This window comes from Epinephelus fuscoguttatus, linkage group LG14 (genome assembly GCF_011397635.1).
Source record: "Epinephelus fuscoguttatus linkage group LG14, E.fuscoguttatus.final_Chr_v1".
Classification (NCBI taxonomy): domain Eukaryota; kingdom Metazoa; phylum Chordata; class Actinopteri; order Perciformes; family Serranidae; genus Epinephelus; species Epinephelus fuscoguttatus.
Genome location: NC_064765.1, coordinates 30,932,809 through 30,996,998, shown reverse-complemented (window position 1 = coordinate 30,996,998; position 64,190 = coordinate 30,932,809). Strand labels below are relative to the sequence as shown.

Here is a 64,190-nt window from a genome sequence, read left to right as displayed (position 1 = left end):
CTATATCACCTCAATACAGCATCTCCGCATTGGTTTAATAGAAAGATGAGCGCCTGTATTTTTCATGGCATTTAAAATTATACCTTCAAGATTTCTTAATATCCTCATATACCATAATATAGTGATACCACCCAAGCCTATAAAAATGTCAGATGAGGATGCAATATGTTTACGCTTATTTCCAAAGCATCTTTACCTAGCATCAATCATCCAAGGCTAATAAATTAAACCAAGACGGAAGTGCCAAAAAATGCATCTCATTGAATGGCCACTTGAGGTTGGTTCCAAAACAAAGTCATGTTAAATTGCCCAAATTTACAACAGAAATAAACATGTTTACAGCCTGGTATAAAAAGGGTTTTGTTCTGTATGGCTACAAATTTAATATAACTCACTTGCTTAAATTTTATTAAGGTTTAAAGTTATGCATATTTAAATGACAGGCTATCTGCAAGGCATCATGTCAGATTAGGGACGTCAGATTCACCCCTCCTTCCTCCACAGCTCATCCAAATATGGTCACTTCTGGCTTTAAAAAACCAAGATGACAACAGCTTAAGTGACGAACTTGTGGCCTTAAAACAGAAGTCCATGAATCAATGGGCTACATCACAGTTGCTATGTCTATTAATTTATATACAATGTATTTCAAGACAGGGCGGCACGGTGGTGTGGCACTCTCGCCTCACAGCAAGAGGGTTGCCGGTTCGATCCTGGGTGTGGGAGCCCCTCTGTACGGAGTTTGCATGCTCTCCCCGTGTCAGCGTGGGTTCTCTCCGGGCACTCCGGCTTCCTCCCACAGTCCAAAGACATGCAGAGGACTAGGGGACTAGGTTAATTGATAACTCTAAATTGTCTGTAGCTGTGAATGTGAGTGTGAATGATTGTCTGTCTCTATGTGTCAGCCCTGTGATAGTCTGGCGACCTGTCCAGGGTGTACCCTGCCTCTCGCCCGATGTCAGCTGGGATAGGCTCCAGCCCCCCCCCGCGACCCTCAAGAGGATGAAGCGGTTAGAAGATGAATGAATGTATTTCAAGACAGTTAACATCAATATATCCCATGATCCCACTATTGTGGAAATTATTTCAATTAAGATTTTCAGACTATTGCACAATTTTTCAAATTATTATCTTGCAGCAGCGATTCAAAGACTTTCACAAGCACCCTAACTGATTCGATAGCAGTCATACAAAGAAGCATCCGGATAGGTACTGATAAGTACACAACGCTCTAAACAATCTTCTGCTGAACTTACGCTGAGTCATTCTTCCCCACTCATCTTGTCATAGGAAACCACGACATGTAAATGAGTCAAAACCAGAAGATGGCCTTTGCACACTTATATTCAGAAACCCAACAGACCACTGCATTGTGGACTTGTGGCCCAGACCATGGTTAGAGGGTATTCTGGCTAAGACCACAGCAGCTAACTTTCATTTAGATGCCCTAATGGCTTGGATTTAGATTCTTGTCATTGCGTAATGACCACAGCTTTCTGTGTCTAACCAATCTAGCCATAATTTGTTTAGTAGGTGAAAGTAGAACATTTATGAAAGGATATTAACTTGTAGTAATATATTGTATATATATATTTATATATATTGTTTTTTTAACTGGGATAATGAGATGACAAGCTTTTCAAAGTTTGATTTAGACATTGCATTTGCACTTTATCAGTGAACCACAATATGTTTCTACTAAAAGAGCAGGGCAGCTTCCCAGAAACAATACTAGTTGTTTCCCATACAGATTCATGAGAATTGACACACTCTTTTTTTCTGCCCTTTTTTCTCACAGAGGAGATCTGAATAACGATCTGTACATGCGAACACTGCTTCCTCTATAAAACAGGAAATTAACATACACACATACACACACACAGAGCACAAACACCACACACTGTAGCTCTCTGCCAGGCTCTCCCCCATCACGGTGGGGTCCTGAGTGGGGTGGGGTGGGGGAGGAGAAGGGGAAACGGGGATCCCTGTGGACCAGGTCTCTGTTCACTTCCTGCTTGAGCCGGGGAACACGCTAAATAGGCGGTTCACATACACACTTTCTATCTTCCTATCTGCCTCTCTTTTTTCATCCACGTACGCAAGTGGTGAGTAAAATGAGGATGATTGCTCAAGTCTGTTTTGAATCACGTGGGAACATGCACGGTCATTAGAAGCCTGCGTCGTCCCCTCCTTTCTTGTTCCCACTCTCTACTCTGAAAACAAGAAAGTCAGATAAATGTATGCCTTCAGTTGTTTGTTGCCAAGTTCTATTTCTCTGTCTCTGTAAATCTATGTTGTTCTGGGACTGACCACCAGCTAGATGACTAATATCCTCTCACTAGTAAGGGCTCATGTGGCTGTGAAGAAATCAGTGAAAACCGCTGAAGCGCCACAGACCTACAGCCTCCTCTGACCCATAAACTGTTAGAGCGACAACATTAAAAACATCTTTTCTCCTAATCCTCTCAAGTGTCACTGAACACAAGAACTTCACAAAAAATGTGTCTGTCATCATCTTGTATCATGACTCTTTCTGTAACAGCCACTTTTATTGCTGTTGCTATTTTGGCACTTTAATCGTAAAACATTGCCATCGAGATACTCAGAGCCAAGGCTGAATAAATCAAGCTACTGCTGACACCCAAAAAAGTGTCAGCTTTTGTTATTATTAGACAGGTGAGGTGACCAAAAGCCATTGCTTTAGTGTTTCTGTCTCCAGTCTGCACTGTATGTGTGTGGCAGTATTACACACCCCCGTGTCTGGCTGTGGCTGCCCCGCAGGCCTCTGCTAACCAGTTCCCATGGTTCCATAGTTCCACTATAGTGACTGTGGATTTCCTCGGGGGACACCTCCCACTCACTGGTTTGTTTTCATCCTTAATGGGAGCTCATCTTACACTCTTTATGGTGTGTGTGTGTGTGTGTGTGTGTGAAGTAAACAGTTTGTGTGTGTTTTTCTTTTCTGTGCATGCACCTGCATGGACAAAGGCATATCATGAGATATGAGTGTGTGTGTGTGTGTGTGAGTTTACACACACATCCATGCAGCAAAATGTTGTGGATCTACAGACACCAGACACCTTGATTTCTCCTCCTTTTGTTTTTGCCCATGAGGCAAAGAGGGAGATGAAGGAAGAAAAATCTCTTTTGAGTGTCTGGAGACGTCTGTTATGGGAGCATTCATATTTAGGAATAATTGCTTTTAAGTGCTGAAATATAACAGCCAAATGGCCCATGGAACAAAGAGGGCTTGTGGGGGGATGGAAAATGAAGCATTTACATTCAGGGCCTAGTAATGAGGGGGTTTTCCTGAGAGATGACAGCGAGGAGGAGGATCAGAGAGAGACAGAGGGAGAGAGAGGTAAAACAGAAGAGAGCACATCAGATCTGGGGGTGGCAACTACAACACTGATCCCAGACAAGATTTTTGGCTGTAAAGATGGCTCCAGACTGTGACACACTCTGGCCGAAGGATCATACACAAGCACACAAATACTTCATCCTCCCCCAGTTTGAAGCCTACAGGTGTTTGTGCTTTAGGAGAGGCCCTACACTGTACCTCAGCAGGGTCTGCAGCAGCAGGGCGAGCCAAGGAGGATTTTGGGCTCTGGGACATCTTGGCGTACTCAGCCACATTATGAGGTGCGGCCTTCTGGCAGGCCTCTCGCAGCGGGCATGGCAGACCTGAACATAAACACAGTCAGTCTTTAAAAACCATCCATCAAGCAAGTCCACCAGGGAAGCAGAATCCATCAATCTCACTCAGTGAGACAGACACAGAGACAGATTATTGAGGACACCAAAAAGATTTATATAGTTTCTTGGTAGACATTTAGTTGGTATGGTATACAGCTTCCTCTATATGTGTTGTTTAAATAAAGACAATATTTGCTGCTTATACACTAAATCAATCAGTAGATTTATTCTTGCGTTTTCAGAGAAGTGCCATTTTACGCTGCTCCACAGTCACCCTGTATTTTGCCAAAGAGCGGCCTTGCAGTTTTCTTTTTGTGGTTTTTGGAAATGCCCCCACTTTTCCGGCCCTGCTCCAATTTTCTTTAAATACAACCGTAATTGGTTTGATTTCCTACCTCCGGCCTGGTGGTGAGGGGGGGTAACGAGCAGTGGTGGGAGCTAGTGAGGGCCAGGCGAAAGGGGACCCAGCCCACAGCAGGCGATCTGCACGCTTGGGTGGCAGTACAGTTTGGACTTCGGTGCCAGCACTACTATTCCCCCGTTTAAAGGCTGTTTATGGGCAGATCCTGGAAGCCCATCAGTGGAAACTGACATAAATCAGCACAGAAAAGCACACCAGCACACCAAACCACACAATATTCAGAAATGTAGTTTCTTAATACCTGAATGTGTCTGAATCATGAGCACACACACATCCTAACTCCCCCCCGCACACACGCACACATTTCTCCTTTTGTCTTACACACATCTATCACACCACTGCCAACAAAATCTTGCGACATTATCACAAAGGCATTCCAGCCTCCAAATCAAAACCAGTCTCTTACAAAAAGTCTTTTCTTTGTGATTTCTCTCACGGGCAGGCAGACAGAGAGGAGTGTGAGTGTGCCGCTCATCAGGCAGGCGTGAGTAATCAAAAAGGAAATAAGACGTAGCGTCTGGGAGAGGCCAAGCGGGCCCCTACTGATCTGTAGCCAGCTCATTGTTCTTGCCTTCTATTGTTTCCTGCTTGGTTGGCAGACCAGAGAGCAGCCAGCCAATAAGAAGCCAGTCTGCATCCATCCTTGTCTTGGAGCAGCTCTGAGATATTCCTCAGGTGGCACTGATGGTAAAGGGCTAATCCTGCCACCAAATGCAGAGCTATAGGGATAGAAAATAGACGAAAGGTTGGCGATGAAGCTTAGTGGGTGCCAGAGCATGACATTCTGTCTATTATTGCATAATGTCAAACTGGATCAAGTCTACCAAGGAAGCAACTGAAACTGAATCCTACAGATTTGAGAGGGAAACTGGATCTACACATTGAAAAGTCACAGTCTGAGGTAGAGGAGGTGTTGATTTTTACTGTAGCCAGCAGAAACCCAGAGCGGACCTGCTATGGTGAGACCAGGGCCAAACACAGCTTGTTAATATAGGATGGGGAGACAGTAGAGAAGTTTGTCTTCTTTATGATGGCTGGAAAAAAAAAAACAGACACACTTCCAACCAAAGCAAGATTCGGGGGTATGTGGGCAGCAGAAACGGACCCAGGAGGCTTCCGTAGCGCTGGTGCAGAGAGAACACAGGGATCCTTCCAAAAATGGCGCAAGTGTGTGCACGCACATACACAAACGTGATGCCTTTCCCGGCAAGCGACAGTCATCTTGGTGGAAAAATATGGTAACCAATGCATTAAAGCCCAGGACTTTGAGGGATTGCAGGGACACAGTGGCATTAAAGACAGACAGACCAGGGGGAACCACACAATATCCAGAAAGCAGAGGAGTTTGTTGGGCAAAATGGGTCACCACAGAAGCATACAACACACAAACTGGTGAAAAAGAATCATACTAATGTGATCTGGTCTCATGTATCTAATAAAAACGGAGAAATAAGTGCATATGTGTATGTATTGCAACATATTTGGGCATATGTGTCAACAAATACACATATTAGATATATGCAGCAGCCTCTCTGCATATCAAAATGCCAGTGTATGCACCGATCAAAGCCAGACCTACCCAATAATTACAGGGATTTGAAAGAGTGTAGGCCACAGCGCCTTTCTCTGCAAAGAGAGGGACCTTGCTCCTAATAAACAACTTTTATAAAAACAAGATGGCTTTAGAGGCAGAACAGAAAAACAGCTCAACAACAAAAAAAACTCCCCAAAACCCAAAAGACTCTGCCTTTCATGCCGCTTGAGGCCTGCGGTTCTGTTGCCATATAACACCAAACGATGCACTTCTAACCCCCATTCCTACTGAGCCCTTTTCCCAAAATCGAGCCATAGGTCTCTCCTCATTAAGTGGACCGTACAAATGTTCAGAACTCCTGGCACTTCTTCACATGTCTGTCAGTGTGAGACGGGACTTTTACTGCACATGAGTCCAGGGACACTGCAAGTTTACGGGGTGAGTGAGCCGCAGCTTTCACTGCTCAATCGAAACAAATTCCCAAAAGACTAAAAGCTAATCCGGCTCAGGGCTTACCAAAAACAGTGCAGCCAAAGAAACGCTCAAGATGACGACAGTAAACCAGTCTTTTTGGCCATGCAAACTCAACTTGTGCGTTCCTGATGAGCTGACAGGCTGGAGAAGTAACACTGACTGTCTTATTAATGCTTAAAGCATTCTGACAGAGCCTTTTGTTACTTACTTAAACCACGCTGCCTGCAACAACCTAATGGAAGTCTAAAAGCCATTAGGCTAGAGGGCTTAGCCAACACAAACCATGCTCCATGCGAGCTATGAGGGAGCAGCTAAGGGCAATCAATATATTCTCCTCCACCTCTTTTTCTCCTCCAGTGTTAAAGCTAAATGTCATAGCATCCTCTCTGGCTGCTGGCGAGTAAAGGAGACACTTTGGTTTAGATCGGAGAGAAACCAGGGACGGAGGGACAGTACCTGCAGCGTGGGTGCATACGTCCATTAACATTGGCACCAAGTTAATTGCCTTTTGCTCTAGGCTTCTCAGCACAGTTGTTTCTACTGTACTTTAATGTCTAGCATCTTGGTTGTGTGCTTCAGCTGCTCCTGACAACTGTGAGTCAGTCTTAAAACAGCACAGACAGGACAACAGCCAAAATCAAAACAGAGAGGAGCTTTACTGTCAGTAGGGGCACGTGAGTGTAGTCTGTTGTCATTTTACCATGGCGACATGGCAGGGAGGAGCCAGTTGGGGCGTTTCTTTTTAACAGGCCTGGCCTCTGCAATGGCTGGCATGAAAAGAAAGCCAGTGAGCTGGAGACGGATGGCAGAACCAAAACCTCAAAGACCTCCTTTCTTTCCCCCTAGATGTGCTATATGGCTCTGAAAGGGAACCTGCTAGTTCACTTTAGCACAAAGACATTCAGGCGCACTGTCTCCTGTGCACACACCTGGGATTATCAGCACACCCAGCAGACGTTTCCTGATTCCTTTTAAAAGCAACAACAGCACTATGGTTTGGTTATGAAAATCCACACATGCAGACACGAAGTATTACACACATGCACAGGCGCACAGACACAGCAGTAATTCACCACATACCAGACAGATATTCGCCGCAGGCTTTGACACACTAACATAACATAAACTGCGAGGTAAATCTTCCTCTGTGTGGAGCTAAGGTGGGGGTGTGGCTGCTGACAGAGCAAAGTCTTTTATGTCTAATAGTTTTTCCGTCGCAGACAAAATAAAACAGGCCACTATTGTTGTCTTATAAAGAGACTAAACAACCTGGACAAAGGCCCCTGGAGGTATGAAATACCTGATGTCACAAGGTGTCTGTCAAGTACACAGATGACAAGTGACTATTAGTTGCTCTTTTCTCTTCAAAACCACTTATTTTAAGACCGACATCTGTCCTCATCCCTCACACACACACACACACACACACACACACACACACACACACACACACACACACAACCTCCCTCATGCTTCCTGTGAAAAAGTGCTGACCATGTAGAGCAGATAAGAACAAACCCACGGGAGAACAGTCACTGCCAGCTTTGAGCGCTCCCCCTCCGTCAGCTCTCTGTGGCTGAGTACCCTCTAGTGGTAGTTATGGTGAATGGCATTTCTCCTACTTCAATTTGCATCCTTGAACCCTCACTGTGCCTCTTTACCAGCCAACAGCCGCAGTTAACCGCAGCTCTGCCACAGGGTGTGACTGCAGGACCCAGATGGGGTGAGTGGCAAGTAGGGGAAGGGGGTGAGGCAGCATTTTGTGGGCCGCCCAAGGGGGTCCACCACAGTCCCCTATCTCCCCACCACAGTAGCCGCCGAGCCCCGGAGAGAGAAAGCCATCCCACCACATTTTAATGAGGGCTAAAATAAACAATGTGAGCACACAAAACCCACCCTGACTGGTTGACTGCAGGCACTGGAGCGGGGCAGATAAGCGGGGCTGTTACTCGGTGGTCTGGGAGTTGATGGGGTGGCTGATGCCACAATGAACGCCACTATGAACTCCACTTGTACGGCAATGTTGGACCTTCACAGTGCTCAGATAATGAGTGACAGTGTTTGCCATAGAGGCAGTGTGCACCCAATGGAAGACTGCTTCTTAAAAGAGGAGAGAGAAGGAACAGGCTGTGGAGCTTCCCTTTAATTGAAATTGACCACTTTTGAAACTGTTGCCAACTTCAATTAAAGGATCAGTTTACCCAAATTAACACATTCTCTCACTTACTTGTGATGGTATCTACATGCTGATACTGTAGTTTTGATTTTCTTTGCCCAGGGTTTGAGATATCATCTAAAATTTCAGAGTCTACCCCAACACAAAGGAGGAGAATGGCATTTTAAATATGCTGCTCAAAAGAAAAAAAAAAAACCTGTATTTTACGTGCTTATATTTACTTAAGTAGAATTTAGTGCATTATTGTCAATCAAATTGCTAATCAGTATATGAACCAGTCAAAATCAGAGTTAATTAAGTCTACCTGGATAAACTACAACAATAAAAGTCTCTCAAAGAGGTCATTTTCTGCATTATGAGCAGAGGAGACCAGAGATGGTTGTAACACTTTTTGTCTCCACACGTATAACTCGCTGACTTTTATTTGTGTTATAACTCAAACATTGCAAAGAGGGCTGACCTGAATGCTTCATCGGTTTTATCGTTGGCATGGTAATCGATGTCTAAATCAGTATTCCAATGCTCTGTTTTTGTATACCATTACCCCAAAAATCTCAAATAGCACATAATTTATGAAATAGTAATCCAACATAAATCATTATGCATCAACATTATCTTTATTCTCACACAAAGACTTTTAAACTGATAAGCCTCGCTTTGTGACTACTATGTTGAAAAAGTCAAGCATCTGGAATGGTTTCAAAATTTACAAAGACGACCCCAAAAAAAGTCGAGTGCCAGATATGCCGAAGGAAATTAGCATATTACAAATGTACAACCACCTTGGCAAATCACCCGAAAAGTGTATGAAACAGCCTAGCTGTCTTGCAAAGTATGTGACAGCAACCTGTACTCTACCGAAGTGGCTAGTTGTCACATTATTTTAGGTGCATCAACAAAAAACTTAAAAACTTAAGCTTCGATCAGTCGCAGATATTTCTCACTGAGGCTTCAATGCCCCAAAGCTGGTATTTGGGACAGTCACAGTTCTAACAGCTACTTCATACCCAAAAATCAGTGTTGTTGGCTGTGACTGTAAAATCTGCACACTTCATACAACAATGAAATTTCACATGCAAGGTCAGGAAGGAGGTGGTCATACATTAAATATATTACATGACTTTTAGGTTACCCCTTCTTGCTGAAAGTGGTGCTGTTACAACTGTCTCCAGTCTCCCCTACTTACTGTTAACAATTTGTGTACATTTTGCTAATAATAAACAGGTGCTTTTACTTGTGATATAGTAGTTTCACATCATGCTTTTGCTACTCAATCAAGTTAAAGATCTAAAGACTTACCACTGATGTTCACACTTTTGTGGATTATCCAGAGTAATATGGGGACACTGTTCACGGAAAGATGTTGTAGTTTTACATGTGATGTTTAAATGGTGGAAGCACCACAAGCAAAATTCTTGTCTGCATTGTGTGAGTGGCAGAGACATCACACTACTTCAAAAAACATATAGTTTTCTGTAATTTGGGTGAACTGAACCTTTAAAATAGACCTCTTATAACGTTGAAGCCTTCATTCTAGCCTTGACACAGGATAAATTGCCAAACTATTGAGATTCATTGCATTTGAAACCCATTTCAACGCACAACATATATAGGAATATTCTCGAGTTTCATGCTTTCCCTCCGGTGTGCCACTCTGCATCACTCTTAGCATATTGATGTGTTTTTCAGAGCTATCACACAGTATAGGCCTATTTATGAATAACTATATGCCTACCAGACAAAAACCCTCTGTTGCTGCCAAAAAAGAGTTAAAACTTGATGGGTCAATGACAGCTTGTACGACTTGAAGTCTGGCAAGAGAAACGCACCTTTTGTGGAGGGCCGACACAGGCCTCGCGCTCCTGCTAACTAGTCGCAGACGAGCATTTCGAAGGTCGCGAGCTGATGCCAACATATTTTCTGAATAAAGGCCAACGGTGCTGAAGATGTAAGGAGCAGATAAAGGACATGGAAAGCATTATGGGGGCGGTGAGGTCGACAGCACTGCAGTAGTCTGACAGAAATGCCTTAAGTTCACCGCTAGCCAACAACAACCACAGCGCAGCGTGTGGTCTGTGCCAGGCTGCTGTGTTTTCACTTGTGCTCGGCTCTGATTGGCTTATTAGCTGTGGTAACATTCATACCCAGTGACTCACACCTGTGGACACGTAACAGCTGATTATGAATATTAACGAGCTACTGTGGCGAGCTGCCTTACTATGCAAGCATGATGGTGTCATATCAGTTCTTTTGAAATATCTTCTAGACCTTTCTCACGACATTATGAGGTCTCATTACAGGGAAAGCACAGGTGGAACCAATAACATTAATCAGAGATTGGTTCCATTAAGCGTGCCAGTATCCTGCCACTCAGCCAGCAATACCAAAACTCTTCCACTGGCACACCTGAGTGGAATACAGCCATTATTAATGTTATTAGTTCATTTACAAGTCACACAAGTGTAGGGTTTTACACTGTGTTTACACAGCTACACACTTTTTATTTTGCTTCAAGGTGTGCCATGAACAAGCTTGGCTTCTGACTGTGTGACATATATGTTTCCTAATTTCAGTGCTGTAAATGAAAAATAGGAAATGAATGTTTTCAAGGCCACATAATTCATCATCATGGTAATCATGATTTATGTTTCCTAAAAATATTTTTTTAATCTTTGTGGGGGGTTTTTCTCGGAATTACTGAATAACTTTTCACCTCAAGGTCTGAAATGTTTCAATAAAACTGAAAGGGGTGGGGAGTGTCACTCTTTGTTTGGTCTGGTCCTCACCCAGTTAATTAAATGTGACTGGAGACATGGGTCACAAGAAGATGAGAAGAAGATGTTTTTAACAAGGGACCACAAAAGGTTGAGAACCACTGCCTTAAAGGGATAGATAGATTTTTTTAAGTGTGGTTGTATGGAGTACTTATTCATAGTCGATGTATTACCTACAGTAGATGTCAGTCGACCTGCCCCCATTTGAAGAAGCAGGTTGGAGTCCGACACTGAAGCTAAGCAGTGTACAATACTGCTGTGGATGAGGGTCAGAAATAAAATGTATTTAAGCCACCTAAAAATAGTCCCACCTGAAAAAATCACTATAAGTTTAAATGTAGGCTATATTGAGAATATTTTCATCACTTTACCTTGCCACAGACTGCCAATTCTTACATCAGGTACCCATCTATGCTCTTGTCAAAGCCACCAAACTAGCAATTTTATCTCACAGAACACAGGAGTTGCTGGTCTACCACAGCTTCAATCAGTTTATTTGTTTGTGTTATTTTGTGACTTTGGTGAATCCGAAGTAATAAATTTAAACACCAAAGTCATGCAACAACACAAACACACTAGACCAGTGGCTCCTGTACTCCGCAATGTTAAATCACTGTTTTTGTCAATAGAGTCTGGTGACTTTGATGAGAGCGATATAACAGCTTCATTTCCCGTGGAAATTCACTGTCTGATAGCAAGGTACAGTGGTCAAAAAATTCAAAATATAGCATACACCTAAACTGATACTGATTTTACATTTTGTTGCTGACCCCTTCACAGCACTAGATTGTTTAGCTTCCATGTCAGACTCCTGAATACTTCTCCAAACTGGGGGCGTACCGACTGACATCTACTGTATGTAATATACTATCTATGAATATGTACCCCATACAACCATCTGAAATATCCCTTTTAGGCTCATTTATAAAGGTTAATTTCAAATGTTTTAAACATCACCATTCAAATTCTTCCATGCGTTCTATATGGTAGCATAGATACATCCACTAGATGGCACTACAGGGCAGAATCGGAAGTTTCTTGCAACAATAAACGAGGTGGAGGAGGTCGTAAAAATGTACCTCACATTAGAGACAGCGAGGTAGATGGCAGTAGTCTGTGAGGCCATTAAGTACATTACAACTTGTGGACAGACAAAGCTTTTTACTACATAGCCAATTTGTAAAATAATACAAAATAAAATGAAATAAAAAAAACTAAAAGTACCGATTTGTTCCGTTCTGCCAATTTAAAATGTCTTTGCAATGTCCTACGGTTGTATTTCACTTGAGCTACGCTATGCTGCCCCCAACATTTCCCATGGTACTACTCCGCTTTGTCTGTATTTGTAAGCTTTTAGAAAATGTGCACAAATATGAATAATACAAACATAGAGTACGCTGGGAAAGCTCTGTCTGTCTCCGTATACATCTCTAATGTTAAGCATAAATGAACCCTTAGGCTAATTCTTTTAGCCCTCAAGAACTAAATTTTGTAAGATATTTATCATTAAAAATGTAATATTTATGTATTTGCACACCTACTTGAAAATATGCATCTAGCCTCCTGTCTATCTCCTCTCTTCACTCCATTTTATAGCTAAGTCTCGAGGCTACTTTAGGCCTGTATTTTGAATTGATAATGGCAGGCCTTACCTGTTGGCCACAGTGAACTTTGAAAATGGAGTGACAGTAACATTAATCCTATCCTTTAATCTAGCCACCATGACAGATGTTAGATAATATGTGAAATGAATATTATGGGCAAATCAAAAATAAAAACATATATTACAACATAAATTATTGAATTGAGAGAATGTCAATATTCTTGCAGCCATGAATTTTGGACATATAAACCTGTGTGCCGTCAGTCAAAAGCATAACCAAACACAAAGCAACCTATGTAGCCACATCAAATGTCAGGTGCACAGAGTCCATATGCAAAGAGGGGTTTTCACACATTGTAGGCCCATAACCCAGTTGGGATATCACTGTGTACCCTTGAGCGAGCTACTTTACCAGAGTAAATATTTAGCCAGCTGTATAAATGGGTGTTGTGTAAAAGCTGCAAACTGAATTGGCACTCCAGAGAAAGAGTCGATGCCAGACAGAAAAGGCTCCACTGAGCATATTGAGCAGTGAAAAATACACAGCTGATTGATTCACCTGTTAAAGTTAAAGCATGATGGCAAAAGAAATGTATATCAGGGGTAAAGAAATTGCATTCAGGCGATATGTTTTTCTCATCCTAACAAAGAAAAATCTAAGGAAACAACTGGGACTGAAACCTGTGTGTGTTCACAGCTAAACTGACTTGTTGGCTCCCTCTCATGGTGTGTAATATAATCCAGCTCTTTCCAGACACACACACACACACACACACACACACACACACACACACACACACACACACACACGCAGTCAACATGTTGGAGAAACAATATTCAGCCTCTCCTGGCTTCACCTTCATTACGCAATTACACTAATACACTCACCCTGCTTGTAATGAGTGTGTGGTCTGAAAGATAGCCAGCCTTGTTGTGCTTTCTCTTACCTCACACTGACAGACACACACATACACACATACACACACACACACACACACACACACACACACACACACACACACACACACACGTCTGTCTATTTGCTTATGGGTGGATTTCCCTCCCTGTGAATTACAAGCGTAGACCGTGTCTCAGTGTTCACCAGTAAGGGAGTGGAGAATGTCTGGGGCTGAAACATGACACTTTAATGATCTGGAGAGCATCCAAAAACTGTACGCCCCCACACCTTTTTTTCTTTTCAGTTTCTTGCGAAACTTTGGCTGCAATCGGCCCTGCAGAATAGACTTGTTTGTGCTGCAGAACAGTAGGGAATTGGCTGAAAAACACCATCAAGCTGACAGCCAGAGGGTGTCTTCAGGAGGAGGTGGAGCCCACAGTGGGTGGACACCCACATGAGACATTCCTTGGAAGAGGGAAAGAGAACTGTAAACAAACATGCTTTGGCCCTGGGGTTCCCAAACTTTTCTGTATTTTTTGCATCAGTGACCTAAGAGATTCACAATAGAAAGTAAAACAAGACACCCAATATGAGATGTTTTTAATATGGATGATATAGCACAGGAATCCAGAGCCTCCTAAAAACGTTCCCTACATTCATTTTTTCAATTGATATGCCGTTTCTTCCTTTTATTTCTTTAAAGGTCCAGTGTGTAGCATTTAGTACCATCTAGTTGTCAGGCTGCAGAACTGAAACTTCCACATGTCAAGTGCATAAGAGAACTACAGTAGTGGACAGGAAAACACAAATGGCTCTGCCTAGAACCAGTGTTTGATTTGTCCAGTCTGGGCTACTGTTCAACAACATGGCAGACCCCGTGGAGGACCCACCCACGGATGTATAAAAAGAACTGGACATATCATTTGAGATGGACCTCGTTCATTCCTATTAAAGTTGATCAGTGGCGCATGAAGCCAAAATTTTGACTTCTGGGAATAAAATTACCCGGATCTTCTGCATCGTTGGGTCCACTAGAGACTTTGGAGGATGAGCAGCTAACTTCCACCGGCCAAGCTGGCTACTTCCAGTTAAGTTCTCCAGTAACTTGAATGGGGAAAAAATGATTTAAATGTGTGGCTCTTCTAGAGTTTAAAAATATTAGCGGACTGAATGACTTAAATCCTGATAGTGAAAAGAGTTATTTCGTGGGATTTGTGACGTCTCTTTCCCAATTTCCCAAGTTTTTTTTAGGCACAATGGCATCACATGACAGACCCAAAGTTATAGATACACAGTTTATCAGTATGTCAAATTGGCTCCAAAGTCCATTGCACTTCCTGGTAGCCTGGATCCACTGCGTATATAGATATAAACATCTCATTCTTAGGTAAAGAAAACAGCATCTCTTATCTTCAGTCAATTATAAACTAATGAAAACAGAGTTATGAATATTGTAAACCATTTCTGCCATTAGGTGCCACTAAATCCTACACACTGGACCTTAACAGCGAGGTCTTACAGTTCTTTCTAAATCTGACTGGGGAACTTGCCCCAATTTGTAACTAAAAAAATATTAGTATGGGTTATCTAAAAACATGCAAGCATAGAATTGAGCGCCAAAGGCAACCCAGTGTCTTAGGGTAAAATGATTGTCAAAACACTGAAAGTTTATACACAAACGAAAGTCAGAGTGCCAATAACTTTATTTCAATTCAGTCAATATTGTTAAAAAAAAGCCATGACATAGCTTGGATATTTTCTTTGTACAACATCACACTCATGTTGAACTCAATGTATCGATCTCTGAAAAACCATCCTGCAAAACATCCGCAGAAAGAAAACAAGTAAGGCAAAAGAGGAGACGGTTTATCCAAGCAGCCAAGAAATGAGCCCATTTCCCTCAAAATTCAGATGAAATGTATAAAATTTACACACTGAATTCTGAGCAATCAAAACAAATATTTACAATTCCTTTTTTTTTTTTTTTAAATCAAATTTGTTTCATAACAAATGTTCTGAAAAAAAAAAAAAACATGGCAAATGAGAGAAAACAAAACGGGTTGCTTTATCCGTAGTAAAGCACTTTTGGAGCTACTGTATCATAACGTACATTCACTACCTCAGAGATCAGTCCGTGTACTGAAAAAAATTGGTTTCATCGCTGCTTTCCTCGATTTGTTTTGTCATAAATATCTTTCGTGTCACCTGACTTGCACATTAGTGTCCTTCATTCTGTATGCTATAGAGAAGAAAATGGTGAGAGTACATGGTTTCCTTTTTTTCCATTTATACAGCCATTGTCATCCTATCCACAGTGAGACCAGTATAATGTGCCCCTTTTTGGTCCGCCACGTGTAATCTAAACTACCGCTACAGTCAGCACGACCGACTTTCCTTCATGCTTCACAAGAGAAGAAAGAGTCAGCAAGCTTTTCTGTAGTTGATTAACAAAAGGCCAGCCTAGAAGTCTACACCTCCTTGAACATCTGTAAGCTACATATGTTGAATATTTCTTAGACCTCAGGTTAGATTTGTCCTGAGTTGTTACTTCTGCAGCCGGGGCAGGAAATTCCCTACAGTTCTACTGAGCTGAGCTACTTTTGCCCATTTGAGGCAATGAGAAAATCAGAGCATGGATGCCAGGTAGCTTTACCTGCAGTTACAATTATTTTGATTTATTTTTAACAGCTCGACATTAAGATAAAGCATCTCTCACTTGATATGTCAGGTTTGGATTAGCTTCTACTTAAACCTGTCAAATACTTGAGCCAAAAACACTGAAGCTTCAACACTGTTTACAATGCCTCTTAATAAGCCAAAAGACAAGGAAAATAAACTGCTTCTCTGTGTTCGTTTTAAAGCAATCCTAGAAAGAGCTATTTCAATATTAAACAGACAACAGAAAATCGACAACAGCTTGTGACCTTTCCCCCTGCATGCATGCAGAGAGAAGGTCAGCTTGAAGGTCACTTATCAGGGAGTGTGTTTGACGAGGCTCCCAACATTGATAAGCACTGATACACGTGTCTGGCTGCTTCTCGCCTTGCCGTCTTGCAACGCCTCACAACATTCATCAGCAAATGAAAAGTAAAAGCACTTAATGATGAAACATGGAACAGCGGTGACCTGCTGCTGAATCAACTAAAAATAGGTCTTTGTAAAATATGCAGGAAAAAAAATGAATCAAGAGGGGTTCATGCATTGGGGTTCGCTCTAGATGAGAAGAGAAGAAAAAGAAGTCCAGAGTTTTTTCTTTCTCGTGAATGAGCACATCAGTCCCGGTGCTGGGGAGGGGGAGGTGTAAGGGTGTGTAGAGAGGGGGAGGGTGACGGAGTGAGAGATGGAGGGAGGAGAGGAAGTCAGGGCAGAGGAGCCTATTTGACCAGCCTCTTGGCTACGTCTGCGTAGGCTATCTCAATCTCTTTGTCACTGGGGCAGGTGTTGGTGAACTCTTCACGGGTGTAGGCGTTGTTCAGGTACTTCCAGACAGCAGTCATCTCTTTGGGGATCTCAAAGCCTCTGTACTTCTTGGCCACCACCTGGAGGAAGGTATCAGAAGTTAGAAATCTCACTAAGTGAGTGATGAACTCTTTAATAAACTCAAAGCATCAGCAGAATAGACCGTTCAGTCTTTGTGAAGCACTGTGATGCAGTTCACACAGTACTTTCTTTATTAATTAATATCACACAAAAATCATCTGTCAAGAAATCATACTTGTTTTATTGTTGGAGGAATTTAAAAACTGTGCCACCAAAACCAATAACGGAACAGTTATTTCAGTATTTTGTTGGTAAGTAATCATTTAATTGCCCTAAAATCATCCACAAGGCACCACTGTTGTAAAACTTAAATGATGAATATTTTTGAGTTTTAGACCGTTAGTGAGACAAAATTTTTGCTGCACTTTACTTTTTATTTGTTTTTGTGTATTTTTTGCATTGTTTCTGTTATTGTATTTTTTGTATTTTATCTTGTGAAGCACTTTGCGAGTCCTCTCTGTGAGAAGTGCTATATAAATAAAATTTACTTACTTACTTACTTACAAAACAAGATATTTGAAAGCATTGGTGTGAAAACCGAGAAATTGTGACAGGGCATTTTTTTTTTTACACTCTATTCATATAAAACAAAGCATTAATTGGTTATTTAGGGAAATGGCTATTTTCAAGATTACCTGACAACAGAAAAGATCAATAGTTGCAGCACTACAGAGTATCAACATCCTTGCAACACCAGAAAACATGGCTTGTGAAACAAGTGGTTTAGTTTTATAAAACACCCTCAATATGACTGAAATTGAAACCGTTCTCACCCTCATGCCGAACAGTGGTTCATTTAAAAAGGTCCTACATAACCACTGTCCACTCATGCAGGTGTTTTCACTTATTTTGCCTCATTAAACTCTTTCTTGGGTGCATGTGGGCATGTAAAGACTTGATTGTTTGCCTGATATTGGTCTGACCTTCCTGTTAGTTTTGTTGAACCAGTTTGGATGGGAGAGGTCTCGTCTTTATCATTCTTATTGGTTCATGAAGTTTGGTGATCTCATGCCTTTGAATGCCGCTTTGAGTGACAGGTGGGTTCGCTAACAAACACTACCATGGCGACAACCTTTCTGTTCTGTTCAAAGTTAATTGTAACCTTGTGGCTGCCTGAAGTCTTGTTCGGCACTTGTTTGTACTAAAAGACCCTGTAAGAAGTATGATCATCAGTTTTTCTAGTAAGCAGATTTTGTTTTAAAGGGATAGTGCACCCAAAAATGAAAATTCAGCCATTATCTACTCACCCATATGTCGACAGAGGCTCAGGTGAAGTTTTAGAGTCCTCACATCCCTTGCGGAGATCGACGGGGGGAGCGGCTAGCACACCTAATGGCTGACAGTGCCCCAGACTAACGTCCAAGAACACAAAATTGAAACCACAAAGTATCTCCAACACGCTCATCCGTAGTGATCCAAGTGTGCTGCAGCTCCGACATAAAAAGTTGTTTCGAAAAACATCATATGAACTCTGTTTTTAGCCTCACTGTAGCCTGTAGCTCTGACTACTCCTCTGTGCTCCGCGCTCACGTGTGTGCGCTTGCGCGAGACCAGCGAAAGCATGAGCTTTGCTTACCTGTGTTTACATCATGTGACACGCGCACCACAGGGGGAGACAACAGTAACCACAGAGCTAAAAGATAATTTGCACTACGGTCTTTTAGCAAAGGACAGCCCAACATGTCTGAAGACTTTGAAATTGAGGAGGAGCAGCATTTCTTTGTTGAGCCGTATTTGTTTGAGCCCGAGTATACGGACGGAACTCAGGTTATTGGACGAAACAGCCGCCGCAGCTCATGAGCCTCAGCCAGCCGCAGAATACCGGAGTCGAGCACTGGAAACCTGGTGGTGTAGTTGTTTCAAATGCAAAACAATGCCAATGGATGAGGAAAGTCTCTGCTCAGACTGGGAATTGGCGATGCCTGCACTTGAGAATCTGGACATCAGTACTGACAAGACTGCTGCTCTTCAGAGACCGTGCATCACCGATCACCCTGAGCGCACACATGTGAGCGCGGAGCACAGAGAAGCAGTCAGAGCTACAGGCTACAGTGAGGCTAAAAACAGAGTTCATATGACGTTTTTCGAACAACTTTTTATGTCGGGCCTGCAACACACATGGATCACTATGGATGGGCATGTTGGAGATATTTTGTGGTTTCAATTTTGTGTTCTTGGACATTAGTCTGGGGCGCTGTCAGCCATTAGGTGTGCTAGCCGCTGCCCCCGCCGATCTCTGCAAGGGATGTGAGGACACTAAAACTTCACCAAGGCCTCCATCGGCATATGGGTGAGTAGATAATGGCTGAATTTTCATTTTTGGGTACACTATTCCTTTAATGGTGTTAAGCCTGTTTTGCACTAGCAAAAATTAGCACTAGTATTATCATAGTTGATCATAGCTGTAAATGCTAACCATGCTAACAGCTACTGTCAGGGTTATTCCCGCCCTTTCGTCCAAATTTGGTCACTTCTGGCTCCAAATATCCAAGATGGCGATAGCAAAAATCCCAAACCCAAGGCTCTGTAACAGGAGTCCATAAACCAACAGGTGACACCATGGTGGCTACATCCTTTTTTTTGTGCAGTCTATGGGCGCGTCACGTGAAGAATCCACAGTTAACAAGACAGTGGTGTTTCTAATATTCCCGTGCTCACCTTGACTATATGCAGCTTAGGCAGCAGGTTGCAATCAGCCAGGGTCATTTCATCACCGTCCAAGAATTTACGGTTGGAAACCTTGACGTCCTCGATGCTGTTGTGGTCAATCTCGTCGGGCAGTGGTGAGCGAAGGTACTCGTCCAGCTTCTGCAGTGTCTTCAGGAGGCCACGCTCCAGAGCTGCAACGTGACACAAGAGATATTATAAAAAATGTTTTAATTCAAATTCAACTGTATATTCAGTTTGAGCAAATAATCTTTTAACAGTATTAAATTATCATAGCTTTTCCTCAAGCCTCCTGCTGCAGCTGCTACACCTATATGCTGATCAACCACATGGGGGCAGCATTTCATCAGCAGACAAGCACTTGTGTGCATGTACACCATGTACATTATAAATAAGGAAACTGAAGCATCATGGACACCTGCACATTCTAACACAATCTATTCCATAGCATTGTGACACAATGATGTGCTGCTGCAGCAAATACCAAAATCTTACTACCCACATTTCAATAGATTGCATTTGATTGCACAGGTGTGACACTTTGTCCCCACCCTGTATCCATTCATCTATAAATCATTCATTAACAATTTATTCTATTGTTGGAAAATATGACATGAATGTTCGATCCAGTAGTTCAACAGCAGACTTGACCTGTTACTTCGGAAAGCACTTATCATCGAACCATGAGATTCAGCCTCAAACTCTGTTGACACAGCCTTGGCTTTCACATCAAGCTCACCATGGTTCAATATTTTCCCAGGGTGGAGAGCAGCCAACTAAAACATGAGACAAAATCTTGGTATTTTGTGAACACTATAAACATCCTTCAAGCGAAACAATTCCACAAATTGTTTCACCCAGGATACCACAGAATCTCTTAGACAATAGATTACATATTTCCCATATTATTCCAGTAATCTTATCTGTTGAGTTTGTGATATGACCCCCTCTCTTACAGCAGGATCTGGGGTGCAAGGAACAAGAACAGCAAGGATGAGATTGTGAGCACTAGTTCATTCACAGGATAGCTGCTCTGTGGTTTTCCAGAGAGCTCCACCAGGTGAGACGGGGAGCAAGAGGACAAGAGGAACAAAAGCTCTGTGTTCCCGAGTGAGGCTGTAAACCACCAATCAGGGCAGGGCTATCAATGTAGCCTAGCAACCAGAGGGCTCTCCCTACACAAATGGAAGGTTTCTGGATCTCTGCTCTTTACCAGCGTACCCAATCAAGTGTGTATGTGTATGTGTGTGTGTGTGTGTGTGTGTGTGTGTGTGTGTGTGTGGAACACAACGAACAGAAATACAGGTAACTTACCCTCATTCGCATCTGGTTTTGAGTTCTTAATGAATGCTGAAAACTTGGCAAAGATGTCCATACCAGATGTGTTTGACTCGGGGTGTCTTGCACCAAGCTTGATGTACCTGCACACAAGCACACATATGTAAATACACACATATGTACATGTATGTATGATGCATGTATGATGGTTAAAGGATAATTCTGGTGATATTCAGCATTTTTGTTATTGTAAACAAACTCCATCTTTAAAAAAAAAAGGCCTAAACAACCAGTAACTCCTATTATATCCTATTAAAAAAAAAAATAGTATTAGGGGTGGATAGCATTTCAAAACTTCAGGTGCCAATACCAGTACCCTTAAAATGATACCAGTACCAGCAGAATACTTGATTCGATACCCATAATGTGAATGGAGTGGCATATAGTACAGCCATACTTCCTAATGTTTTGGTGGCATCGCAGCGCGCTGATCTGCCAACTCTGCATATTCACCACAGTCAATCTCACCACACTACAGACTGTATGGGTTGTAGCTGCTGTTGTAGGAGTGTGAGCTTTGTGCTGGGCAGTCGGCAATAAGAGTCCGCCTGGCTGCACACATACACAGTGAGGGGGCTAACTGTTAACATCACACAACTAACGTAACCTAACAGTTTTTAACAGGGTTGGGTGTGAGTTTGTTCAGACCGATTGCCAGACTGGTGTTGGATGTTAGCTGCTGCTGCGTTAGCTCGTACTAACCAAGCAGACGTTGACTTGACCGTTCACCAGGAGGCTAGCAGCTCTGCAGGTGGCTGCAACAAAAAGTTTGCTGATCTGGTGGATAGTCTGGACAGACAGGAATCAGACCCCCAGTGCCAAAAAGATCAGATGTGGGCATCGTCTGACTGGAGGTACTGGGTTATTTTGGCTGACAACAAAGGAATACTTTGCACATCTATTTTCTAACAGGTGCGTAGGAGAGGGACGAGAATTAAACTTGAAGAAAAGACTCCAAACAGTTTTGTAAAAAACAGAAACCATCTTAAAGGCACTATGTCTAACAATTTCAGTTGTTCTTTGAGACAAACAAATTTTGCAGTCAAAAGTGTGTCCTAGCACACGTGTATTTTCCTCCATCAGTATATCTAAGTATGTCCGTAAGCTCTGAAATTCTCATATACATAAACATTGCGATCGGTGTCTCATCATGTACGTGCGCCATCTTGAAAATACAGGTACGTACAGGGACCGGCAATTTAAAAAAAGGAGGGTCAACATTGGGGTAGCCTTTCCCAGGTGGAGAGAGCTGCTTAAGGATAATCACAGCTAACAGCGGCTAACAGCTGTTAGAGACCAGCGCCACTAACAGCGCCGCTAATAGCTGTTAGCCGCTGTTAGGGGGCGATCACACAGAGATGAAACACTAGAAGCGTGACGCCAGTAAAACAATTGTTTTCCTATGATACGGCGCGTCTGACCGGCGTTCAAGCATCTTTCTTGATGGTCGTTTTTCCGGCGTCTTTATAGACACGCGTTTTTGTAGACGCTTCTTTTTAGACCTGCATAGATGCTGAAAAGTTAAAATATTTTCACCTTTTTGAGCCAGTAGCACCATTCGTCATTGTCGTCATTGGCTCGGGCAGCCAATCAAATCCTCCTTCCTGTTTTGTTGTGGCAGTTACGGCAGTTTGGTCAGTTATGGCAGTTATGAGTGACAGACAACACAATGCAATCCGAAGACGAGAAATTTATCCTGACAATATTTGATTTTTAAGAATTATACAACACACACACACCCCTTAGTACTCGAACAAACACAGGAGGAGACACGCATGGAGCTGTGCGAGCAGCCCAACGAATGTCTGGTGAGTACAATGTAATTGACGACAACGATATCGTCGTAGCAGCTAGTTAACTTTCAGACAGTGGGATATGTGAGAGGGCTGGTGACCTTATTTTGTAGTTCACAGTTTTTGTGCTGCATTTTCATGTATGAAAAGTGCTATATAAACAAAGTTGGATTTGATTTGATAGCTCGTGATAGTTTCATGTAAGCTAGTACTGTCTCTACTGTCTTTGAGGGAAACACTATATTCAAGGGGAGACATAGGGAGATGACAGGAGGTGTGTGTGTTGCGCTTCCAGCATTTCAAGCATCTTTGAAGCGTCCGCGTCTCTCTAGCGTCTCATTTCTTTGTGATCGCCCCCTTAGTGCTGTTAGTGGCATTGGTTGCTAACAGCTGTTAGCGACGCAATGTTGCGAGAAGAGGGATGAGGTGTGTGAGGTTGAGCCACTTGTCAGTTGTCAAAAGACAAGACGTGACTGGTTTGTTTCGATTTACACCCACACCAACAGTCCTACATTGTAAACACAGCCTGCATGGTGAGGAGAGGGTTCGTCAACTCGCACTTACGTGTGTCTGTGTAGGAGCCTGAATGAATACTCCATGAAGTATCGGATGACATGGTTCATCATCAATGTTATCATAGCTTTTGGGTACACAGCAGCTACCGCTGTTGCAATACGCGTTTGAAACAGCGAGGCGCTAGAGTGCGCTATCCGTTTGAATGCAATATACAATCTCAACACTAGATGGGAGAAATTCCTACACAGTGCCCGTTCAAGTAGGAGTGGCTGTGAGTTTGCATATTGATATCTTCCTACTGCAGGTGAGTAATGTGATTGCAAAAAGCTACTCTTTCTTAAGATGGCTTTTGTTTGTTACAAAACTGTTTGCCTGATGTGGGTCTAGTCACAGAAATGTTCCAACAGCATTAAAATCATTATGCTTGCAAGATAGACAGTATGTGGGAGTCTTTTCTACAAGTTTACCGGTACCCAATCATACCAGGTATAGAATATTTCTCTGTCTAGCTGTTTTCGGCCAGAAATGTATCTTTTTATTTGTTCCCCATTTTTGATTATTTATGTCTTCCATGGGAACAAACTGACTTGGGGTCACAGAGAGCCACAGAAGAGACCGACTGGCACATTGTTTATTTTGGTCTTTTCATGGAATTTGCTGGCAATAACAAAAATAAAGAATATTTTTAAAAATTCATATAAGGCCTCTACCATTCATTACATACTAACAGGGCATTTTAAAGTCAAGAGTGTGGTGTGCTCAGAGTTTAGGTGTGTCAGAGCATGATCACAGGAATGAGAAAGCACTCACTTCGGTGGGCAGAGGACATCCTCAAGGAACTCCTCTATCTTGTTGACATCAGTTTTGACCTCGCCGTTGAAGGTGATAAAGGGTGGGTGTGTGCCCGGGGCCAGGTTCTGGAGGTCTGCCGGTTTCCTGGAAGAGAAGCAGAGTAACATCAGTGGATAGAAGCAGCAAAACAAAGCCATGCAACCAATTAAAACATTGTTATAATTTACGTGGATCTAACTACCAGAAGTAGCTTTCAATCCCACTTCAGTAAAATATCATAGTACTGTAAATGAGACAGATCTATATTATCTGTTGTTTCCTGGTTAAACACATATACTGTGTATTCACATTATATATCAAAGTTCAAGCAGTTGAATTTGCTGTGGCTCTTTGACAGACTGCTGCAACTTAATCAACCAAAAGCACCTATAGCCACTCAGCACTCTGTGCATGTGTGTGTTTATCTGTCTCCACGAGTGTGTTTGGGTGTCCCTTTCTCCCTGCAGCCTTCAAACCAGCACATTTTGTACCAGATGTCTCTGGCAGGCAGATGACACTGACACACATAAACAAAAATGAGCATGTGTTGAATGAGTAGTGTGAACACAACTGCCCTGTGAAATCCACAGAGTCCCCTTCAGCATGAAGGCAACATAACACACAGCCGTGTCTAATGGAGCCTAAATATAAGCGGAAGCAAGTAGACAGTGTGAATGCTCTTTGATCTCATGTAACTAGCAACAAAATGCATCCGCAGAGACTCTTAAATGGTCCAGGCTTTTGACATGACAATGATCCCATTGGTGCCTGAGTTTTGGGATAAGCCGTCTGAGGGCACAAAAAACCCCAAAACAAAACGGGAAATGACTTCAACTCTTTGGCATGCAAAGGGGAAGTGGCACCCTCACCCAATGATTTCACTGAGGAGTGGGTGGCAAACTGCCTTAGGCATAATAGGCTTTCATCACAGAAACAAATATTAACATGACAGCCTTGACCTAAGAGAAGACATAAACTCGGGGAGGATAAAATGTTCACAAATATGGCAGTGACATGTGACATTCATGTCCTTCTACAGGTGCAACAACGTGCACTGGTCTTACATTTAAATACTACAATAAAAGAGTCATAAAAATGGCAAACAGACACCTTTTGCAATACACAGATGCTTTGTGTTTACTCAAGGTTACAGACGCTATATAGCCAGGAAAGTTGCACAGTATACCGATACTTGAAAGGTAATGCAATACCCTGACCTTAAAAAAGGTACAATACAACATTTTATTAGTATCGGTACTTTAAGAATGACATTGTTTTAGTAAGAGCCCTATTTCCTATGAGTTGTGTTTATGTGCGACCACTCCCTGCAGGCATAGTTGGAGAGGCCTGGCTGCAAATACAAGTGCTCTTGAATTAGCACCGTTTGCAGACACACAAAGCAAAATATGGTATTATTGTGCTTACAAAGCTGACAGTCAGCCAGTCAAAGTCCATCTGTAAAAGACATTTTACGCCTACACAGACCAAGGCAGCTAACACATCTGACTTGGCAAAGCATCGCGCTGACAAACATGCTAACCTGTTCAAAGAGCAACAAGTTAGTAAATGTGATAGACAGCATGAATAGTGCCCTTGCTTTTAAAAGTCAAACTAGTGTGAATTATTTTGTGTGAAGCAAACATGTTTCACAGTCGAGAGCAATGGTAACTGTTTGGCTAAGTTTGCTTCATCTTTTCAGCTAACTTACCAAAGTGGCAAACATCACCATATGCAAACACAAAGATTCCCACTGGTCACCTTAACTTGACCATAACTTGAAAACTGCTAAAATCAGGCCTTCACAGATGCGTAAATCAACAACACCAGTTAGAAATGATCAATTTATACTCAATCAGTTCTGGTAATGGTTATCATAGTATGTATGTACATTTGTAAATAATTTCTATTATTAGAAAACGCGCTGAGTTGAGCCCAGACCTCCACCAAGGAGCTGTATTGAGTCTAAAAAACAATTGAGTGATAAATAAGTGATATCTGGTTGCAGATATAAAGTTAACCATCAGAGACATCACATAAACACAACCACAGGGAACATCTGATGACTGAACACCATGGAAATGCTTTTATAATACTATGACCTAGAACGAATGTAAAGATTTACATCAAATTATTAATGTTACAAATAAAGGCTACAAAAACACACCTACATGTATGAAACAAACAAACAAGAAAACACGCAAACTACAAGCTCATGAGCATGAAAGTAATAAGCAGAAATTAAAGTAATTATAAATCTGATACGTCCAGGATTATTAGCATGCACATTACAGAAGTGCACTAAAGTAGACTGAACACAAATGACTTAATACGCCTCCTTGATGGAGGCATGTACTCTACCTGTCACACATTTCTATTTAGTCAAATTATTCCCTGGTGTTTTACGTTTTGCTGTGGCATCGTTTAAGTATCGGTATCAACATATTTTGGCAAGTATTGTACCAAAGTCAAGTCTTGCTCCTCTGGAAAGAGATAAAAAATAAAGACCCTAGTAGTGACTCCAGCTGAAGGAGTGAAATATAAACAGACACTGCTAAGCAGGCAGACATCCTACAATGCTTTTACAGGAAATCAGCAAGCTCTGTTTCATGTTAGCTCACCTTCTGCTAGGGAAAATATATGCAAATATACCCAAACCTATGCACTCATCTTGAATGTGCAGGCATGCAGGAAAGCTAGTCAGATGGACACTGCTTTCCTTCTTTTAGCTGTACAAAAGAGGCCCAGTACTTATCAAGTACATCTCTGCTGTGTTTTGCCAGCATGCAGTGGTATCCATGTCCCAGAGGAGGAGACACCCGGTGAGGAACCAGCTGCCACACCAATGAACCACACTTTGGAACAAAGATGACAGAAATCTTGAGTCTCTGAGTCACACATGACGAAGAAAGACCATATAAACCAAACATCTATCTGACCGTGTCTGAAAATAAACTGCCACTTGCTGCCTGTCCTGCCTTAGCACGTGGAAAAACATTTAGGGAGCATTTAGATGAATCATGCACACAGAAACATAGTGGGTTTTGGTGAAGATCCTCTGGTACTGGAATACACGTGGGAAAGCACATTCACTTGCAGTCAGAATTGCAGAGGATCATTCCTTTTCTGATGCCTGTGGTGAAAAATAACATGTTTGGCCACCAAAATTTGGACAGGAAGTGAGCAGAACCTTAAATAGCCTCTTCGGAGCCTGTGTGTTTATTTTCCTCTGATTTTCTCCGGCCTGAGAAAGGGTCATGGGAAAACCAAATAAGCAGTGGGGAAGCAGCAAGCGTGTCAGAGGTGGGGCTGGATCAAAGCGACACAGCGCTGCTAAGACCTTTATGGAAACGCCCAGAAAAGCAGGAGCAGGCTATCAAAGAAAAAAAAAAGAGGACTTTTTTCAATCCTGTTTGAAGAGCTAATAAAAGGAGGACAATCTGCAGAAGAGGAAGATAAGAAGGAGAAAGAATAAGGAGAGGGTGGTGAATGAGAGTAGGACTCACCTCTTGAGGTCGACTGTGGTGACGTTGAAGACGACTCCTTTCAGCCACAGGATCATGAAGAGCCTCTGGGAGAAGGGGCAGTTCCCAATGCTCTCTCCATCGCTTCCCGCCTTAAATAAACACACAGATAGCAAAGTAAGATGAGATTATCTATCAGAAATATGTTGCAGGTACCATCCCTGAAAAGTACACAAACGATGGCACCGGTTTTAAGTCCAAGGTTAAATTACTGCAAGTGTAAAACACAAGATAGCAGACCAAGATCTGAAAAACATCTGTAACAGGTTTCTGCCACTGACAGCACTTGGGTTAGGGCTGAAACCGAAAAACAACTCGAAAATCTCGACAGAGATCACATCAACCTTTATGGCCCAGGGCATTTTAGTGCACTCACCCAGAGAGGGCCCATTTCAGACAATGACTCTTTCATAAACATTACAGGCAGCCCTCGAAAAGGTTTAAGTAGGAGGGAGAGAGTGGAGAACTGACCCCCTTGTCTTAAATACTTGAGCACACTTCCCCTCCATTAATCTGCAGAACTACTGTCTAAGTGTAAGAGGAAACTTTCTGGAGTGATTAAGACTGGGACCGCCTCTTGTTTCCTCTTTTGCTGGACTGCACAAACACAAGACTGAGCAGTGGTGCGAGGAATTGTATCAATGGATGAGACGCGTGTCCTCCAAATTAATGACGGACTCTAATTGGTTAGCACCAAACCGAAATTGAACCAAGTTTTGGGAAACCCAGCGCACTAATTTTCTTTTGAAGCTGAAGTACTGACAGAGCAGCCTGATCACTCACATCAGAGGATGAGAAAAAGTAACAATAGCAGTAATTTCTGTCTCACCACACACACACACACACACACACACACACACACACACACACAGTAAACAGAGAGGCTGTGGGAGGGTGCTGCAAACTCTCAGAGATATCGCCTGCCTTCCCAACAACCATCCATCTCTTTGTCACGCGCTCTCCTTTCTTTCTCGAACTCTCTAAATTGCAGCCATGTATGGAGTGAGGAGGGTGTAGCAAAGGACAAGTATGGTTTGGATTCTACATCAGAGGGCAGAATGAGCATTTCATTTGATTAACTGGGCTTGGCGCAGTTATCTTAATGAAATCTGCCATGCTGACTGTGCGCAGTAATGTCTAGTCCAAGAAAACCCTAGTTAATTTTTAGTTAAATCACGTACTGGCAAAATTGAGTAATCACTGTGAAACTGAAATCCGATCTTATTCTTCTTTGCTCCTTTTTTTATTCACTTCTTAAATTCACCAGACGTATATCACTGCCTTTATCACAGACCTAATGCAAAGCTATGTGGCTCTGTGGATACCAAGCCTGTTGAGGTATGCCATTATCCAGGCAAGGCAGGCCAAAAAAAGAATGCACCTTATTCATCTATTCACAAGGACAAGCATGGAGGTCATTCAAGTATCGGCGCTCTGGAATGCACCTCTTCATTCAATGTATTACTGCAGCAGAGCCTGTGAAACAGCTGAATATCATTTTGTTTTGTCCACCTCGTGTCCTAAGTCACTCCTCATTCCCCATTCACTTCTGGATTCGAGCTGCAGAGGTGATATGCAAAGTGTGACTACACAGTATGTGTAATGCAAAAGCTGTAGCCTACACAAATCAACTGGTTTTACACAGACTTGCAAAGAGCACCGAATGAAAATAAGATTCAAATCAGTTTTAACTCAACCATAATTTTAACAAAATACTATCTTAAGATGTGGTTCTGCACTGTCCTCAATAGTGGACTTTGTTCTGGTGTGTTCAGTCAGTCTAGCAGCTCCTTGCTGGTGCGGACAGGCTGGCTGCTGTTGTCCTCTGTGTGACGCCCAGTGGGATGGCTCTGTTTGATCTGCCTGCTGGCTCCCATTGTACTGCGGCTGTCCTCTCCCTCTTCCCTCCCTCTGAATTCAATATCTGAAAAGCTTGGATTAGATCACTGCCTTTGTTCAGCAAATGAAAGTCCCCTTTTCACCTTACATGATTTAATTCTACAATAAAGCTTCAGCCATGAAGTGTTGGGGGGGTATCATGGTTCATGGCCATCACTGGACTAGACTAGCATTAGCTGATCCTTAGCGGATCAGAAAGACATCAATGGGATGATTACTCCATTTCCCCCACAGTGCTACACCTACAGAGAGCCATTCAGTTCTGGATCAAGGGTGGCAATGCAGCACAGCAACTGTTCCCATGGCAATGGCCAGACACATATGACATGGAAAGCAGAGTGCACAGTGTGAAGGGGATTACCAATTCACAGGTGAACCATTTGAAGTGAGCGCCCCTTCTTGAGGGACAAAAATGCAAACCACACAAAGCATTGTCATTTGTAAATCACAAGATGTTTACTGTATTTCAACACAATGAGCTGCATTTAAAGCTCAAGTTCTGTGTCTCAAGTGACCAAGAAGAAGGCCTCGGCAGCTGAGAAAGACATTTCACACTTTTCTTTCTTCCTCAGTCTGTCCTCAGAGCCATGGCTGTGCTCCTACCCTCTGGAGTCTGCAGCAGAACAAACTGCAGATCTCTGCCAAGACACTGACAGCAGGGATCTGCCGCAGAAAGACAGGAACAGACAGCTAGTAAGAGAGATATTACAGTAAATAGGGGGGAAACTGGGGATCATCATAGACATTAAGGAGAACAAGCGGTAATAGATGCCTTAAGTGGGAGGAAGAGAATAGATAGCAAGCTTCAGAGTCTGTGTGCTGTTTGGCACGCTGCTTGTTTCTTCATCCTTCCCCCTTTATCCTTCTCCCCTTATCCTGGGCCCCTCTGTAGAGTCAGGGGGTGGGGGGCTGGGCATTTGGGGAGGAGGGAGAAACTATTCCAGAAATGTCCTGCTACTCCCGCCGAAGAGGGTGCTTTGTTTAGTTTAAGTGATGATGCTGGTGGAGCTGCATTTCCGCTGCCTGTGACATAAACTGCTGCGCTGTTAAGGAAGAGCTGCTCTTTATTTCCCTGTATGGATTCAAGTTTGGTGGTCTTGCAATAACTGTGCTGAATAATACTTCAGGGTAGCACCTTGGAGAAGAACCTCAGTGGGCTAATGAAAATTAAAACAAGATTTTCATATGAATGGCCCAAAATGGAGTATAAAACTTTAGGACATCCCTCCAAATACTGTCTTCCTCTACCCTGCTAACACTTTACAGAGTGCCACTGTTATTGTGTGACATTCAGAAAAGGGCTTCTGGAGAACCTTCTATACAGCAACAACACAAAGCACTTTTTGTTTGTAGAGCTGTAGGCACGTCACCAGTTTGCAACCGGTGGAAAGAAACACCCCAATAAAACACATAAGCAAGGCAGGGAATTATTTTTGAGTGGGCCCTTATAAGGCAAGGCACATCAGTTGAAAAAGTTTCCCTTTTTCCGAGAACTAAAGCGGTGACTCGATTCCAAATACAAGCAGCGTTCACGGGAACACTAATAGTACCCAGTGTGTGTGTAGCCTGCTATTTTGCCTCCTGTGTCAAAAATGACTCACATCTTGCAGACAGTTGCACCATCTTTTACAGAGATTGGTACAGAGATTTCCCCCGGACGTGAAACGGTTATAATGTCTGGGGCACAGAAGCAAAGACAGCTGACTACTGCTAGCAGACTCTCAAGTTTTATTTAGGCTCAATGGACAGACCGTGTGTCAACAGATGCTTGTTTATTTAATGCCAAACACACACAGCTGCCCAGTGGAGGGTGTGAGTCATGCTTGAGTCGGATGTTATCTAGGAGTCTGTGTCCAGGACAGTGTGGCCCCGCAGCAGAACAATGAGACCTCAGTGAGCAAAGGGGCCAGTGATATCTTTAAAACACTTTTTCTTTTTAAAACACACACACACACACACACACACACAGTGTGGTGGTCATACCTCTTTATCACTTCCCCTATGACTGCAGTCATGTAGCCACTGATGTCATGACCAACTTAACACATGTCAGGAGTAATAAGGATGATGCTAGGCCTCAACACACTAGCTTGGACATAATGCAACCACTTGAAGCTATGTGCACTCCCAACAGGCACAAAAGGTTTCCTCTTCACAGGTCCAGTCCTATAACAATTTATGAACAAGCACATAAAGTGGAAGACCTGTTCAACTCTTACCTCTTTTATTCTCCGTCCCTCTCAACTCTTTACAGATATTTCTTTAAGACAGAAGTTATCTTTTTTTAGACTGGTGATGTGAGACCACAGTTACAGTAGTCAGAGTTCAGGGACAATGGATCCTGCTCAGGCTGAGCACAGTCCTCCCAGTCTCTGCTCACAGCCTAATTTTAGTAACATGGCTGCCGTGCCTTCCCCTCCCCAGCACACTTCATACTCTAAATTGGGTGGGCTGCTCAGCAAGTTCAAGCCACACTTTGACCGAATAAGGAACTGACGATGTAACAAGCGCTGCAGCTTTCCTCCTCCTGTCCTGCTCTGACACACAGCAGGAATGTCCGTTTGAGAGTGGGCAGCCATGGTAACGTCATGGCAACGCCTCTCCCTGTTTGCTGGACAAGTATACAGTCTGTACTGGGGTTAGGACTGTAACTAGACTGAGCAGTCAGACCCAAAGCTGGATGTTTTAGACAGGATTACTCTGTATAAGGTGGTTTTGCTTGATACTGCTGAACTGAACCAGGTTGAAAGAATACGTTAGGTTCATGACACCTATACTTAGTTTGTCCGACTCCAAAGGCTGGTTAGAGGTCAAGGCATGCTACAGAAAAACAGCATAATACCTGGAATAATTTGATGCCTTATATCAGGCCATGTCAGCAGGGTAGATAGTTTGCCAGGTTGTCGGCATTAATTACAGACTAAGCTTGGAAAATGTATACAAACAAGACAGTTAGTAAAAACGTATGACTTAACAACTGTAATGAGGGGTCGTAAGTAGAAAAGGCTATATCTTCGTGGTTCACCAGCCAAAATATGTGGTAGTGATGGTAATGATGATCGCAAGTATCGTTCAGCGTCCACTGTATTAGAATGTGTGCGTGCCAGTAGGCGACTTATATTTTTTTTGTGTGTGTGTGTGTGTGTGTGTGTGTGTGTGTGTGTCACTTTGCATGCAGACATTAATGCGAGTCCATGAATGCAGCACAGGTGGAACTCTGATTTTTTTTCCTCCTCAGCCGCAGTTTGTGGAGTTTGAATCACAGGGTGGATAGCTGATCAGTCGATCCAGTCAGAGCTGATCAGATTGATGGATGAGAGGAGCAGGGGCTGCAGAGGTGCTTGAAGCGGAGTGAATGGTGAAGTTTCACTTTTACTGCACCTGCGGTTCCTTTGCTCTGTCTGTGCCCTCTGCATTCCAAGAGTGAGCCAAAATGATATTCAGCAGCACTCCTAATAAGCAGTCCACCTCCAAATATATTAATATCAATTTGTGGAGGCAAATGTTGATTTCGTGACAGGCCGCCACAAATAAATAAATGTGTGGGAGACCCTGTCATTAGTTGCAGGACTGGCTGAAATTTTTCGATACTCGTGCAAATATGATAACCAGTTTCAGAACCAATACCAAAACAAAACTTTTTTTGTAATATTTTAACTTCCTTTGAGGAATACAGTCATGTTTTTTTTTTTACAAAACATGTTTTCATATTTCACAAAAGGTTAACTTCTTCTCAAAAAGTCAGTCTAAATAGCAAGGAGCTTTTCAAGAACTTTGGTTGAGCAAAATAAAGTCTAAAACTGGCAAAATAAAGATTTAAATCAGAAAATGTATGATCACAACAGTGTACAAATTCAACCAAGCATCTAAATGCCACACTGGCTCTAATTTTCAATACTCAGTCCTGTGGGCAGATTTCAGACGTCACCAAAAAGGTATTTTGGCCCCATGTCTGAATGACTTGGGCCAGACTTGGTGGGCCTGCGTCCCTAAGTCTGACCAAGCTCATAGAGATGAGTGTACAGAGGAGTCAGATCTAGCTGGAATATGGAAACGTCATCACATCCTTGGTGTGGCTCTGACTCAGGATGACATCATTCAGTGGAAACCTCGAGACTTCCAGACAGACACAGGCCTACTGTGCTGGAGCACAGGAGCGCTGTCTAAGTACCACCAGTTTCTGTGGAAAGTTGGAGACTTTAGTCTAAAAGAGGCTTATTGCAAAACCATACTACGGCAATGATGTAAGCCAAGTCACTAATGTTATAACTACTGTATTCAGCCTCATTGAGGAAGAGATAAGACAAACAGTCAGTTAAGGTTTCTAGAGGCAGCGGCCGGGTGTTTGGTGATGAGTAACACGGATCCAAAATGACGGAAAAACAAACAGACAGCCGTGTGGGAGCTCAGCATGAACCAACAATCACCCTCCGCTCTCACTGTTGTTTCAAGTGTCCAACACAAACACCATGCTGCACACTGAGGTCTGCAACAGCTCCAACTCTCCACCCTCTTACACATTCATAGACCCCTGGCTGATGACGAGGGCAGACTCACGTATTCACACTTGAACACCCGCATACGCAAAACCCACACCTCCCTGTTTTTCCTCACATTTGCATGGGAAATAACATCGGAAACTGGCCTCCATGACGCTTATCAGTCAAAAAAGTATCTAAAACTTCCTTAAAATCCAGTTTCTCTGTGTAGGGATAAAAATCATTCATTTTGAACCCAAATGTTCCCTGGAGCAATTCCCTCGGGACACAATTCTTGTCTAGACAGCTGTGAACCACCCTTTGGCACCGACACAATGCCACCATGCTGTTACCACGCATGCCAGATATGCATGGCAGCGAAAGCCTGCCCCGTGGCCACACAAACACTGAACTGATCAGTAATTCTGAGCAGACAGTGCGTCTCTCTCTGGCCACTCGCCGGTTGCGTCCACACTGACATGCAATTGAGTTGCTTTTCATTAACAGTCGGGGACAAACATGCTGCCTGGCTTTCCACATCATAAAAATCAAGCATGCAAAACAACTGAGGAACAGCTCACGCCCAAGCCTATAAGGTTTGCATGAGTGTATACTTTACATTTATATATCATATTACCTCATGTATGATATCAAGTGGCATAACAGACCAGTACTGCCTGATGTTTTATTTGGGATTTCTGCTGTAATTAAAAAAGTGGCAATGTGAGTAGCTTAAATGATGCTGATAAATTATCTTTTTAAATTTATTTCAGCTATAATCATATAATGAATCATCACTATTAGTCCTTACAGTGCAGTCATGACTGGAATGTTAACATTAACAAGTGCTCCACTGGTCTTCTGCCAGGGTTACAACGGCAAAGAAAGCCTAGATGGGTATTTGGGACGCTACACTCTGCACGTTAAAGGAGTAACGATGAGTCAAGTAAGATGCCCCTGTCATCTTATCCTCCACGTACTACACTTTGGATTATATACACCTCAGCTGGCTCTGATGGCACGTGAAACACAAGCAGACTAGATCATGTTGAGAATGATTGAGTTACATGTGCAAGCAAGGCAGATTCTCCTCATTTAAGGGGTCACACACCTCCTCTGACAGTAGGATGATGTAACAGAGAGAGACAGAGGTAGAGTCAGAGGCTCGTTTTTCCTCTGCGTCCTGATCTGGTTAGGCTTTAATTGCAGCAGTAACCTGTACAGCTTTATAGTTAACAAGTAAAACACAGCAAGACTCTCCTTTGAGATCAAAACTTCGAAGTCTTAGATCTGTGTTGTTCTAGGGTGGCCTCACTTCCTCTCCATGAGCTTATAGGAGAAATGCCTCATTAGCCACTGGCTTCCTGGTCGGGCAGCACAAATGAGACAAGCCCTTCCTCCTCCTAACAGGGTGAACGAAGCTTTTCCTCAGGATACGTTGGCACAACATGAATTTATACAGCACGTATTTATTAAGAAACAACCATAAACAACTCAGCCTATATTCTAAAAATGCAAATCCAAATGCAAACAATGATTGGAAAACTCCTATTCAAACTGGTATAATAACACACTGCCAGATCGATTAGGCCAGTGTCCAGAATCAGTCAACCAGACAGTTGACAATGAAGAAGCAGTGACAGGCCAGGTGCTGCAGAAACAACAGCTCTCAGCAACAGCACAGCACTCCACAACAGTAACAAGCCATTAATCTTTGTCCCCTAACTCATGATGCTGACTGAAGCATTGCTATATGCTTGGGAAAATAAACTGCTCTATTGATTTTCCTATAAAAGAAACAGTACTCAATTGCCTGGAATACCACCCAAGGGTGGGAGAGCACATTTCCTTGCATGTAATTTCATGCGACAGCACTGACTGGAGCACATTAACTGCTGAAAAAGGTCATTGTATATTCATAAAACAGCACATCACAAGGCACACGTCTGATCGTCACATGTTGCAAGTGACAGTACAATGACACATGCAGCTCTTCCCAAGGCCTTTAGAATAAACTTAAAGGCATACAGTCATGTCTACTGAGAGTTCAGGGTGCAACACATAAACTGTAACATCTTTTCTCATGTCTTGGGAGGAGAGGCTTCAATCTGAGTGGGATGTGTGATGTGAGGTGACTGTTGAGCATTAATTCTTTCTAAAGAGTGTAGTCCCTGTTGATCATCACTGCAGAGGTGCTGCTTTGTTGGGACCTGTATCTGACGTGTTGCACATTTTCATCTCCATGGTTCCCCTGGAATTGTCCTGGAGGACATACACAAACACAGACAGGCTGCAGACTTGAAAGCACTTCTCTACCATGTTTACTGGCTCTGCTCTCACTCCTGGCAAGAGTATGGAAGTCTGGAGGCAGCAGAAGGTTTTGTAACCGGTAGCGTGGCCTTGGCACACTTGCAGCCAAGAGATGCATACACAAGAGGAGCCTGTCTGCTTCTCTCAACTCATCTATATTCTGCTCAGCGTCATACAGTCAAGTCATATGCTGGTGGACTCACTGTGCAGCTTTGTAAAGGTGTTAAAAACTGAATGAAAACAAACAGTTGTGCACATAAACAACAGTAGATCTCTTTCACCATCCTGCAGAGGTAACACAAGGCGGTTCTAAAGGAAATCACTGATTCAATCAGGTAGTGCTGTGATCAATAGAGAGGGATGGATGGACCATAATTATAATTATATGCAGCTGCACCCTCTCATCCATTTCAGCTTTGTGTCAGAGTAATACATTTCCCAACTATCACAGCACATTAATACATTAGATTTAGGGTTTCATATTACCAAGGTAGCCATGTGATGTTTTGAAGTGCCAAGTGATACAGGCATGGGTGTATGCTAGGAAGTCACCCTCTACCGCACACCGGGACGGATTACTACTCATGTGTGCAGAACAATATCTAATCTGCAGCGTTGTGATGAGGTCAAGGGTCGATCCTCCCTCTTACAAAGTCATTATATCATGCTCATTTGCTATCAAGAGCAATATAAACTGACAATGACAAACTTTGTGCCCACACCCTCAAAGATGAGCACAGCCTGAAGTGTTCCCATAACAATGTGGCAACTGTAGCTATAAACACTGCAGGTAGCAAAGTTGCAAGATCATCAAAGTATCTCTAAACTGGCACAGTCAGCTACTTCTAATGGGTAAACCATGTTGTCACTGCTAAATCTTTACAGACAGCTTGTGCTGTAAAAGCATAATTAGTTAGCTTTGATATGTGGCTGCACCCTAACAGATCTGACACTGCTGTGTGTGGAGAGCACACACAGTTCGTTATCAGCTGTTCCCAGAGGCCCAGCTCGCAGCAGTGTGCCTATGGCAACCGGCATGCCTGCTATTGTCTCCCATGACTGTGTTTAACGCAGCACAGTGAGAATAACGGCCTCAATAATAGATGTGGACATGTCAGATGCTGGCACACGTAACACAGAGCAATGCAGGGGCCATAGAGACGAAAGGCTATCTCACAGACAAGCACACAGACACAGAATAGAAGAAACTTCTGTACACAACGGGCAACAAGGTCCAAGGAGGGAGGGGCTGAGAGGGATGAGTTGGCCGCATGTGTAAACCTTCCAGGCCTGGGGATGATGTAACCTCTCCTGTAGGCTAAGAGAGGTAGTTAAGAGAAATGGGGCTGGCCAGTTTGTTTTCATTTGGTCTGCTCCTTCACTGAGGGCCTGCTGCTCAGCCCCATCAATGCCTGACTACAAAGGCTTCTCTTAAAGGAGTTAACGGTAACAGTACAAGCAGGACAGAGAGGTTTTTGTGTTTGAATTGGAAAACAGGATGACTAATTCACAGTTACTGAAACTAATGAGTACAACTTCCACAGGCCTGTGCTAACTGTATCCCAGCCAAAGTCAGTGGGCAGGTACACATGGTTACAAATGCATCATTTGATTAAATTTAAATAAGATTTGCAGACAATCCTCTTTTTTATTAGGCCTACCGTAAATAATTACTTTCATCTGTAGCATTTGCAAATGTTGTTCAGCCTGTAACAATCCACCATTACCATAGAGTGTTCACTCCTCTGGTCAGTAACACCCCACTAAACCATCACCCACACCCCTCTCCCAAACAGGACCCCACCACAGCTCCCTCCTACTCCCCCTGTCCTCAGCCACAGGCTCCCCCTTTTTTCTCCTCTGCCATTTTCCCGCTCTGCAAGGCAGCGGGCTGAAGAAAGGAAAACAGCCATTCACAACTCCACCATCTCCATCGTCACTGCTGAGGCAGAGAAAATCTCAATCATGATCACAGATTTAGGGAGGGTTATCTGAAGACCATCCATCCAGCTCTCTAGTCTATCGTCATATTTAAATGTGATGAACTTTGCTTTCCAGAAAGTAAAACTAACACTTCTATGACATTAACCAATGCCCAGAACACCAAGGATAACAAATGCCTGCAAAATACTGTAGAAATACTGTAGATATTTCTATTTAGTACTGTGTAAGTTAAGTAAACTTGGATAACTGTTCATAGCAACAGCACAACCAAACTAGTCTGACTCTCAGAGATCTCCAATAGCAGACAGAGATGTCAAGGTGACCCCAAACACCAAACTTCACATTCAAATGGCTGGTTTGAGTCTACTCCAGTATCAATGTATGGCTGTATATAAACATAATACATCATTCTGGGAAGCTATCAACTCATAAGCATGAAAATACAACAGCAACAAGCGAGCACATGTTGGAGTGTTGAATCTGCTGTCCAGGTCCACTAACGTTACTACTGAGCTGCTTTATGTTAACGAGTTAGCGCCCAGGGTTTCAGCATGGCAGGCTCCTCTTTCCCCACGATGGGAGGAAAGCTGCATCCGCCCTGCGTGTGATACTGCAGGCTGCACATGGCCACAGTGGCAGAGAGGGTTATGGATCAGAACCCTAAAACAAACTGAACTTAATGCGATATCACTGAAGAATTTTTCTTCAACCGTTAGTAAATATAAGAAAGCCTTAGGAGTGAACCGTTAACGTATAGCTAGCTTTAGCGGTCTTAGCTAAACAATAAACTCATTTGTGGACAGAAAAGCGAGAATTACTTTCATTCCCATGGAAAGAATAAAGCGTTAACCATCACAATACACTGCTGTGGGTTTATCTCAGTTACTAAAAATGAAAAACTTCTCCCATTTGACTCGTGCTACGGTCTTACCTTCACAAACAGCTCGATAACGGGCTCGTTATCCGCCTTTACTCCGTTCTGCGGTACCGACAGCGACATTATGGGTGCTACTTTTTGAAGTTTTGCTAACAAAGATGAGTTTTTTTTCTTGCTACCACGCCCGAGTTAGGTCGGTCCTCTTCTCCTCCTCTCTTTTTCCGCACTGAAGCCCAGTAGGCGCTTTTTCTCCCCAAGGAGGACCCGGTGCTGGAAGCACAAAAGTGTTTGTAGCAAAGCGGACAATGAGGCAGCGGTGTCTGCCAGATACAGTTATTTCGACGTTGCTGTTTAACTTAAAGCAAGCAAAGCTACATAAACATCGTTGAACCGTGAGGCACTTTCAGCTGGTTGAGTAGTGATGATGAGGACGGGTGGGAAGAAGCAACGGGAATATTTAAAGCCGTGATGTCATCCAAGGCGCACACATACAAAAATGTGGGAGGGTCTGAGGAGGGGAGTCTTCTTGATGGGAGGAGGATGAGGATGCCTGAAAGCTGCTCAGCGGCTGCAGAGACATCATGATCTTAAGTGCTCCTGGATAGTCTTACCAGACTGTGATAAACCTGTGCTGTAAAGCTAAGTTTAATAGGCCTATATGTAACCTTATTTTGTAAGATGATAAATCTACCTTGCACCTGTAAACATTTTTTGAGAGAAACAGACAAAAGATGTAATGATTTAAAGAAACACTGTATATATTTGAGGGGACTTTAGTGGCATCTAGCGGTGAGGACAGCAGATTGCAACCAGCTGAAACTTCTGATAAAAATTATTTTAGTGTTAATTGTTTAGGAAGTTTACCAGGAACCGAATTATCCGCAGAGGTCTCTTTCTTCCCACAACACACAGACCAGGTGATTAAAACCAGTAATAACACTGAATAAAGCAGTGTCACATTACAAATCAGTGTTTCTTTTATGCTGTTTGGCATGTCACAGGCAGGATGCTTGCCCAGCACCTGCCATGTGTGCTCACCTTTTTTCTTTGATAACCAGTGTTAGGAGGGTGACTTTTAAAATGTATTCCATCACAGATTACTGAATATATGCCATGCAAAACTTTCTTGTGTGTTTTTACCAGTATAAATTACTGGGTCCATTTGTTTTGGAGGGGAGGAGACCTCTGCAGACAATTCTCCAAAGCTCCTGGTAAAAAACCTCCTGAACATCTGAATCAGAAATAAGGTGAGCACACATTACTATAAGCATCCCAAACAGCATAGAGGAAACACTGATTTGTAAAGTGAAACTGCTTTATTCAGTGTTTTAACTGGCTGTAATCACCTGGTCCATTCGTTTCGGAGAGGAAGAGATATCTAGATAATTTGGCTCCTGGTAAAAACCTCAGGAACAATAAACACTGAAAGAATTCTACACAGGAGACATTTAAACTGGTTGCAGTCTGCAACAACAGATGCTACTAAATCCCCATAAATCTTACAAACTGTCCCTTTAAAGTGAGATGTAGAATAGTGATTTGATGAAATATCACAATTTTAGGCTTAGATTTGTTTACGTTTCTTGATGGAAGCATTTGTTGCAAATTATGTGTCCAAGGACCGCTGGCAATTTGAGAATTCAACAGTAATTTCTGTTTTCACGGTTTCGGCTGTGATAAATGGTATAATTTTGATGATGATTTTTTTTTAAAACAAATCTGAGGGTATTGTATAAATACAAAACACAACCCATTAAAGTTGAATTACCCTCCCCTAAGTAAAAAAAACAAAACAAAACAAAAAAACCATAACTCCCTCACCAGTGCCTAAAAATGATTGAAGTGCCTCCCCCATTTTGAACCACTCCCTCCCCTCTCACAAAAAAGGACAAATTAAGGACAGTAAGAAAGACTCCATCCATTTATTAAACAGATGATGAACAGCCTGAGATGTCTCACGAAAACAGTGCAATGTCAACAATATGTCTCAGTTTTTCCACAGCCAATCAGACCTCTTCTCTCTATCATTACATGACATGTGCATTTTTCCATTTCCACTCCTGTGCAGTAATGCTGCCATATAGAAATAATACAAAATTAAAATTACAAGGCAGGAGTGACATAGTGGAGTGACAAGTAGCAGCAATAATACTCAAGGTAGTTTTTGTTGTATTTGTAGAAATACTAGCTCTGTAGATGTTATTCTAAGTATCAGTGCTAATAATACTGGTATCAGTACAAGGTTACCAGGAGAGATAGCACTGGTAGTAATATCAATAGAGGCTGTGAAAGGAGCATTATTGACAGTAAGAAAAGCTGTTGTAGTGGCTTTATAACAGAGGGGAAGGTCTTCAGTAGGGGCTGCTGGTTATACTCCATTCTAACTGTGTCTTTAGTCATTATTTCAATGTAATGTCTGATAACAAATAAGAATAGAAACAACATAGAAACTATACAAAGTTAAAACTACAAGGCAAGAATGACATAGTGGTATGATTAGTAGTAGCAAAGTCAGCAAAGTATATTATATGTAAACAAAGTACACCAAAATAATGTGTGAACAACAGGAATCATATATTGTCAAAGGGTTAGTGTTAGGAAGTGTGAGACCATCCTAAAAACCCTTTCTGTCTGTTACTGAATCATTGAAGCAAGTTCACCACAGACACAGGTTAGATGGTTTAGGGGCTGTACACATGCTGCATCTTTTGACAGGTCGTAATTAATTTAGGTGATAAAAAAGTGATACGTTTAGGTTGTGAATAGGTCATGATAAGTTTAAGACAGTGATAGATATTGATAAGTTGAGGGGGCAGCACGATGGTGTGGTGGTTAGCACTGTCGCCTCACAGCAAGAGGGTTCCTGGTTCAATCCCGGGTGCGGAGTTTGCATGTGTCTCTCCGGGTACTCCAGCTTCCTCCCACAGTCCAAAGACATGCAGATTGGGGATAGGTTAATTGGTAAACTAAAACTAAACTGTCCGTAGGTGTGAATGTGAGCGCGAATGGTCGTCTGTCTCTATGTGTCAGCCCTGTGATAGTCTGGCGACCTGTCTGGGGTGTACCCTGCCTCTCGCCCAATGTCAGCTGGGATAGGCTCCAGCCCCCCTGCGACCCTCAAGAGGATGAGCGGATAAGTGGTTAGAAAATGGATGGATGATAAGTTGAGGATATAGATAACTCTTCCCCTCACATCTCCTCAAAAGCAAAACAAATAACTTTTAATGTATAGTTAAGGTTAGTGTCATGTTTTTTCTCTTTCTCTTTTTTTATAAAAGCTTCATCAAAATAGATATGAATAGTGTAAAAGAAGGAAAGGCTTTGGGAGAGTCTCTATGGGAAACCTCAGCAAATACAAATCTGCATGGATGGAGACTGTGACAGGTAAATGGTACTCTGTTCCTCTTTCATCAGTGTGAACTTGCACTTAAATAGTAGACAGCAGTAAATCTGTCACTTTGCTGAAGGTGAGATATCTTTTTGTTGCCGTATGAGAGACTGCACTGCCATCTGCTGGCAGTGGATGTGCCCTCTGCAGTGCCTGTTGATCACAGGGAAGAAAAAACTAAACTGGTGTGCTCAAGTTATCTGTCATCTGGAGCATGGGAAACATGGACCTAAAGTTACTGTGTTTTCCAATGGATTAAAATACATTTATCATGAACACACACCAGGACCTTTGTTTGACTGGTCACAAAGATGCAGAAAGCCCCTCATAGTCGTTCCACAGTTGACGGGAAGTGTCTGTCCCCAGACAAACAGGACGAAGAGAGGACACAGACTTAACAGCACAAAAAAAGAAACACTATTGTAGTTCTAAAGTGAAGCCTTTGACAAAAAGGAAAATGAGGAAGAGGAGGAGAAATAGTGATAAAATAAAGTTGGAAACTGTAAACTTGACAAAACAGTAAGGTTTCCTACCTTCTCACTGGTACCAAGTCGTGTCAGTGGTTCAGTCTAATGATGCTTCTACATTTACTGACATTATTTCTATGACATGTTTGAAACAATTCATGAAATGAAGCAAAGGTCAAAGGTCAGGTACTGTTAAATATTTTATTTCTTATTTATTTATTTATATTTTTCAGGCTTGCCTCTATTCACTCTGACTTTTTTCATGTTTTATAGTTTTACAACTTTGAATCACGGTGGATTCATTATGCTGTTGTGATTGTAATGTGAACTGCATCATGTCTCAACCATTTTTGAACTTTAAGCTTTCATCAGGCTGAAGTTTCTCAATATAATATAATAAAATATAATATCAGCACATGCAGATCAGCCATCTGGAAATATTCAGATCTCCAATCTGTAATATTCGTGAGCAAGAGATGTGAAAACAACACATGCACAGTAGTGATGATGTAACAGGATGTAAAAAGATGTTTTAACAGCACAAATCTTCTCAGTAAGTCACAAATCTTAACTCCATGTTGAAAATACATAGAAGCGTGTCGGGGAAAAGATAATTCAATGACATCTCTGTGCTTGTTTTTATAGCAGCATGCACCGATGCACTGTGAAGCAACATTTCGTAAATAAAGTTTGGTAAAACTGATTAATAGACAGCAAGACCGTACTGGTGGTTTAACCGCTGCTGAACAGAGAGCCTTAATTGTCGGGGCTGTTTATGTTCAAACCTCCTAGGAAGCTAAATTATTAGCTACATGTCAGGTAAGTGACTTAGGCTGCTTTATTTAAATAAGGCAATTACTGACGTTAATGACGAAAGGCCGTTAGGATTCTATGGTTGCTATGGGTTGTATATATAAACAGGTGGCTCTGCTGTCAGTCACCATTTCACTCCTGAACTCAGAGAGAGAGATACTGAACCAAGCAAGTTTCAAGAAAGAAAACCAGCGACCAAAAACAGTCCCAACGGACTACTGACTGACCTCAGTTTCGACATGGAGAGGGTAATAAAACAAACCTTTTAAACAACTGTCAAGCTTTTTAGGGTGTTTTGAATTAAATTAGCCTGTGGGCGTCGGGTGATTTAGTTAATTAGCTTGTTAGCTATATTGATGTTAGCTTGAAGTTCTAGTTCATGAATTCACTTATCTAGTTAGCAAATCTTAGTGTGGGCCTAACTTTGAATAATTGAAATGACACTAAAAAGGTAAAAGAAGTTACTTTAAAGTCTTTGAAAGTGTTTTGAAGCGTTTATCAAGTCTCCAGTCACAGTACTGTGAAGGTGGACATCTGTAGTTCAAGGACAAACAAGCTAACATCAAATAAGTTTACCGAAATTTGAAGAAGTTTGATGATGAAATTGTTTGAACATAAAATGTTTCATGCACCACAGGATTTTTCCCAAGATGTCGTTTAATACGAACATTTATTTACAATATGTTGGTCAGGTTTCTGTTATGTTTAATGGTAGCTCGAAAAAACTGGTGTTTACTTTCAAATGAAGCCACCGATTTATCTGAAACGGACACGAGGATTGCTTTAATAGCTGATGGTTGCCAATCTGGAAATCCATCGGTTAAAAAAAAAACAAAAAACAAAACAACACCACCCCCCCCAAAAAACCCCTTTTTTTTCTTCCTTTACCTCTGGAGGCACAGCCCGGAGTTTTTCGACTAACGGAAGTGCTGGGGCCTCGGCGATCGCTCACATAGACATATATATATATATATATGTAGACGCCGCATCGAGTGGCGTCTACATATATATGCAGACGCCGCATCGAGTGGGTTTGCCCACTGCTGCGATACGTCAACGTCGCCGCCATATTGGATGTGGCAAGGCTGCGTTGTAAACTAATACAAGTAAATGGACTTAATTTCATAAAGCGCCTTTCTACAAAGACATTTACGTTAATGCCTCTCGTTTACTTATTCACACACGCACTAATATACTTGGGAAACAGTTTGGCACCAAAAACAATGCATTTGATCTTCTCAGATGGCTAAGATAAGAACTTTATTGATCCCACACAGGAGTAATTCACGTTACATCAGCTATAGAGAACAAGGTAGTGCCGAAAAACAATACACAGTATATATATCAGGGCTTGATGCTAACTTTTGTCCCAAGGAGCACATGTGCTCCTAAGTTGAAAAAGTAAGGAGCGCACAAAGAACTTTAGGCACAATGTAAATTGATCAAATAATGTGTTTTCCGTAATAAATATGATGCAAATAGACATTTACAAGCAAAATTATTTAATGAATTTGTATACAAAATGTACAGAAAGGTAAAATCATCAAGTTTTGAAAAAGTAGGCCTATTGCAATTTAATTTTGTCTTTAATGTTATTATCTTATATAGATTATCTCTGCAATATGATTATCTTATATAATGTTATTACTATCCTAAAACATTCTCCAGGTCCTCTGAAACTCTGCAGGACTTAAGCCTCTTTCACACAGAGCTTTCGCGGCGCCCACCGAGGGGTAGGGCGCAGAGGACAGGATTTGGGGGAGTACAGGCTCGTTCAGGAGCTACAGCTCTATGGTGACCGCTTCCGGGTCTACTTCAGGCTCTTCTCTGCTATTGGACGCGCGGCGCCGAGGTGTCATCACAGCGCACAGACGCCGCGAAATGCGCCCTCTCGCGTGCCGCTCAGCTCGGCGGCAGAGCGGTGCGCACTTGCGCCAAAGTAGCACATACACAATGAATGGGTTCGTCGGCGGAGGTCTGCGCTTTGCGCGCTCGGTGTGAAAAGGGCTTTATTTCCACCCTGCCCAGCGGCGGTACCGTGGCGAACGGTGCCTAAAGGCCTCTACACATGATCAGCTGTAAAACCTCTTTGCGCTGGCTGTCCCATTGTTTGTCTATGGAGAGGGCAGCAACGCCAAAGCGACACCGCTACCCTTGCCGTCGCGCACCGCCCGAGCGCTGCGCTCAGAGTTGAAATTATTTGAACTACGGGGAGAACGGAGCAAGCTTCCCCGGAGATCCGCCGATTAACCCTCTCTCCATATCACTAACAGGGAAACAAGAGGAAGCAGGAGGAGGACGACAGCAACCCTCAGCCATCCAGCTCTGGCTCACTGGTAAGGGTGGAGTTCTTTGGGTACCTCACATTTTGATTTGATTCCAATTATTTGGTGTGGATTGATTGATAGAAAAGGGGGCACACATTTCGGTCTCTTTCTCCAGCATAGCTAGTGTGTCCCAAACCATTCAGTTTTTGGTTCAGTCAACAACATGTTATTAACTTCAGTTTGGATATTTGATTTTTGACATTTGTGAATGGATGTTCGATCGTCCATGTCGACATTGCAATGCATCTAATAATGGATTTCCCCCCCACCCTTACTTACAGGTGCAGCCAGAGAGGAGCTCCAGCCCTCAGCCGTCCACCTCCGGCCATCAGGTGAACGCTGCTTTGCCACAGAGGAGCTCCACCCTTCCGTCATCCACCCCAGGGCCACGGGGTAGAGAGCAGGAGGCTGCCCGGATGGGTGTAAGTAGTTCATGCTCAGCACTCTGCTGTGTGTTTTTAATTACATCTCAGTTAATGAACTGAAAACAAGGTCAAATCAATTGTAAGAGTTTACAGAGCAGTTTTAGATAGTTGTTGTTGGTTTGTTATATTTGGATGGAACATTTCCAGAGGGTTAGGGTTAGGGTGGGTGGACCCTCCTAAATCCCTTTGCTTCTTTTACTCTTGTTACTGTTACTGAGTAATGACAAGTTTAGGATATTGATAAATATTGCTATTTTGGGATATCAATAACTGTTAAATTTAGGTTATAGATAAATGATGTTAAGTTTATGTTCTAACTCAGTAATGATAATTCTAAGTTGTTGATAAGTATCAATACATTTAAGATATATAGTGTAACATTTAGGTTATAGATGAGTAATGTTAAGTTTATGTTTTAACTGAGCCATGACAAGTTAAAGCAGAGTTGAAAATTAGCAGCAGCCACCAGCCAAGCTGGTAAAATATTGAAGTGGCTGCTAGATTTGCTTCACTCAGCAGCCAAAAAGACAATGGTAATCTATTCAATGATTGCTAGATTTTGGATTCCACCAGCCACATTGGCAGGTTTTCCAAAAAGTTAATTTCCAACCCTGAGTTTAAGATATTGATAGGTAGTAATTAATTTGGGTTATAAAAAAAGTGATACTTTTGGGTTGTAAATAGGTCATGATAAGTTTAAACTATTGATCAATATTGATAAGTTGAAGATATAGACAAGAGTAAAGGTAATAAATAAGTAATGGTAAGTTTAAGATATAGATAAGTAATTATAAGGCTTTAAACTCTTCCCCTCTAATTTTCTAAAAAGCAAAACAAACATTTTGTAGATAGCAAAGATTGGTGTTATGGCTCATTTTTCTTCCTTCACTGTCTTTAAAAAGTTTCATCAACATAAATTTAAATAGTGTAAAAGAAGGAAAGGCTTTAGGAGGGTCTCCAGGAAATGTTCCATTCATTTGTTCCATTTTAAAGCTGTGTTTAGGTTATTATAATGACTTAGAAACAGGACAAGAAATACTCTTATAAAATCATTATTAATTGTTTGTTTTAATTTACATCTCAGTTTACAGACTGAGAACAAGGTCAAATCAATTGTAAGAGTTTACAGAGCAGTTTTAGATAGTTGTTGTTGGTTTGTTATATTTGGATGGAACATTTCCAGAGGGTTAGGGTGGGTGGACACAAGACAAAGTGTATTTGAAAGTGTCAACCTGTCCAGTGTAGTGCCAACCTGACTGTCCTGGTGTGCGCTGGTGTGCCTGTTTTAATGTAATATCAGAAACCCTTACCTGTCAAAATAAGGAAAGATTAAACAAGCAAAGGTTTTAACAAGGAGCTAATGACAAAAAACAAACTTGGAAAAGCAGAGCCTGATGTTTACTTGGTTGTGGTCTCAAAAATCATAATGATTTTTATCCTTAAGATGCGTCCACATGTATACTGCACAGAGAATTTCCTTAAGTGATTTGGGGAAATGTAACTGAAGAATAGACCAGACAAGCTGAGAGAAAGTAGATTCACCAGTAACTTGTGCAATAGTATGAACAAAGTCAGTTAAATCAGACCTGCTCTCCTAATGTCATGATTGGTTTGATTGATCCCACTGTACTGCATCAGTCTGAAAGGGATTTAAGTGAAAAAAGTCCAAGCTAACTGCCTCCTTTTCTCCCTCTCTCCATATCACTAACAGGGAAACAAGAGGAAGCGGGAGGAGGACAGCAGTCCTCAGCCATCCAGCTCTGGCTCACTGGTAAGGGTGGAGATCTTTGGGTACCTCACATTTTGATTTGATTCCAATTATTTGGTGTGGATTGATTGATAGAAAAGGGGGCACAAATTTCAGTCTCTTTCTCCAGCATAGCTAGTGTGTCCCAAACCATTCAGTTTTTGGTTCAGTCAACAACATGTTATTAACTTCAATTTGGATATTTGATTTTTGACATTTGTGAATGGATGTTCGATCGTCCATGTCGACATTGCAATGCATCTAATAATGGACTTCCCCCCCACCCTTACTTACAGGTGCAGCCAGAGAGGAGCTCCAGCCCTCAGCCGTCCACCTCCGGCCATCAGGTGAACGCTGCTTTGCCACAGAGGAGCTCCACCCTTCCGTCATCCACCCCAGGGCCACGGGGTAGAGAGCAGGAGGCTGTCCGGAGGGGTGTAAGTAGTTCATGCTAAACACTCTGCTGTAGATGTTCACACTAAGAGCACTGCCTTTTGTGGAAGTTGCCTACATTGGTTCTTGAAAATACAGGAAATCAGTCACTGAAAAATCCCAGCAGGCATTTTTAGAGCAGATTATTTAACAAAAATAAAGTTCATGTTAATGGATTTTTTTTAACCTGTGTCTTCCTTTTCCTCCTCTGCCCATCTCTCTAACAGCCTTCAACCAGGTGGCTGAGAAGGAGATGGAGGGAGCAGCAGAGAATTCGCCAACGTCCCCAGCAGTTCGCCTCCAGTCGGCAGCAAGGAGGGAGGGAGGTGCTGCCGAGGCACTTTGTTATGCAGGTAAGTCTTGACCAAGAGTACCGGCCCGTTGTAACTATTCCTGATTGGGTTCCCCTTGCAGAACAGTCACAGGCCACAGCTGCTGTGTGGCGATGGTGGACCACTTCCCCATACGGTACGGAGCTGTAAGTATCTTGGCACAGGTGTAGTATACTTAGTGATAATTCCATCTCCACACACACCTGTTTCTTAATCTTTCTCTACAGCTCTTTCGTTTCCTCCTTTGAAAAAACAAAAAAACCCCAAAAAAACCAACAAAAAACCCCAAAACAAACAAACAAAAAAAGCTTTGGTATGTAGATATAATGATAAGTTTAGATTAATTTAAGATATTGTTAAGTAGTACCACATCAAGAATAAAGATGAGTTGTGATAAGTTTAAGTTATAGGTAAGTTTAGGATGTAAGTAAGTGTTAAGATTAGGGTTTATGGATAAAAGATGTTCAGTTTAAGATATTGCTTAGTTTTGTTAAGTTTAGGTTATAAATAATTAGTGGTAAGTTAAAGATATTTATGAGTATTGATTAGTTTAGGCTATAGATCAGTATTACATTTAAGACGTTGATAAGAATTAAGTTTAGGATATAGATAAGCACTTGTAAGGCTTTGAACTCTTCCCCTTTCCTCTTCCAAAAAATAACCGAAAACTGTTTGAGATAGTTAAGTTTAGTGTTATGACTCTTTTGTCCTCCTCTTTCTCTAAAAAAGCTTAATCAAAAATAAATTTGAATAGTGTAAAAGAAGGAAAGGCTTTAGGAGGGTCTCCAGGAAATGTTCCATTCATTCGTTCCATTTTAAAGCTGTGTTTCAGTTATTATAATGACTTAGAAACAGGACAAGATATGCTCTTACAAAATCATTATCTATAGTCTGTTTTTTATTACATCTCAGCTAATGAACTGAAAACAAGGTCAAATCAGTTGTAAGAGTTTACAGAGCAGTTTTAGATAGTTGTTGTTGGTTTGTTATATTTGGATGGAACATTTCCAGAGGGTTAGGGTTAGGGTGGGTGGACCCTCCTAAAGCCCTTTGCTTCTTTTACTCTTGTTACTGTTACTGAGTAATGACAAGTTCAGGATATTGATAAATATTGGTATTTTGGGATATAAATAAGTGTTAAATTTAGTTTATAGATAAATTATGTTCAGCTTATGTTCTAACTCAGTAATGATAAGTGTGAGATATTGATAAGTATCAATACATTTAAGATATAGATCAGTCTAATATTTAGGTTATAGATGAGTAATGTTATGTTTATGTTTTAACTGAGCCATGATAAAGCAGAGTTGAAAATTAGCAGCAGCCACCAGCCAAGCTGGTAAAATATTGAAGTGGCTGCTAGATTTGCTTCACTCAGCAGCCAAAAAGACAATGGTAATCTATTCAGTGATTGCTAGATTTTGGATTCCACCAGCCACATTGGCGGGTTTTCCAAAAAGTTAATTTCCAACCCTGAGTTTAAGATATTGATAGGTAGTAATTAATTTGGGTTATAAAAAAAGTGATATGTTTAGTTTGTAAATAGGTCATGATAAGTTTAAGCCATTGATAAATATTGATAAGTTGAGGATATAGATAAGAGTAAAGGTCATTAGTAAGTAATGGTAAGTTTAAGATATAGATAAGTAATTATAAGGCTTTAAACTCTTCCCCTCTAATTTTCTAAAAAGCAAAACAAACATTTTGTAGATAGCAAAGATTGGTTTTATGGCTCATTTCTTCCTTCACTGTCTTTAAAAAGTTTCATCAACATAAATTTAAATAGTGTAAAAGAAGGAAAGGCTTTAGGAGGGTCTCCAGGAAATGTTCCATTCATTTGTTCCATTTTAAAGCTGTGTTTAGGTTAGTACAATGACTTAGAAACAGGACAAGAAATACTCTTACAAAATCATTATCTATAGTCTGTTTTTTTAATTTACATCTCAGTTAATGAACTGAAAACAAGGTCAAATCAATTGTAAGAGTTTACAGAGCAGTTTTAGATAGTTGTTGTTGGTTTGTTATATTTGGATGGAACATTTCCAGAGGGTTAGGGTTAGGGTGGGTGGACCCTCCTAAAGCCCTTTGCTTCTTTTACTCTTGTTACTGTTACTGAGTAATGACAAGTTTAGGATATTGATAAATATTGCTATTTTGGGATATCAATAAGTGTTAAATTTAGGTTATAGATAAATGATGTTAAGTTTATGTTCTAACTCAGTAATGATAATTCTAAGTTGTTGATAAGTATCAATACATTTAAGATATATAGTGTAACATTTAAGTTATAGATGAGTAATGTTATGTTTATGTTTTAACTGAGCCATGACAAGTTAAAGCAGGGTTGAAAATTAGCAGCAGCCACCAGCCAAGCTGGTAAAATATTGAAGTGGCTGCTAGATTTGCTTCACTCAGCAGCCAAAAAGACAATGGTAATCTATTCAATGATTGCTAGATTTTGGATTCCACCAGCCACATTGGCAGGTTTTCCAAAAAGTTAATTTCCAACCCTGAGTTTAAGATATTGATAGGTAGTAATTAATTTGGGTTATAAAAAAAGTGATACTTTTGGGTTGTAAATAGGTCATGATAAGTTTAAGCTATTGATCAATATTATAAGTTGAAGATATAGACAAGAGTAAAAGTAATAAATAAGTAATGGTAAGTTTAAGATATAGATAAGTAATTATAAGGCTTTAAACTCTTCCCCTCTAATTTTCTAAAAAGCAAAACAAACATTTTGTAGATAGCAAAGATTGGTGTTATGGCTCATTTTTCTTCCTTCACTGTCTTTAAAAAGTTTCATCAACATAAATTTAAATAGTGTAAAAGAAGGAAAGGCTTTAGGAGGGTCTCCAGGAAATGTTCCATTCATTTGTTCCATTTTAAAGCTGTGTTTAGGTTATTATAATGACTTAGAAACAGGACAAGAAATACTCTTACAAAATCATTATCTATAGTCTGTTTTTTTAATTTACATCTCAGTTAATGAACTGAAAACAAGGTCAAATCAATTGTGAGAGTTTACAGAGCAGTTTTAGATAGTTGTTGTTGGTTTGTTATATTTGGATGGAACATTTCCAGAGGGTTAGGGTTAGGGTGGGTGGACCCTCCTAAAGCCCTTTGCTTCTTTTACTCTTGTTACTGTTTATATGATTCATCTTCTCTTAAATTTCTTTCTATGTGTCATAAAAACAACACCAAGCATCTACATAAATACTTACACACACACACACACACACACACACACACATATATATATACTTAAGGTTGTTCAAACGTAATGGTAATCTTTTGTAATGATGATCTTTTCATGAGTTTTATTTATATAAATAAATATTTAGCAGCCTCATCCTTAATATGAATATAAATCAAGGAGTGAAAAAGAAGAAACAGGGTTTAAGAGGGTCTTTTGGCAATGCTCATTGTTATTAATATCATTCTTTCAATGTCATTATTGATGGCAGTTGAAACTAATCACCAGAAACTAGTTATTTGTCATTATTCTTATATCATCCCTAACTATGTCTAATTTATTTGCTCAGGATAAAAACTGATGAGAACTTAAAAGCAACTGTTAGAAACCACTGACAGTGTGAGAAGAGGAAGCACATCTTTGGATGAAACATTGTTAAATGGTTACAAAAGTATTAATTTTGTATTATACTAATAATCATAAAATAATATTTGTGTTATCTTACAGCCCTTTCTCAGTCTGAAATTAGTTCAACAGCAGCAAAGCTTTTGTAAAAATAGACAATTGATAATTGACAGAGTAAGAGGACTTTAGGAGGGTCGTCTGACAATATTCCAACTGATTTTTATTACACTGCATTATGTGAAGGCAATAACTTGACAGAAACAATTTCCCATGCTTTAACAACTTTGATCAGTATTTGATACGATTTTAGACTAATTTCAGCCACAAGAGGTCAGGAGTTGACAGGTCTCATGGATTAATATGACAGCCTGCACTCTTTTGTCAAAGTATAAGCAAATCTGTCATTTCCAGGTGTTGAGTGTGAACGTCAGCTGAATACTGAACCTACATTGGTAGATAGATACAGATGTAAAGATGCAGTGAGGGAATAAATGATAGATGATAACATGCACCTCACATTAATCACTGCATCAATACACTCTCATCCACCGCTGATTCTGACTTCCACATCTCACTGCAATTATTATTTGATCATTAGTGACTTAGTTTAATAAGTTTCTGTTTATTACTGCTGAATTTGGCATGCATCTCCCTCCTGTTTTTGTGGCCATCAAGCCAGTTATAATAGTGTTATTACTTTTAGCCACAAGGGGTCAGTATTTCACAGGTCTAAATTTTTTAATCTCAAAGCCTGCACACTTGTGAGAGTTTAGTTCAGTCTTTCATTCTGAGGTGTTAAGTGTTAATGCCACTGGGATACTGTGCGTAATGTAACAGAATTACAGACTTAATAAGCAGCTTCAAACCTTGTCACCCTCAGTAATCATAGTCACTGGGAATGCTCATTTGGATATAAAGATGTAGTGAGGGAGTAAATAATATATTGCAGTTAATTTGTATTTTTTACATCCATGTTTACACAACAGGTCAGTAATAATAATTGCTATGTTTTTTGGTTGATAGGAATGTGTATTGTGCCACTTGCATGCTCATGTACAGCGCCTTGCAAAAGTATTCACCCCCCTAGGAATTTTTCACGTTTTAAAACCTCACAACCTGGAATTAAAATGTATTGTTTGAGCATTTGCATCATTTCATGTACAGAACATGCCAACAACTTTGAAGATGTGAAAATTTTTTTTTATTGTGAAGCAAACAACAAAAAGGCCCAAAAACAAAGAACTTCAGTGTGCATAATTATTCACCCCCCTGAAGTCAGTACTTTGTAGAGCCACCTTTTGCAGCAATTACAGCTGCAAGTCTCTTTTCATAAGTCTCTATGAGCTTGCCACATCTTGCAACTGGGATTTTTGCCCATTCTTCATGGCAAAACTTCTCCAGCTCCCCCAGATTGGATGGTTTCCGCTTGTGAACAGCAGTCTTCAAGTCAAACCAGAGATTTTCCTGACTTGTATCTCTCTATAACTTTGTCCCTGACTTGTTTGGAGAGCTCCTTGGTCTTCATGATGTGATGCTTCTTGCTAAGTGGAGTTGCAGCCCATTGGGGCCTCTCAGAAAAGGTGTGTTTATACTGACACATCATGTGACACTTAGATTGAACACAGGTGGACTTCATTTAACTAATTCTGTGACTTGTGAAGGTAATAGATTGCACCAGCGCTTTTTAAGGGGCTTCATAGCAAAGGGGGTGAATACATATGCACATGCCAATTTTCACTTTTTTATTTCTTTAAATTATTCTTTTATATATATTTTTCTCATTTCACTTCACCAACTTAGATAACTTTGTGCAGATCCATCACATGAAATTTTCAGATGAAAAACATTTAAATTACAGGTTGGAATCTAACAAAATAGTTAAAAAGCAAAGGGGGGTGAATACTTTTGCAAGGCGCTGTATGTACACGTGTCCTCGCACACATGCTAATCAGTCACAAGACACAAACAAAACACTGATCAAACATTGCTCCATAGTTCCACCGGTGATCAAAAACTCCACAGGGTACCTGTTATGGAGCTCATACTGTGCACTCCTCACTTCCTGTGGCTGAAATTGAAACGCTCTTTCAAGTAGCTGCGTTGCTCCTGGCATTTTCTTCACTGGTTCATGTCAAGTATGAGACATAAACAGTTGAATGAAATCAACTTTGAGGCCTGTACCTGTTTACATTGCATTTAATGAAAATATACATTTGGATGGAACATTGTCAAAGCCCTTTGCTTCAGTCACTGAGTCATTAGAGTGAGTTCAACAGCAGAGCAAAACGTTTAGATGCAATTTAGGAAAAGTAAAAAGCAATACATGCACAACAGTGATATTAATAAGTACTTAAAAATTAAGAAGTCATCAATTTTTGAAACATAAAGTTCCATAAAAACTCCATCCATTTCCAATTTTCATAGCCAGATTTATCTCATACACACAACTGAATACCCATGAATAGATACACACAAATGAATACCCATACCCATGAACACACACACACACACACACACACACACACACACACACACACACACACACAAACTCTCTCTCTCTCTCTAACAGTCTCTCCCTCCCTCTCTCTCCATTCTCCTTTTGTCTTCTCTCCCCCTCTCAGATTACAAACATAAACTTATTTAAATCAAGTCCAAACATGAAAATATAACTACAATACTTAACAATAGCCTGTGTCACAATAACAGAGTATGAAATGTCTTTGTCTTTGTTTCCCACTCTGCTAAGAATGTCCTGTGTTCGGCTTCATACTTTAACTTACTTTAACCATTTTTTGTTGTGCGATATCGCGACCAGCATTCCTCCCAAACTCCACACTCTCTCACCTGCCCATGTGTACTCCTCTCTCTGGCCCTCCCTGCTCCACTCACGCCTGTTACATTCCTTAGAGGTCTGTACGCACTCCTAACAATGAATTGATTTGTTGTGAATGAATGGAAGAGCTGCACGCCAATGGTTTTAATTAATGATAGGCAAAGAGCTGCATGTGGCTTGCGAGCCACGGGTTGGCCACCCCTGTGTTAATATAATGTCTAAACATGTGACAAAACAGTTTGAATGTGGTAAATTGACCATGTTGCATCAAATGAAAACTCTTCTTCCTCTCTTTTTAACAAAGAGCACTGTATTAGCAGCACTTACTGTCACTCTTACTGATTAAAGTCTCACTCAGCTGTTACTGTTTAACAACAATTCTGTGAGTAACCTTTTCTTTTTTTGAGTAAGTAAACTTTTCTAATGTTGGGTTTGTGTACTCTCTGCGGGCAGGTGTGTATACTTGGCCAAAGATGATCTGACGGGAAACAAACTCCACTCACAAAGTGATGTGACTTCACTAGTAAACACGAGAAACATATTACATCAACACCGCATGTCTTTTGCTGCTATGAATATATTTATTTTCATAAGGAATCTTTGTGGTAAAAACCTCTTTAAGGTGAATAAAATTCTGTTGTCTCATTTACAGCTTGTAGATCAAATCCTTTATTAAGCATTACTGTGAATGACAGCAGAAAGGTTTCTCTCTGGCCTTTTTTCTCAAGATTATGCTACATTATGACTTTTATGGTACACATTCACAGAATTTAATAAATGTTTAAATGTTGATAAAGCATGACAAAACCCTCCTGGAACTGTTGCAACAAAAACAGGACAGCATTTACAGCAAGGGCATTGTAAATGCTAGCTAATAATAGTGGTTGTGATGATAAGTGGACGGCCAGGCATAGGAGGTTTGCTGACTCTCTGAAGCTGGAAACAGGCCAGTACCAAGACAGAAGAAATGATCTTTATGTGAAGGTCAAACTGTGACCTTTAAATCAAGTTACAGCAAACACTTTGTGGCTGGTGCAAATTGAATTTATATTGTAGTTGCATTTACCTTGTTTGACATCTTCCACATTGAGAAGTGTCCTCTGCAGTATAACGCCAGGGCCACACTGCCCGCGGAAGCGCAGTGCACCGAAATTCTCGCGCACACCGGAGCACCTCCGTTCACATCAGACGCGCATTTCTCCATGCCATCGACAAGCGATTCTGCTCCCAGCTCTTGTTTTTCACTGCCTGGCTTGTCAGATTCGCTCGCGGCTCGCACAGAAAATAGACCAGACGCCGAACTGATCGCTGCAAATCGTGAGCCTGCTGCGGAGCTTCCCGGTGCGGCGCGGCCAGTGTGGACGACACAGTCGGTTAACATGGGCGCCGAAAGGAAACTGCCTTCTCTTCTCGGCGCTTCGAGGCTATTCGCGGCGCTTCCGCAGGCGGTGTGGCCCTAGCGTAATACAGGAAATCACTTACTGAAGAATCCCAGCAGGTTTTTTGAGCACATCATTTAACAATATAAAGTTAATTTTTCATAAAGAAAATATGACTGACTTGTGAATGGTTTTGGGTGTTTCTGTTGGCAGAGTGAACTTCGCAACCTGCCTCAACCCAAATGATTTGTCTCATTCTTCTTAACCCAGCTAGATTGACCTGTGGCTTCCTTTTCCTCCTCTGCCCATCTCTCTAACACCGCCTTGTGCAAAGAGGCTGAGAAGGAGATGGAGGGAACAGCGATTGCCGCCAGCCACCCGCCTGTAGTCCACGGTGTGAAGGGGGGGAGGAGCAGAGAGACATCACACGCTCGGCCAGGGCTACTAATTTGCATGTAACACTCTACCAAGTGGGCAGGCCCTTCGTAGACATGTCCGCTTGGGTTCCGCGTGCTAATCAGGTGGAAGTGACGGCGGAAGTACCGCAATGGTGTAACAATTTTCCATGCAGAGCAGAGCTGTAAGTAACTCCTCACAGGTAAAGCGCCATGCTTAGCTGCACCATCAGGTATAGTGTACTTAGTGTCAGTTGCACCACCATACACACCGTTTGTTAGTGTTGCTCTACAGCTCTGTCTTTTCCTTTTTTTTGGTTTAGAGACATAATGATAAGTTTAGGATAGATATTGAACAGTTTTAATAAGTTTAGGTTGTAAATTAGTCATGGTAAAGTTTAGATATTGATAAGTATTGATTAGGATTAGGATAAAGATAAGTGTTCAGTTTGGTTAGTGTTATGACTTTTTTTTCCCCTCTACCACTTTCTTTTTTCTTTTTTTTCTTATTTTACTTTTTATTAGTTTTGTGTTAACAAGTACACATCACACATTCACAAAATAACTAAAACCAACACACGTCTAGGTGCGAGGGTTCTCTACACAGTTGATGTGGATTTAATTTGAATGTATATAATGGTACCATCAAACAAACAAACGAAATGAATCGAAATGAATAAAATGAATCCCACCCACCCCTCCACCCTCCCCCAGCCGTCAGTCAAACAAATGCACTGAGAGACAGGAATAGTTAATTAACAGGTTTTAGTTTCTAGTCCCGGGTTGTCCATTCCTGATTTGTGTTAAAAATGGTTCCCAAATTTCTGTGTAAATATCTATCTTACCATTTATTTTATATATTAATTGTTCATATGAGGCTGTTTCTGTTAATGCATTGAGCCATTCAGAGTAGGTCGGATTATTTTTTCCTGCCCAATGCCTCAATATGACTCTTTTAGAAGTGGTGAGTGCTATCTTTAGCCACTGTGCTTTTTTCTCATTTATTCTTTCGTTTCCTTTCATACTATTCAGGAGACATAATGCGGGAGTAAGACTGATATTTGTACCTAGACTATCTATGATCTTTTCTGTAACCCACTGCCAGTAGGCAGTTAAATTGGGGCAGTAAAGGAACATGTGGAGAAGATCTCCTTTATCTGTTTTGCAGCGCCAACACAGGTTTGACTTACTAAACCCAAGTCTATTTATCCTCACTGGTGTCCAGTATAGTCTATTGAATATTTAAACTGGATGAGTTTGGACCCGGCATCTCTCATTGGACTTAGCATCTCCCCAGTCAATCTGCTCCACTCTTCCTCCTCATAAGTTATTCCCAAGTCTCTTTCCCGCACAACCTTTAAGCCCGTTGTATTACCCTTAAACCCACTAATAAGATGATAATAAATTTTACCCACAAGGTGAGGCATTGTACTTAATGATATAAATTTAGAGGAGATAGGAGATTGGATTGACAGCTCAACACCTCTGGGGGTTGCCTTAGATATGCAATCCCTGAGCTGTAAGAATTTCCAGAAATCTCTGTTATGCAGGTCATATGTTTCCTTTAATTCTTCAAATGATTTTAAAATATTGTTGTGGTAGAGACATTGGATATGCGCGATTCCTTTAGTATCTCTACCACTTTCTTTAAAAAGCTTCTTAAAGATAGATTTAAAAATTGTAAAAGAAGGAAAGGCTTTAGGAGGTTATTCAGCAAATGTTCCATTCATTTGTTCCATTTTAAAGCTGTGTCTAGGTTATTATAATGACTCAAGAACAGGACAAGACGTACGCTTCCAAAATCAGTATATATAGTCTTATTTTATTTTGATCTCAGTTTACAGACTGAAAACAAGGTCAAATCAATTGTGAGAGTTTACAGAGCAGTTTTAGATAGTTGTTGTTGGTTTGTTATATTTGGATGGAACATTTCCAGAGGGTTAGGGTTAGGGTGGGTGGACCCTCCTAAAGCCCTTTGCTTCTTTTACTCTTGTTACAGTTACTGAGTAATGACAAGTTTAGGATATTGATAAATGTTGGTATTTCTGGAGTATAAATAAGTGTTAAATTTAGGTTATAAGTAATGTTAAGTAAATGTTCTAACTAAGTAATGGTAAGTCTAAGATATTGAGAACCTGAAGATATATATAAGAGGTAAGTTTAGGATATAGATAAGTTGTTATCAGGCTTTAAACTCTTCCCCGTTCATCTTCTAAAAAGGAAAACAAATAAAAACTTTTGTGTATAGTTAAGGTTAGTGTCGTGATTGTTTTTTCTCTACTTTTTTATAAAAGCTTCATCAAAATAAAATTTAAATTGTAAAAGAAGAAAAGGCCAGAATAGCCAGAAACTCAAGGCAAGTTATACAAAGCATATTAAACTATTGTGAACAATAAGAACCAAATTTGAAAGGAACATAGCCAAAGGGTGAGGGTTAGGGTGGGGTAGACGCTCCTAAAGCCTTTGTCCTCTGTTACTTCTGCAAGTGTCACCAAATAATCACAACCCATCTACAAAAACAACAAAAAGCATTTTCATTTACACAGTGAAAATGATAGAATGATAGAAAATGATAATGCTTCCAACTCCTTCATTACATACATACAGATACATTTATGTTAAAAAAGTTTATTTCACAACATCTTTAAAAATGAGGAATATTGTTGTTGTTGTTGTTGTTATTATTTTTAAATAACACAAGTAACCAACACGTTCTCCCCTCTACGTTTTTTCTTTTAACGATTGCGAAAAAAGGGACAGGTTTCAAAAGGGTTCCTTGGAAAAGTTCCTTTCAAATCTTATTTAAAGTTATTGTTTATGTCATTACTCTAATAGCGGACTTTTGGAGGGTCTACAGAAAATAATCCATGGTTATACCCACAGTGCATTATGTTAATGCAATGAATTTGATCTGTATTTGATACTATGTGTGTTTTTCAGCCCCAGAGTCCTGTTGCCTTGGTACTGATGATAACATGCACCTCACTTCAATCACTGCATCAATACACTCTTGTCCACCACTGATTCTGACTTCCACACCTCACTGCAATTATTATTTGATCATTAGTGACTTAGTTTAATAAGTTTCTGTTTATTACTGCTGAATTTGGCATGCATCTCCCTCCTGTTTTTGTGGCCAACAAGCCAGTTATAATAGTGTTATTAATTTTAGCCACAAGGGGTCAGTATTTCACAGGTCTAAATTTTTTAATCTCAAAGCCTGCACTCTTTTGTGAGAGTTTAGTTCAGTCTTTCATTCCGAGGTGTTAAGTGTTAATGCCACTGGGATACTGTGCGTAATGTAACAGAATTACAGACTTAATAAGCAGCTTCAAACCTTGTCACACTCAGTAATCATAGTCACTGGGAATGCTCATTTGGATATAAAGATGTAGTGAGGAAATAAATAATAGATTGCAGTTAATTTGTATTTTTTACATCCATGTGTACACAACAGGTCAGTAATAATAATTGCTATGTTTTTTGGTTGATAGGAATGTGTATTGTGCCACTCGCATGCTCATGTATGTACACATGTGTCCTCGCACACATGCTAATCAATCACAAGACACAAACAAAACAGGAACCCAGTCATCAAAACATTTCACCACAGGGTACCTGTTATGGAGCTCATACTGTGCACTCCTCACCTCTTGTGGCTGAAAATTGTAGAACACACTTTAAATTAGCTGCTTTGCTCCTGGCATTTTCTTTATGTCAAGTATGAGACATAAACAACTGAGTGAAATAAACTTTGAGGCCTATACCTGTTAACACTGCATTTAACAACAGAAAACATATATTCGAATGGAACATTGTCAAAGGGTTCTGGTTAGGGAGAGTTCGACCCCCCTAAAGCCCTTTGCTTCATTTACTGCATCATTGAAGTAAGTTTACCGACAGAGCAAAAAGTTTAGATAGAACTTAGGAAAAGAAACAAAATAATCTGTGCATAACAGTAGTGATAATATTAAAATTTAAAAAGCCATCCAATGTTACGATCTTAAAAAAAAAACCCAAAACATTTGTTTATTTAGCAACTTCCATACAAGGGTGTATCTTAAAGTGCTTTACAGAAATGAGAAATAACTAAAAACAGGAGTTACAGTAAATGGCAATGCTGAGTACATTAGTTTTATTGTCTTTTAAAAATGTTTACAGAGCTTGCATCTCTTAGCTTTGGGTAGGGAATTTCATAGTTTTGGTGCAGTTAAAATATGCTGCACTGCTGATTTTCTTATTTGTATGATAGCTTGTATTTAAAAAAAAAAAAAAAAAGCAGAGGATCCAAGAGGCGGTGAAGTATTATAAAACAACAAAGAACACTGAACACAGAGTTGAGTTTGTGGATTCCTTCTTCTCCGGAGCCTTTGTGCTCCACTGTCTCTCAGATTAACTCATATCGCAGCGGTGCCTGGACAGCGTGACGTGTGTGGTTGTGCTGCTGCCGTGGTCCTGCCAGATGCCTCCTGCTGCTGCTGCTGCCATCATTAGTCATTAGTCATACTTCTACTGTTATTATACACATATGACTATTGTCACACATGTATACTGCCAGATATTAATACATACTTTCAACATATTGTACCACAGTAGCCAGAACTATAACTATAATATTATTACTTTGAATAATGTTGTTGTAAGCCACTGTCATTACCTGCATCTCTCTCTCTCTCTCTCTCTCTCTCTCTCTCTCTCTCTCTCTCTCTCTCTCTCTCTGTCTCATTGTGTCATACGGATTACTGTTAATTTATTATGCTGATCTGTTCTGTACGACATCTATTGCACGTCTGTCTGTCCTGGAAGAGGGATCCCTCCTCAGTTGCTCTTCCTGAGGTTTCTACCGGTTTTTTTTCCCCGTTAAAGGGTTTTTTTTGGGGGAGTTTTTCCTTATCCGCTGTGAGGGTCATAAGGACAGAGGGATGTCGTATGCTGTAAAGCCCTGTGAGGTAAATTGTGATTTGTGATGTTGGGCTGTATAAATAAAATTGATTGAATTGATTGATTGATTTCATTCTGCAAAGGTACTGACAGTTGTTTGACTTGTATAACCTTCAAATAATGTTTATTAGTCGTTTAGCTATCCATTTAGCAGAGACCAATCATCCACCCCTCAGGACCCCAGTTTCCCCATCCACATCTGTTGCTTCAGCCAGTTTCCAGTGACCAGCTCTGAATTTAGGAAAGGTGAACTATTCATTGTTTTACATGCCCCTACTGCCATGTATCTCTTTTATCCCTTTCTCTCTCTCTTCACTGCAATTTTGCCAGAATGCTTTTTGGCATGACATTTCATGTTTGGCGGGGCGGATTATGCAATGGTTGTTTTCTTTCACTCACTCACTCACTCACTCACTCACTCACTCACTCACACACACACACACACACACACACACACTCCCTCATTCAGCTGAACCACCATGTGACCTACAGAGTGAGAGAGGGAGTGAAATAGCTGGGAGCATTACTCACACCTCGCATCAGCCTGCCAGCAAAAAACTGTTAAGCTTAAGATGTAAGCTTAAGTAGTTTCCTGTTTTATTTTCAAAATAAATCAGTGTCATCCACAAATAAACTTTTAATAGTTCACTAAGGGAGAAAGCGATATCAAAGTGTTCAGGACACTGGAAATGGGGTAGATTAAATTACCGAAATATTAACAAAATAGCTTATCTAGTGGGCTGGAATGATGCTATCACATAATGGTGATAAACTTTGAAGGATGTCAGTGACACACTGTAAACCCAAAATTGCCTTTTTATCTCTACTTTGCACAGACTACAGACTCATCAGAGCATCAGGAAATGACTTTGAATAGCCAAACATTTTTCCTGATGGCGCTCTGTTGGTTTCAATGATTGAAACAACAACAATGTGGCGTTTGTCAACTCTTGCTGCTGTAGAGACTGTGCTGTAACTCAGATTCGTCATGGACACTTTTACTTATGTTTGCATTCAAAGAACTGTTCATTCAGTTATGTGTTGCCTGCTGATGAAATCTTTCTCTGCATACAATAAGGCTGGAATCAGAGATATCTAAACCTTCACACAACACAACCTGAAGCTCTCCTCAGCTCCACACTTCTGATCTGATCTAATAGTCTTTATAGTAACCTTTATTAGATAAATATAAAATACGCAATACAGCCTTTACAGAAGTTGTCTAATCTAGAAGTTGCTAACCTATAGTACATGAAATGTACAAAATCACACACCTAACTGATTCACTAATGCGCAGCGATTGGTCGGGTCCGGGCATTTTTAGGCAATTCTGAGCAACAAGCAGAAGAATTGGAAGATATTTATGAATTTAGCAACACCATCTCCCTTTTGCATCAGCTGAGGCTTGAACTCACAAGCTCTGAGACTAAGAATCAGTTTCTATCTCACTGAGCTAATTAATCAGTAACCATTCATGTGTAGCTTCACAAACTGACTAAGCCAGACGTGCAGGTTTAGCAGCCGTCCATACATGGAAAAGCAGATTTCAAACCACTGTAAAAAATTCAGTTATCAAAACAAAAATCTGAAAATACACATATTGCATCTAGACAGCATGGAGATGTTGGTAATTTATTTTAACAATGATTTATTTGCTTCATAAGTGAAAAACTGATGTTTAACTGGTTGAGCTATGTGCAAAGTGAGAAGCCTCAGATTGTTTCACACTGAAGTATTGACACTGGAGCTTTGTGCAAAGTTTAGTGCAAAGATCAGTCATGTTCCAGCAATTTTAAGCAATAAGCTGGAGCACAAGAAGA

The 64,190-nt window shown here is 41.1% G+C and overlaps 1 protein-coding gene and 1 long non-coding RNA gene across 2 annotated transcripts; one reads left to right on the top strand and one right to left on the bottom strand.

Moving 5' to 3' along the window:
• Window positions 1–15,594: 15,594 nt before the first annotated feature.
• Window positions 15,595–39,764, bottom strand: LOC125900676 (chloride intracellular channel protein 4). The gene is made up of 6 exons (XM_049595829.1): window positions 39,345–39,764; window positions 27,765–27,874; window positions 24,241–24,366; window positions 21,098–21,204; window positions 19,775–19,956; window positions 15,595–17,115 (listed from the first exon to the last, which is right to left on the bottom strand). The coding sequence occupies exons 1-6, from the start codon at window positions 39,411–39,413 to the stop codon at window positions 16,951–16,953; spliced, it is 759 nt and encodes a 252-aa protein (XP_049451786.1). The 5' UTR covers window positions 39,414–39,764; the 3' UTR covers window positions 15,595–16,950.
• Window positions 39,765–46,227: 6,463 nt separating this feature from the next.
• Window positions 46,228–49,129, top strand: LOC125901152 (uncharacterized). The gene is made up of 3 exons (XR_007450942.1): window positions 46,228–46,294; window positions 48,754–48,894; window positions 49,117–49,129. It is a non-coding gene; the product is annotated as an uncharacterized LOC125901152 (long non-coding RNA).
• Window positions 49,130–64,190: the final 15,061 nt, after the last annotated feature.

What these genes read in the sequence shown, in the direction of transcription:
- LOC125900676 (XM_049595829.1), bottom strand. Translation starts at nt 39,413, where the DNA reads ATGTCGCTGTCGGTACCGCAGAACGGAGTAAAGGCGGATAACGAGCCC. An exon ending in TTATCGAGCTGTTTGTGAAG is followed by an intron (nt 27,875 to 39,344) that starts GTAAGACCGTAG and finishes TGTTTATTTAAG; the next exon opens with GCGGGAAGCGATGGAGAGAG. An exon ending in ACCACAGTCGACCTCAAGAG is followed by an intron (nt 24,367 to 27,764) that starts GTGAGTCCTACT and finishes CTTCTCTTCCAG; the next exon opens with GAAACCGGCAGACCTCCAGA.